At 53.9% G+C, this 60171-nt stretch overlaps 1 long non-coding RNA gene across 3 annotated transcripts; it reads right to left on the reverse strand.

Annotated features, from left to right (window-relative positions):
- Positions 1 to 25995: 25995 nt before the first annotated feature.
- LOC139593966 (uncharacterized) lies at positions 25996 to 38064 on the reverse strand. 3 transcript variants are annotated; one of them, XR_011680466.1, is made up of 4 exons: positions 37914 to 38064; positions 30084 to 30221; positions 28217 to 28296; positions 25996 to 26164 (listed from the first exon to the last, which is right to left on the reverse strand). It is a non-coding gene; the product is annotated as an uncharacterized lncRNA (long non-coding RNA). The 3 variants fall into 3 exon arrangements; XR_011680465.1 differs by having other exon boundaries at positions 27241 to 28296; XR_011680464.1 differs by having other exon boundaries at positions 27241 to 28296; positions 29445 to 30221.
- Between the last annotated feature and the right edge of the window lie 22107 nt (positions 38065 to 60171).

The following is a 60171-nucleotide window of genomic DNA, read 5'->3' on the forward strand; positions in this document are numbered from 1 at the left end:
CATCCCCTGCTACCCCTGTCATTTCACTCCTCCGGCATCCCCACGCCTCAGTCCCTTCCCAAAACTGATGATTCATTCTCTCACTTTTATTTTCAAGCACAACAGTAGTTTTAATCACCTATTGTTGCTGTTGGACACCTTGGCTGTGTCACAGCAATCTTTGTTCATTGATCTATTTGGAGTGAAGCAGGATGTTAATGATGGCTTATCCTTTGTGGTGTAACAAGTACCTTTTACTAATCCAACACTGTAAAAATAAAAAAAAAGCCCCCCTTTTCTCCCCCCACCTTTCTTCCAGCCCCTAAAACAATCCCGGGCAGCGAGGGCAGTGTGTTGCTTGGGCTAAGGCTGGGCTGTTAGCTAAATTAAGCCATTGTGACTCAAAATCCTCCTTTAATAAGGTTCATGCTGTCTACAACTTCATCATTTTCTGCTGAATGATAATTACTTTATTCAATCATGTTCAAGGTTTTAGTGAAAGCTAGCATTGATTGATTAACTTCAATTACCATGCTTACATTTGCATAGATAAAAACTGCTTTTCAATTTGTGAGTGGCACGCTGGTGGAAACCCGGCGCTGGTATTTGCATTTCAATGTGGATAGTGAAGAATAAAGGTGGGAGAGAGGTCTGATCAGTGCTAAGCCCTTTCTGCTTCAGTGCTCGAGCATTTTTCCATAAACACTCCCGTTATGATGTTGGTTTGCTGGCGGGAAGCGGGAGCCTCCTGTTTACAAGGCTCTGTGACAATTCACCAGTGCGGGGCGGGCAGAGCTGGAATCAAAGCACGGGTGCTGCAGGTAACAGGGGAACAATCACAGCACAGGTACTATGGAAAACCAGGGAGCAATCACAGCACAGGTACTGCAGGTAAATGAGAAACAATCACAGCGCAGGTACTGTGGAAAACCAGGGAGCAATCACAGCACAGGTACTGCAGGTAACAGGGGAACAATCACAGCACAGATGCTGCAGGTAACAGGGGAATAATCAAAGAACAGGTACTGTGGAAAACCAGGGAACAACCACGGCACAGGTACTGCAGGTAATGGGGAACAATCACAGCACAGGTACTATGGAAAACCAGGGAACAATCACAGCACAGGTACTGCAGGTAATGGGGAACAATCAAAGAACAGGTACTGTGGAAAACCAGAGAACAATCACAGCACAGGTACTGTGGAAAACCAGGGAACAACCACGGCACAGGTACTGCAGGTAAGAGGGGAATAATCAAAGAACAGGTACTGTGGAAAACCAGGGAGCAATCACAGCACGGGTACTGCAGGTAATGGGGAACAATCACAGCACAGGTATTGCAGGTAACAGGGAACAATCAGAGCACAGGTACTGTGGGTAACAGGGAACAATCACAGCACAGGTACTGTGGGTAAATGAGGAACAATCACAGCACAGGTACTGTGGGTAACAGGGAACAATCAGAGCACAGGTACTGTGGGTAATGGAACAATCAAAGTACAGCCACTGTGGGTAACAGGGAACAATCAGAGCACAGGTACTGTGGGTAACAGGGAACAATCACAGCACAGGTACTGTGGGTAATGGAACAATCAAAGTACAGCCACTGTGGGTAACAGGGAACAATCAGAGCACAGGTACTGTGGGTAACAGGGAACAATCACAGCACAGGTACTGCAGGTAAGAGGGGAATAATCAAAGAACAGGTACTGTGGGTAACGGGGAACAATCACAGCGCAGGTACTGTGGAAAACCAGGGGCAGTTGTGAGCAGCCCGGGGCGGTGCTTCCTTCACCACACTCATGTTGTACTGCACCACAAACTCACCTGGAGGAAGGCTGTTCCAGCAGCCCTGGTGCCAGCCCAGCCCCGGCAGCCGCCTCCTCCTCCTCCTCCTCCTCCTCCTCCTCCTCCTCCGTGCCGGGCTCTGGGGCAGGAGGATGAGGAGGGTGAGCACAGCCCTCGCTCTCCCATTGCCTGTGGCACTTTACTGCCTTGGCCCCGAGCAGCACAGGGCTGGACAGCACTGCCCAGCCAGGAATGGCCAGAGCTACCTCCGAGCCAGGTGTGTGCCCAGGTGTCCTGTCCTGATGCTGCTCCTGTCACCTGTCCATGCCAGGTGTGTGCCCAGGTGTCCTGTCCTGCTGCTCCCGTCACCTGTCTGTGCCAGGAGTGTGCCCAGGTGTCCTGTCCTGCTGCTCCCGTCACCTGTCTGTGCCAGGTGTGTGCCCAGGTGTCCTGTCCTGCTGCTCCTGTCACCTGTCTGTGCCAGGTGTGTGCCCAGGTGTCCTGTCCTGCTGTGCTCCTGTCACCTGTCTGTGCCAGGTGTGTGCCCAGGTGTCCTGTCCTGATGCTGCTCCTGTCACCTGTCTGTGCCAGGTGTGTGCCCAGGTGTCCCATCCTGCTGTGCTCCTCTCACCTGTCTGTGCCAGGAGTGTGCCCAGGTGTCCTGTCCTGCTGTGCTCCTGTCACCTGTCTGTGCCAGGTGTGTGCCCAGGTGTCCTGTCCTGATGCTGCTCCTGTCACCTGTCTGTGCCAGGTGTGTGCCCAGGTGTCCTGTCCTGCTGTGCTCCTGTCACCTGTCTGTGCCAGGTGTGTGCCGAGGTGTCCCCATCCTGCTGCTCCTGTCACCTGTCCATGCCAGGTGTGTGCCCAGGTGTCCCATCCTGCTGCTGCTCCTGTCACCTGTCTGTGCCAGGTGTGTGCTTGGCTTTTTTTTTTTTTTTTTTTGATAGAAGAAAAGGAACTGATTTAGTGATTTCCCTTAGATTTTCTCTGGGTTTTGGGTTTTTTTTTGGTTTTTTGTTTGTTTGTTTGTTTTGTTTTTGTTTTTGTTTTTGTTTTTTTTTTTTGTTTATACCTAAATAACACAAAGCAATTTAAAAAATAAAAATGAAACAAATGAAATATTAAACCATTTACTCCTCCTCCATTAAGCCCAAAGGTGGAGAGCTCTTGGCAGGGGATGGGCACAGCATTGACACCAACCCTGTACCAAACTTCATCCCAGCAGCCCAAAGGAATTGCCAAAACATCTGTTCTGCTCAGGTAACTTTTTTCAGTGGTTCTGTGTCACAGCTCAGGAGGTTTAAAAATATTTCATGTAGGAAAAGAGATGAGCAAGGGAAACAGGGCTGGGACTGCAGTTTGTAATTAACCCTTGTGGTGAATGGACGTGGATGGGCAGTCCTGGAATGTTCAACAGAACTCCGGGCAGACAGACAGAACCCCAATCAGACAGACAGAGCTCTGGGCAGACAGACGGAACTCCAAGCAGACAGACAGAGCTCTGAGCAGACAGACAGAGCTCCGGACAGACAGACAGAACTCTGGGCAGACAGACAGAACTCCAAGCAGACAGACAGAACTCTGAGCAGACAGAGCTCTGAGCAGACAGACAGAGCTCTGGGCAGACAGACAGAGCTCCGGGCAGACAGACAGAACCCCAAGCAGACAGACAGAAGTCCGGGCAGACAGACAGAACTCCAGCAGCTCCACATCTCCACCGTTCACAATGGGAACTCATCCGTTTGTTTTCCAGATCCTAATGCAACCGTTGCCATAAGAACACAAATTATGTGTACATTTTAATGCATCTATGCTTCATAATTATGCATGGTTGTGTGCTGTTATAATTGACATAAAATATAAAACAGGTCAAAGAGCAGCTATTAAAACTATTTTTCATTTTGCTTCCTGACAGCTCCCGACATCAATGCCGACTGCATTTAATAGGACCATACAGGGAATGCAAAGATAGTTATATAATTTCAACCGTATTAAAGCCTCCACAACTTGCAACCTAATTATTTCCTGCAGTGTCTTGTTGTGAGCTGCATTACTTTATTTGGAATGTGTTCGGTTTAAGATTAAACAATTGGGCTACATTAAATTAGCATGAAGGGGGAAAATCATAAAACTTTTGGATGTATTTCATAGGGGTCACTCTGGTAGGTTAAGAATTATCCCAGAAGCAATGATTTTCTGCCACTCAAGATAAAAAACAACGCTAGAATTGCGCTAATTCCATGCAGTTATTTTAATCACTGAAGTAAATTCTACCAAAGGCCTAAATTGTAGCTGTACCCTCTCTCTGATCACAGAATGTCGGAGAGAATAAAAGGAAATTGAATAAAAAATTGATGAATTTATAAGATCGTAGAAAACCCCAGACTGGTTTAGGTTGGAAGGGACTTTAAATCCCACCCAGTGCCACCCCTGCCATGGCAGGGACACCTCCCACTGTCCCAGGTGCTCCAGCCCCATCAATTGATGTCCCTCCTCTTGGCCTGGCTGCATGCAGACCGAGGAGCAGGGCCCAGAGCAGCAGGTTTCACTCACTGCTGCTCATCCTTTCCTTCTGGACTGGCTGAGGGCTCCCAGTCCCCTGCAGGAGGCTGGGTTTCTCTTGGAGCCTGTGCCAGTCTGTATTTTTCAATAAATCCTTTTAAAATCAGGTGTGGTGGGGAGGTCCGGTGTGGGCTGAGAGCTGCCCTGGAGATGCCCATGTGAGCACTGCAGTCTCCTGCCCCAGAGCCTCTGCCAGGGCCACAGGCCCCACAGTTTGGGCTGGGTCCCAGCACCTGGCGTCCCCTGGAGCAGGAGGGGCCCACGGGGGTCACTGGGTTCAGCTCTGTCCCTGCTCAGACCCCCGAGCTCTCCCCCCGCAGGGCTGGGGGTGGTGAGAGGGCTCTGGGAGTGGGCACAAGGCAGCAGACATCAGCCTGGGGCTCCTGGCCCTGTGCTGCCCTGATGGGGCCTGGCCTGGGGAGTGGGGGGAGCCCCTCATGGGCACGGGCACTGCTGTGCCCCACCAGCCTGGCCAGACGCAGCTGGGATGTCCCAGGGAACGGGCAATGGGCAGCAATGAGAGCCCTTTCTGTGCTAGGGGCTGCCTCGGGTCCAGCCTGGGGCTGGAGGCTGAAAGCCATTGCCCAGCCTGGGGGAATGAGCAATAAGAGCAATCCGATGTCCCCAGGCAGAGGCAGCAGCCCCATCCTGGGGAGAGCCACCATGAATGGCCCTCAGCCCTCGTTAGCAGCTGGGCAGGGAGGGCAGGGCTGGGGCTGGGGCCCAGGCTCGCCTGATTGAGCGCTTGGCTGTGGAGCATGGAGAGCTCTGTGTGGGCCCTCCTTCCATCCCTCCAACAGACCAAAGGCCTCCTCTTCCCAGGAGAGATCTGCTGTGTTCTGCTGTTACTGCCTCCCTTGGTGTTTGGGTTCTTGCTCCTGGTGATTTGCCTTTCCCTGGCCGTTTTCACAAGACATTCCCCATTTTCCACTTCTCCCAGAAATCACAGAGTCCCAGAGTCCCTGGTTTCCCTGAGCCAAAGCAGGTGGCCTCTCTCCTGCCAGTGCTGAGGCTCTTCCCAAGGTCTGTGAAATTCACAAAATTATTTAGTTTGGAAAAGCCCTCCAGGATAAGGAGTCCCAGCTGTGCCCATGCCCACCCTGTCCCCAGCCCAGAGCCCTGAGTGCCACCTCCAGAATTCCTGGGACACCTCCAGGGATGGGCACTGCAAACCTCCCTGGGCAGCTGCAATCCCTGAGCCCCCTTTGCATGGGGAAATTCCTGCTGTGCCCACCCTGAGCTGCCCTGGGCCAGCCTGAGGCCGTTCCCTCTGCTCCTGTCCCTGTGCCCTGGGATGATCCCAAATCCCCCCTCCTGTTTGGCAATTCCAGACAGTCCTGTCCTGCTGGGAAAGCCTGGCCAAGCTGGGATGGGCTGCCAGATTTGCTGATTTTTACGATGAGGGTTGCCCACATGAGGGGTTTGCACGGCTGGGAAATCCTCAGGAGCAGAAGTGCAGGAGGACAAGGAGGGCTCCGAGCCCCACATGCTCAGCCCAGGCCCAGGGCACTGCAGAAATGCAGCCAAATATTCTCCCTGCAAACCTGGCATTTACAGCCCAAAACATCTGGGACTTCACCTCTGGCCTGGCTGCTGGGCCAGGGTTGGAAATGGCTTTCCATGAAGGAATTGCCCCAAAATCCACCCTGAGCTGCCCTGGGCCAGCCTGAGGCCGTTCCCTCTGCTCCTGTCCCTGTGCCCTGGGATGATCCCAAACCCCCCTGGCTGTGCCCTCCTTTCCAGAGCCTTTTGCCCCATTTGCTGCCCCAGAATCAGGAGGCTGAGCCCAGCTAAGCCTCCTCCAAGGCTGGTGATAAGCTGGGCTTTGGCTCTTCCATCCTCGAGCGCAGCTTCACACTCCCAATCCTCTGAAGTGAAGATGGAGAAGCACATAAAAGCTTCGGATTCCATTAGTGCAAAATGTTTCAGAAAAGTGTTGAGCTAGGTAATTACCTTAATCCAAGCGCAATAGCTGGTCACAGCACCCATCAGATGAGCATCCAGAGCCAGATTTGAACACGCAGTCAACCCGAACAGAATTAGCTCGGCAATAGTGGCCCGGGTTTCTTAATTAGTTCTCTGCCGCAGCAGCATTTAATGTTTGCAAAAGCCAAGCGCAGATTCCACAAGTTTGGGGTTTGGGGAGGCTTTGGAGGATGCTGTGAGGCCGCTGCTGGCCCAGGGCAGGGAGGCAGGGGCTGCTCTCACTGAGCCCTCCCGGGGTCCCTTCAACTTCTGCAGCCCCACAATAAAAAGTAATGGTATGATTAACTTGGTGGTAATAACCCATTGCATTCAAAACACACATTTAACTCCAATTCTCATTGAACTACACAGAGGCTGAGAGCATAATGGCTTTCCCAGGCAGCTGATGGCACAGTTTAGTGCACTGTAATTGGCTCCCTTGGCTTATCTTGGGTTAATAAAGTAGATGGGATTCATGAAAAAGCACCGTGGTCACTTAGCAATTGTTTAATTTCTGTAACGCCATTTTTTGGGTTAGAAAATGATTGTTTTCCAGTGGTGTTAAATATTTATGCAATGTAATTGAGACGCCTGGCACAGGGCACGCTCCTGTTAAGCTCACAAATTAATAAATTACTGAAAAAGTGGAAATATGAAATACCATTTCAAGTGTAAAAGACAACTCCTCCGCCCACAGGACATCTGAGGGTTTGTGCACTGCAGAGGATGTGCAAATGCCTTGCCCAGCAGAGCTGATCATGACCTTACTGCCGTTTGGGTTGGCCCCTCTGTGCTGGCTGGGACGGGCAGGTGACAACTTGAGCTCCCTTTGGAAACTGCCCTGGCTGCTTGGAAGAGAGAACAGCAGCAGCAGGAGCTGCCTGGGACCTGCCCTGGTGCAGGCTGTGCTGTCCCAGCTGATGACACTGCCCTGATGCAAGGAAACATTTCCGGAGTGCACCTTCTTTAAAAACAGGGAAAAACACCAAAACTTCTAGAACTGGGTATTTGGAGCAAGTGAATGTTACAGGGGGCAGAAAAAGGGAAAGCTTCTAAGATGTGTGTAGGAGAATTAAATTTAATTTGTATCATCCCCACTATTGCCAGGGTTTCCCAGCTTTTAGAGAAACCAGGTGAGATCCAGCCCAGGGGCTGACAGGTGAGGAGTGCTGGGAGGCACTGGGGCTGGGCTGGGGCTGGATGGAGTTGGCTTAAATTGGGTCAGGCTGGCTCGGGGTTGGCCTGGGTGGGTTTGGGGCTGGGTTCTGTGGGTTGCTGGACAGGGATGATGAGGAGTCATGGGCTGAGAGGGGCTGCGCTGGCCCTGCAGCAAACCCAGCCTGGCTGGCCCACCCTGGGTCAGTGCTGCTGCTCCCAGCCCATCCCAGCCCAATCCCAGCCCAATCCCAGCCCATCCCAGCCCATCCCAGCCCAATCCCAGCTCATCCCAGCCCATCCCATCACATCCCAGCCCATCCCAGCTCATCCCAGCCCATCCCAGCACATCCCAGCCCATCCCAACCCATCCCAACCCATCCCAGCACATCTCCAGCCCATCCCAGCACACTCTGGCTCGGTGTCCCAGGTGAGAGAACCCACCTGTCCCCATGGGTGTCTCCAGGAACCCCACCTGGCCCCATGGGGGTCTCCAGGAACCCCACCTGGCCCCATGGGGGTCTCCAGGAACCCCACCTGGCCCCGTGGGGGTCTCCAGAGCAGTTTGCCCTGCCCCACTCAGCCCCTGCCCTGTGAAATCCCCACACACACTCCAGGAAAGCCGAGCACCGCTCCGGGCTCTGCCTCAGCCATGGCCCCAGGTTATGACATCTTTTGTCAAAGACACCTTCCAAAAAAGCACTGCAATTTCTGACAGGGAAATCCAATTGTCTCTCAAAGCAATATAACAGTGCTGCACTCTCTGCCTCTGTGACCCCTCTCATCTCCTGGGGGTTTGAGTGGAGGGCTCAATTTAGAACTGCTCCTGCTCTGCAGATGGCTTCAGCCTGCCAGCCCTGCCCTGCTGCTGAGCGCCTGTGGGGCTGGCTCTGCACCCCACGGGCTCCTGGACGTGGTGCAGCTCTGCCCTGCCCCATGGGGCTCTCCTGCCAGCCTCCTGCCTCACCAGATAACCAGCACTTATTGATTCCAGCACAAACATGCTCATGTCCTGGTTTTCAGAAGGAAAATGGCGCCTGGACTTCATTACAAGAGGAGTCCCTAGGGATGCACAGCTCCTTGGTGGGTGGATTTGGACACAGCCCCTCGTGCTGGGCTGGGGGTGAGACTGGAGCTCCCCACACTCACAGGCACAGGGAGCCTGGCAGTGCCAGCCCCAGAGGATGTGCCCTGGAGAGCAGCTCGGGATGGTTCTGCACCCAGCATCTTCTGTGGCTCGGGCAAGAGGGGAGGAGGCGCCAAGAAGTGACCAAAGGCCCCAGCAGCCCTCTGACCGGGCTGTGTGAGGGTGCTCCCATCTCAGGCCAGTGCCCAGCCCTGGGCAGCCTCTGGGGCAGGAGCTGATCACCTTTAGCCTGAGGTTTCCCTGGTGGCTGTGAGCCATCTGTGCCAGGCCCTGCTCTGTGCCAGCCCTGTGCCAGCCCTGTGCCAGCAGGCTGTGGCTGCCACATGTGCCTCAGTGGCAGGGTGGCACCTCGGCCGGGCTGCTGGCTGCAGTCACATGAAGCTCACCTCTGCCTTTCCAGCTCGCTGCTCCCACTGTGGACACGAGGGAAACCCACGGCAGTGCCACCAACGCCAGCAAGCTCCCTGTGCCTGTCCCCAGCTCTGCAGCAGCCCCGTGGCTCCTGCGCCCTGTGGGCACAGTGGAGAGGCCAATCCCCTGCAGGCAGCCTGGACCTGGGGAGCTGCTGCTGCTCTCCTTGGGTGCGGCCATGGGGACACCCTGGGGTGACAAAGGCAGGGGAACAATGCCCAGGCAGGTTTGCAGTGCCCATCCCTGCAGGTGTCCCAGGGATTGTGGAGGTGGCACTCAGGGCTCTGGGCTGGGGACAGGGTGGGCATGGGCACAGCTGGGACTCCATGGGCTGGGAGGGTTTTCCAGCCCCAGGGATCCTGGGATCCTGTGGAAGGCACTTCTGAAGGTCAGGTTTTAACAGACCCACCCGAGGTCAGTGGTGCAAGCACCAACCCACGGCCTCCCCCACGCTGGCAATGTGACCCCTGTGTCCCCAGCCTGGTGTCCCAACAGCTCCTGCCTTTTGGGACAGCTTACAAAGCCTCAAACATGAATAACGTAATTTGCTGTACATTAGTTATGAAGGTTTTGGTCCCCTGAAGTTGATGGCAGGTTTTCCCCTTGCTCTGTGCCCACATCCAGAGATGTCCCATCGTGTTTGGACGGGTGGCACAGTGAAGCACAGCTCTCTGTTAAAAACAAAGGAGTGCAGGGCAGCAGGGAGCTGTGCCACCCGTGCTGGAAAACTGGGACACCAGGGGGGACACAGGTGGGAAAAATGCATGGAGGGAGTCTGTGCACAGGACTGACCACTGCTGGGGGCCCAGTTTGGGGTTCTGGTGCCCCCATAACCCAACCTGTGTTCTGCTCTAAGCTTGGATAAAGTGTCCAGGCCAGGCTGGAAGCAGAGGGCCTGGGCCCCAGCAATGCCTCCCTGCTCTCTGTCCTCATTCAACTCCTGTGTTTTCATAGCCCACGGAACACCCTCTCTCCACAAACCAAAAAAGTATAAAAAGAGGAAACCCAGCATTTCAGGGTTGTTTTCCCACGGTGAATCGCTGGGGACACACTTTGGCTAACACAAAACTTGTCACTCTTGTCAAACACAATCTCGATTGCATTGCAGAGTGTCTGCAAGATCTGCCCAGCAAGAAAAAACAGAATAATCTGATTTTGCCACAGCATTATGATAAATCAAATTCAGATGGAAACTCAACCCTCTTGCCACAGCCTCATTTAATTCCCTTCTGTCCTGCCAACATTTACGTGCGAGTATTGTGAAAAGTTGTGGTGAGTGCAGATAACTTGTCACTGCTTCAGCCGGGTTTTTTCTGACAGTTTTCCACATTCTGGTGTTGGGAGCTGCCTCCCCTCCCGTGGCAGGTGAGTGACAGCCCGTGACAAAGCACCCCCAGCCTCTGCCTGTGTTTGCTGCACGTTGCCATGGCACTGAGACTCCTCCACCAACAGCCATAAACAAACCGCATTCAAAAGAACAAAACCCAAACAATCCCTAATTAAATTAAAATCTGGCAGCAAAAATCATGTTTTCTCTCTAAATGTTGTACCATTTTTCCTGAGCTGTTGGCCCTGCCTGCCCTGACACTGCTGTCACCCATCCCTCAGCTTCAGCCTTTGGCTCTGTGTTTCCTCAACCACTTTTGATCACAATCTGCAGTTGCTGAGGAGGTATCAGGTTTTCTATAAATAAAACAAATACTCTCTGCTGCCTCAGGTGGTGCCAGGAGAGGTTCAGGTTGGATATTAGGGGAAATTCCTCATGGAAGGGCTGTGCAGCCCTGGCACAGCTGCCCAGGACAGGGCGGGGTCCCCATCCCTGCAGGGATTTAAAAGCTGTGTGGATGTGTCACTGTGGGACCATGGGGCAGGGGTGGCCCTGTGCTGGGGGAGCAGCTGAGCTCCATGGTCTCAGAGCGCTTTCCCAGCCCAAACCATTCCACGGTTGCACCCGAGGGCCCCTGCACAGCCCCTGCCAGCGTGACCCCCCTGCCTGTCCCTTCACCCGCGCCCAGGCTCCGAGCTCTGCCTCTGAAGATCATTAATCACAGATATAATTTAATGACAGCTGGGTCGTGTCCCACTAACTAAGTACACCTTGTTTGCCTCAAAATGCTAATGGCTCCTCTGAATCATTAATGAGGGACAATCGGGATGGAGCCTAATAATCGTGTGTGGTCTAGGTACAGATTTATTCATGGGAGCCCGAGCCCTTTGTCATGGTAAGAAGCAGCAGATTCAGGTTGTGCAGAGCAGCTCTGTGGCACAGCTCAGCACAGCAGCTCCGAGCTGCACATCACACAGCAGGGGCACAGCTTTCCTGCAGAAATGGGAGAGCTGTGGGCGCACCTCTCGCCGTGGATTCAACAACGCTTTTCAGCTCATCCCGTTGCTTTCACTGAGAATATTGGAGACATCGCCTATTTTTCAATGCAGAGAGAGTTTGTGCTGTGGTGGGAAGCAGAGTGCCAGGGGCATCTCCTGCAGAGGGGTCATGGCACGGGGGGCCAGGGGTCCCAGCACTGGCAGTGCCAGGGGGTCTGGCCCCAGGGAGAAGCTCTGCAGCTCCTGGTGGGGCTGAGCCCTCTCTGAGCAGGGAATATTGGCAGAGGAGGTTGAGAAGGCTGGGCTCTGGTCTCAGAGGTCTTCTCCAGTGCTGGGAGAAGCTCCATGTGAAGGGTCCTTCTCGGGATCTCTGCTGCTCACAGGGACCCCCAGATGTGTCAGAAATTCTCTTTTCCCAGCCTGGTGCTCAAAGAAGGAGTCAGAGCTCTTCAGTTCTGGGTCTCAAGGTTGGTTACTGTTCCTTATCTATAAAATTCTTTCTCTGACCTGCCCAGGTCTGCTCAGCAGGACAGACAGAGGCACTCTGCCTGCCCTGGGGCTGTGTTATCTTTTTATACTAAAAACTACCTGTACAGTATTTACAATGACTTCCCAATACCCATCACCTGTGTTAGACACTGAGCTTCTACTCTAAACCAGTCCCAAAGGTGCCACCATCACAGCAGGAGATGGAGGCCAAGAAAAAGGAGAAAGGGTGGACATGCCCAGATCCCTCCATCTTTCCCCCTGAACCCCCATTCTAAAAACCCCAAAAATCCATTTTTTACCCCGTGATAAGTTCACTATCATTCTCCTTAAACTGTCTTGGCTTGCAGATCCTCATACAAGGTTGGTAACTTGCTCCATGGGTCATAACCAAACCCACAGGTGTGTTGGGCTCTGTGCCAGGGTCCCTGAGCCCCCTGGCAGGGTCCTGGCAGTCCAGGACAGACAGAGGGGTGTCCTGGGTTCCCACAGGTCCTGGCCCAGCAGAGCTCTGTGCACCCAGCCAGGCCTGCTCCATCTGCACAGCCCAGCACTGCATCAAACCTTCCTGAGGGAGCCCATAAATCAGAGGGGTTTGGGAAAGCTGCAAAGGGCAGCCCCAGAGACAGCAGAACTGTGGTCAGAGCCAAGCAGCAGCCATGGGATTGGTCAGCAGAAAAATTATTTAAAAAGTAGAAAAGCAAGGACAAATAGAACAATGGTCTGTGCATTAATGCTTGCCTAGAATAACTCCCTAAGGTGCTGAAAAGTTTATCTAGTGAGATATTAGGCAGTTCTAAGCTTAATAATGGAGCTCTGTGCATTGTGTTTATTTTCCAAACAAATGCATATTTAAGGATTGGCTTTTTGCAAATATTAAAATGAATATTATATGTGTTGTGTTAGAAAGTGATGCTGTATTAATTCTCTTAAGTAGTGTGTTAAATATAGTTTTAGGTTATAACAAAAGGTTACAATAGAGACTATGCTATGTAGGATACTTTCTTTAAAGAAAGGACTCACACTGAGATAGCAGCCACAGGAAACCTAAATCTTTCAGAGAAAAAGAATTTATTGCCCTCTTATCAGAAAAAACGAACTTCTTCCTGCCTTGCTCAGGCCTGAAGATGCCATTCGGATTCAGAGGAAGAAGCTGACACTACCAGACAGAATCCTGTGTTTGAATGGAATTTATGTATCATGTATGAGGTGTATGAATATGCAACAGAAAAATATGCAAAAAACCCTATTGTTTTTAAGGCTTAATCCTCTGTTAACGAGTGTCCTTTTTCAGGTTTATTTTGCCCAGAAAAGGTACCTGGGTGTCCGTAACTCTTTGTTTCTATTGTCTCATATTGTCCTAATCCAAATTGTCCAAATTATTATTACTCTAACTGTATTACTATTCTTATAACCATTTAATTACTGTTAAACTTTTAAAATTTCGAAACCAAGCGATTGGCGTTTTTCACGGTGACTCAGCCAGCAGACCCAGGGGACAGAGGAGCCTGGCCTGTGCCTGCCGAGGGGCTGCCTGGTGGGTGACTGAGCCAGCAGGCACAGAACCCCAGGTGCAGGCACAGAACCCCTGGTGCAGGCACAGAACCCCAGGTGCAGGCACAGAACCCCTGGTGCAGGCACAGCCCCTGCTCCCAGCCCCACCTGGGCAGGTACCAGGACCCTGAGGCACAGCCCCACCTGGGCAGGTACCAGGGACACTGAGTAATACAATGATTGACTCCCACCATTAACAGACAAATATCATGTGGAAAGCTTGAGGAAAGTTTTACAGATTTATAGTTAGGTTTCACCCCCTTGCATTGTTATCAAGGGGCAGCTGGGGTTGGGACATTTGGGAGGATTGGCTGGTCACTATGGCACCCCCTGCCCTGCATTCAGGATTTGAGGAAGTGATCTCCACCACTGGACAGCAGAAGGAGTCAATGGGCGGAACCTTGGAGGGACTAAAGGGTTAAAAGGCCAAACCTGCATTGTGTTGGGGAGCACATGGTGGGGAAAATCCTCTGCTCCCGCACCCCAGCATTCTCTCTATTCAGTCTGCTGTTGCAGTTTTGATAAGGTTTAATAAACCTTTCTACATTTATGAAAGTGAGAGCTATTTCTCACAGTGGGAATGGGGCCTGGCTGCCCAGGACACACTGCTGGGACCCTGGCTTGACTTGGACCCTTCTCCAGTACTTGTGCAGCATGCAGCTGGGAAAGGGCCTGGGGATGGAGAAACCAGCAGGCAGGGCTTTCACGGGATGGTTTCCATCACCTACAGACATCCCTGTTTGGGGCTGGCCAAACATCCCACCCATGGAATAGCTGGAATCCTTCTGCTTTATGTTTTCTCCTTGCTCATACTTGCTGAATTTGGCAAGTAGTTGGCAAATCATTTGGCTGGTGGAAGTTTTCCTTTTCATCTGTGAATCCACCCTCCTGCAAAACTGCTCACTGCACCTGCCAGTCTCTCTTTTCAGGATCAGTTTTCCTCTCTTACTTGGCCTGAGTTTGGAGAAGTGTCCGTCCATCCCAGGCCTGAATTTCTGTGTTTTCACTGAGGTGAAAAGAGCAGACATGGTTTTCCTGGGAGCCTGTGGATGAGCTGGGGCCGAGGCTCTGCTGAGCTAAATGAATGCTCAGGAAAACCAGTGAATAGGAAAATAATGGAGTGATCCAGGATTTATGGCACATCTCAGAAACATCTCAATAAATTCCAGGATCCTCTCTGCATCAAGGATGAAGTGTTTCAAGGAATCTGACGTAGAAATAAAGTTCTTAAAAATCTGCTGTTTCTCTAAATAATCAAAATTCTTTTTTAATTATGCAAATTCAAGTTGCTGAGGAACAATTGCTTGATTAGACCAGTTGGTACTGACCTAATAAATTATTTTGAATATTTTTCACAGGAAATTGATTTAATTGAAGCTTTTGTTAGCCCCTGCAAATGCACTCGGTTCATGCCACAGCACCCAGGAATTTATAAATGGGCTCAGAATGTTGTTCAGGCACCAGAAAATAAACCTCCGAGCTATTTACTACCTCCATGATATATAAAGTTTGCAGTTTTGATTTTGTGTGATTATGTTCAGCAATGGTGACCTTTAGAGGCAACAATATTGAAGTGTAATGAGGAGATGTTTGATCACTGGTGTACAATGAGGAGTTGGCGTGACTTCTCCATTCCTTCCTGGAATCTGTGAAATCCAGCTGACAGGCTTTAACCTTTAGACTGCTGAGGGCTGGGAATGTGTGGGGATTTAGCCTGTTTATACACCAGGGTGGCTATATGAAATTTTATATCATTTCTCCTGTCACCGTGTGGGGGATATTGTATGTTTAATAACAGCCCCTGCTGGACAATATTGGGCTGGGAAGGGGCTGGGTCCGTGTGCCACGGGCACAGGGTCTGCCCACCTCATCCCTGGGATGTGCTGGGCAGCTCCCTGTGCATCCCTGCATCCTCACCAGCCTGGGCCACAGGGCTCCTCCTGCATCCCTGCATCCTCACCATGGCACTGCCTGTGCATCCCTGCATCCTCACCATGGCACAGGGCTCCTCCTGCATCCCTGCATCCTCACCAGCCTGGGCCACAGGGCTCCTCCTGCATCCCTGCATCCTCACCATGGCACTGCCTGTGCATCCCTGCATCCTCACCATGGCACAGGGCTCCTCCTGCATCCCTGCATCCTCACCAGCCTGGGCCACAGGGCTCCTCCTGCATCCCTGCATCCTCACCATGGCACTGCCTGTGCATCCCTGCATCCTCACCATGGCACAGAGCTCCCTGTGCATCCCTGCATCCTCACCATGGCACTGCCTGTGCATCCCTGCATCCTCACCATGGCACAGGGCTCCTCCTGCATCCCTGCATCCTCACCAGCCTGGGCCACAGGGCTCCTCCTGCATCCTCACCATGGCACAGAGCTCCCTGTGCATCCCTGCATCCTCACCATGGCACAGGGCTCCTCCTGCATGGCTGCATCCCTGCCTGGCCATGCTGCAGGGCTCCACTGCATCCTGCATGCATCCTGTGTGTATCCCACATGCAGCCCCACATTTGTCACCATCATATTTTCTGGAAAAATCCCTTCACCAGGATTTCCTCTCCTGGGAAGCTGAGAAGCCTCAGGGAAAGAGGAAAAAAAGGATTATCTGATTTGCTTCTCTCATGTTTTGCTGCTTTGGAATGTGGTTTGGACATTGTTTACCAACCGGCCATTGTTTGATTGGTTTCATGTGAATTGTTTTAACTTATTGACCAATCACGGTCAGGCTGTGTCGGGGCTCTGGAAGGAGTCATGAGTGTTTCATGAGTATCTTGTTAAGCCTTCTGTAAGTATCCTTTCTCTATTCTTCAGTATAGTTTAGTAGAGCATTCTTTAAGATAATATAGTAACATAAAATAACAAATTAGCCTTCTGAGAACATGGAGTCAGATTCATTCCTTCCTCCTTCGATGGGGGACCCAGAAAATACCACACACACTCACAGCCCAGGATGGACAGAGCCCTGCAGCCCCTTCCCCTCCATCCTGGCCCCTCACAGGATGGACAGAGCCCTGCAGCCCCTTCCCCTCCATCCTGGCCCCTCACAGGATGGACAGAGCCCTGCAGCCCCTTCCCCTCCATCCTGGCCCCTCATGGGATGGACAGAGCCCTGCCAGCCCCCTCCCCTCCATCCTGGCCCCTCATGGGACTGACAGAGCCCTGCAGCCCCTTCCCCTCCATCCTGGCCCCTCATGGGACTGACAGAGCCCTGCAGCCCCTTCCCCTCCATCCTGGCCCCTCACAGGATGCACAGAGCCCTGCAGCCCCTTCCCCTCCATCCTGGCCCCTCACAGGATGCACAGAGCCCTGCAGCCCCTTCCCCTCCATCCTGGCCCCTCATGGGACTGACAGAGCCCTGCAGCCCCTTCCCCTCCATCCTGGCCCCTCATGGGATGGACAGAGCCCTGCAGCCCCTTCCCCTCCATCCTGGCCCCTCACAGGATGGACAGAGCCCTGCCAGCCCCCTCCCCTCCATCCTGGCCCCTCATGGCATGGACAGAGCCCTGCAGCCCCTTCCCCTCCATCCTGGCCTCCTCTCCCTGCCTGTCCCTGCCCTGTTCCCCCTCTGGGCTGTGCAGGGCTGGCCCTGCCTCACTCACACGGAGCTGTGGCAGGCAGTGCCACCCATGAATTGTAAATTCCTCTCTCTCAGCGAGGTTTAAAAGTAAATAGACATTATTCAGGTTGATGTTTTGGCAGGAGAAGTGAGATTACAGTCTGTGAATCCAAACGCTGCACACGGAGAACAGACTGGAATACAAAGTACTTGCAGATTGTGAGATTATCTCTTTGCTAATTGTTCATTAATACATATTTTATATATATATATTTAAAATTATGTTTATACACACACACAGGCATTTACCTATGTGTATGTATATATATAAATGGGTGTTTATATATAAAAATCTATACATATGCATATGTCTGTGCATCTCAGAGAGTGACACCGTCAGGAATGCCTCCCTCCCTGAGGCAGCAGAAGCACAGGCAGGATTTCCTGCCAGCTCCCAAACCCATGGCTTTGGTCACCAGCACATCACTCTGAGGTGCCCAGAGAGGAGGCAGGGGGATGCTGTGGTGGGCTCAGGGAGTGCTGCTGCTGCTGCTGCTGCTGCTGACAGTAAATCAGGGCAGAGCTCTTGGAAAATTAATTATGGACTTACATTTCTGGACTTTTTCCACACTGAGGTTTACATTTCCTGTCTGAATGCCTTTCTTTAGGCAGCCCAGAGGAATGGGAATGTCAGAGGCCATTCCCAGCCAGTGTGTGACCCCTTTGTGGGCAGCATCACTCCTGGAGCTGGGCCAGGCCTCACAGCCAAGGGTTCCTCTCCAATACCTCACCTAAAGATGACCCATAAAACCACTTGTGAAGGCGTTTAGCTAATGAAACAACCCAAAGAGAAACGCAGCTCCAAAAAGTCTGCCCAGGACAGAAAGTGTCTTAAAAAGCTGCAGTATTTAGAGGCTTAATTAGTATATTGGGTCATGATGACAGCCAGCTCGTTTCATTACCCTCCTAATGCATTATGAGCTGGCAGTTAAATGCTGCCCAGCGAGCTCTCCCGTGCTGTGGTGGCCACACCACATTTCTTCCCTTCTCTTACCTGGAGAAGGGAAGAAATGGAGCCCCAATTAGAAAGCTTTCAGCCCAGCACCCATGGAAAAGCCAAAAGCTGATAAAGGTCAGCATGAAATTTGAATGACAGGGCTAAAGTCTTTTACTCATAATTTTGTGTTTGCAATAGAATTCAGAGCAATTCACAGCCTTAAAGGCCTTAAGTGAGAACAGCAATTAATTGTAATGAATAATCTGACAAATCTGGTTGACATATGGCTGCTAATGCCCTCCTTTCTAGTGGGAGCAGTGGAGGGATTAGATTAACTCAAATGAAATCTGGGACCGCCATGCCATCTGCATGTTCAGCGAGGAGCAGTGCACGTTAAATGGTGAGTGGGTAGATATCTGTCTTGTTCCCATCCTCCCCGAGCCCTGGGCAGGGTGGGAATAGCAGGTTGATTATTGCACCAGCTGCCTGTCAATCCTGCAATACTGGGGAGCCGCACGCCGCAGCCTCCAAGGCTAATACAGCAAAAAGCTGGCAAAAATTACCCAGGCAAAATTAGCATAAATGGATATCCCCCTCTGTTTATCCAGCATGTATTTCCAGTGGATTGCCTGGCCAAACACTGGGGTCCCCATCCCCGGAGGGGTGCGAAAGCCCTGTGGATGTGGCACGTGGGGACAGGGGTCAGGGCGCAGCCCTGGCTGTGCTGGGGGCTCATGGCCTTGGAGCATCCTGTGATTCTGCTGGGATGGTTGTGCTCCCTGCCCTGTCACGGCAGGACCGTGCCGGGTGCGTTGGGTGGAGGCTGCAGGGGAACGGCCCGGGCCGGCCCAAAGGGAGGTGCCGAGGCAGCAGCTTCCCCAAAGCCAGGCCAGGGGGACTCCAGGCCTGGGGGCACTCCTGACTTTTCTGACGCTTCCTCTTTCCCTCCTCTGGGGCTTCCCAGCTGCTTCCCCCTCCAGGCAGAGCCCAGCCCAGGACGGTGTTTCCCAGTGCCGGTGTGAGGAGCTGCAGCCACAGGCCCAGCCATGTCCACCTCTCAGGGTGCTAAACCAGCACTGCCCCCAAATCTCCGCTGTGCTGCTGGGCTGGCAGCTCTCCTGCCTCCTGACTACAGAGCAGAGCCTGTGCACACCAGGCCCTTCTGCTCCAGAGCGCTCCCCCAGCTGAGCCGAGTGGCCTTTGTGCATTTCACTCTCCAAACCACAAATAACAGCCAAGAAGGGGAAAAAAAGTCTCCAGAAAATAGGGGTGAAGAGCAAGATTGATACCCAGGGCCCACCTGCCCAGGTTTCCTGGGAAGATGTCAGGTTGGACAGGGCTTGGAGCAGCCTGCTCCAGTGGAAGGTGTTGGTGTGGAAGGGGATGGAGTGAGATGAGCTCCAAGGTCTCTCCCAACCCAAACCCTCCTGTAATTCTCTGACTCTGTGATTCTGTGCCATGTCTAAGTGACAGCTGACCTCAAGGAGCATAAACCCTTCTCATTAGGAATCAGAAGGATGTACCAAATGTCACCCTAATTTGGATAAAGCTATAGGCCAGGCAGAACTTTGCTGTCAGTCAGCATCAAGATGAAGTGTTTGAAGTGGTGCACAAGGTCTCGTGCATGGAAGGGCCACAGAAGTGGCTCAGAAGCCAGGGCTGCCTCCCACAGCCTTCCCACTACATCTCTGTAGAAAATGAGACCCCACGGATCAAATCCAGAGTTTTTCTGGTCTCAAACACCCAAAATGTTTGGGAAGTTCATGGAAGGATTTTTTCATCCTGCTTTTTACTGTCACCTTGTGTCCCGCAGCACCTCCTGAAGGTGTGTGGGAGTTGTGACCCACACCAGAGCAGGAGGTTCAACCATCCCTTTCCCTCTGGGCAGGGTTTAGGCAGCAGAGCTGTTACACACACCCCAGGCCACTCTCTGTTTTGAGAGAAAAAGCAGAATATTTGGAGAATCATGCACAACACGGTGCCCCTGCCCCATGGGGAGCACAGGCAGATGCTCCTACAGGGCTGGGGAGGTTTGTTTGATTTTATGGACCAAGCACCAGCCAAGGAAATGCTCCTTTGGTCAGTGGACCCAATGGCACTGCATCCCTTCAGCTCTCCAGGGCTCCTTTCCCAAATTCCAGCAGCTGCTGCAGGAATTGGAAAACCTCTCCAACCTAGGAAACACAAACTGAACCAAATGGAGCTAATGCTTGGTTTGTTTCAAAATGTTTTAAACCTGCCAGTTCCTGTCTGTAACCAGCCTCTGGAGCAGAGGAGCTCCATGGGGGACAGGACATTCCCAGTGGGAGTGTCACTGCAGCCACAGCTCCTCCCGACACGGCCTCAGGACCCCCTTCCTTGGTTTAATGTCCTCACCTGGCTCACAAACTGCGCCTCAACTTCAAAATGCAAACAAACCTGCAACTTCTAAATGCATCCGGTTAATGAAGTCACTACATAAATTTAGCACATTATTTTTTGTTATTAATTGCTAACAGTGGAAAGGGCTAAATTCAGAATAACTCTCTGTTTCAAAGACCTAATTGCCAAGGACCTAGCCTTAATATTAACTAGGATAATTATTATGCAAAGCATACCCACCCAGAATGTTTGCATAGCTATCACAAGCGCTTTCATAAATGATGCTTTAATTAGTCTTAATTAGAATTTGTTTAAGTCAGCAGGGAATGCAGAGCCCGTGAAATGATGTATGTAATAAGCATCAGGCTCACTTTTTACTTGGGGAATAGAGCTGACAAAATCACATCACGTTAAATTGATTCAGTCAGAATTAAAATTCTTATGGTATTAATTAAATGGGGGATCTCATTAGCAGGCTGCAGGGTGACAGAGTGACTCTTTGGCGACCAGATGTGGAGGAGCAGCACGGAACAGGAGCACCATTAGGCCAGGAGCCCGTCCTGCTCCCTCCCAGCCCTGCAGCTTCACGGGATCCCCAGCACCTGCAGGGTGCTGCTGGCTGAGGGCCTGTCCTGCTTGGCAGCGCTGCTGGCCCTGGGGTGGGACAGTCCCAGCATCTCCCATCCCGCCCTGGCCCTCCAGAGGGGTTCCTGCTCTCTCTGGTGACCCCACACGTCCATACTCACCCTGTCCCCACCAGTCCCTGCTGTCTGTGGTGCCCCACATGTCCATACTCACCCTGTCCCCACCAGTTCCTGCTCTCTCTGGTGACCCCACATGTCCATACTCACCCTGTCCCCACCAGTCCCTGCTGTCTCTGGTGACCCCACACGTCCATACTCTCCCTGTCCCACCAGTTCCTGCTCTCTCTGGTGACCCCACATGTCCATACTCTCCCTGTCCCACCAGTTCCTGCTCTCTCTGGTGACCCCACATGTCCATACTCTCCCTCTCCCCACCAGTCCCTGCTGTCTCTGGTGACCCCACACGTCCATACTCACCCCGTCCCCACCAGTCCCTGCTGTCTGTGGTGCCCCACATGTCCATACTCGCCCTGTCCCACCAGTTCCTGCTCTCTCTGGTGACCCCACACGTCCATACTCGCCCCGTCCCCACCAGTCCCTGCTGTCTCTGGTGACCCCACACGTCCATACTCACCCCGTCCCCACCAGTCCCTGCTGTCTGTGGTGCCCCACATGTCCATACTCGCCCTGTCCCCACCAGTCCCTGCTGTCTGTGGTGACCCCACATGCTGCTCACAGCCACCAGCAGGCTCCTTCCCATCTCCAGGCCCATCCAGCTTCAGCAAGGGTGGATGAATTTGATTTTCTCCAATGAGCATCTGTTCTGTGAATGCCAGGGGGCACACGGGCTCCCACCTGCACAATGGGACCAAAACCCTCGTGGGTCTGGTTCCTCCATCCCAAATTTCAGTGTTTAAAAAATAAACCTGGAGCTGAAAGGGGAAACCTCAGCCCTGTGTCGGGGTGAGGAATCAGCATTCCCAAGGGAAACATGGGGGTCCTCTTCTGTGTCCTCTTCCCCTCCATCCAAGGATGGGATGGGATGGGATGGGATGGGATGGGATGGGATGGGATGGGATGGGATGGGATGGGATGGGATGGGATGGGGTGGGACAGGACTCCTGTATAAAAGCCAGGACCTGCCAGTCCCACCATCAGGAATCTGGTGTGCCGAGGCACCACCACACTGGAAATATCAGTCTCAGTGAGAAGGGGGCTTTGCTCCTCCATGCCATCATTTAGTTTGAAAATCAGCATTTTTGAGAATTTTTTTCATGGCCTTGTTTTAGGAGCATCAAGGCAGTGTAAGCTATTTTATGAAAACCCAACAAACCTCAGCAAGGAGCAAACCCCAAAGAGAGCAAGCATGCAGATTCAGGACTGTGCTCTCAGCTTTCTCCTGGCCGTTCTGCTGAGTCACCACTGACTGAAAGCACTTTGAGGTTTGTTCTCCTACAAACAAAGAAGAAAAAAAGGGAGGCTGGGTTTGTGTACACACAGATACATATATACCTGTATTTAAAACTTATTTCAGTTGTATTTATGACAAACCTGTCTCTGAGCCCGACTCGGATGCCTGTCCCAGCCACGCTGACAGAGCTGTGATTTAAACATCCTGCCATGGCTCTGGCCTTCCAGAGATGGTCCAGGGGTGGACTTGGGCAGGGGAATCCTCCCCACACTACCCACTCCCATACACACATATAGAATCACAGAATAATGGCATGGTTTGGGCTGGGAGGGACCTTACAGCTCAGCTTGTTCCAGACCCCTGCCATGGGCCGGGACGCCTTCCACTAGACCATTTACAGAAAGGATAACTAAATGAATGAATAAATAAATAAATATGTGTGTGTGTGTGTACGTATATGTATGTTTTGTGTATATGCATATATGCATTATATATATAACATAGATATAGATGAGATATAGATATAGATGAGATATAGATGATATAGATATAGATATAGATATAGATATAGATATAGATATAGATATAGATATAGATTAGACATAGACATTGATTAGACATAGATGAGATATAGATATAGATATAGGTATAGGTATAGATATAGATATAGATTAGACATAGATATAGATGATATAGATATAGATAGATATGGATATAAATTAGATATAGAGATGGATATAGATATACACATAACAAATATATCTGTACTGTGCCTCCTTTTAAAAAACAATTCTAATATTTGGATCACGAAGATCCCGGGGATGTTTTTCTCTCTGTCCGTGCCCCGTGAGTGACTGGGCGGCTCTGGAGGAGCCAGCCCGGTTCCAGCCCGGTTCCAGCCCGGTTCCAGCCCGGTTCCTGCCCGGTTCCTGCCCGGTTCCAGCCCGGTTCCAGCCCGTGGCACGGCAGCCGCAGCAGCGCCGGGGCTGTTGCCGCGGTTCCCCGGCCTCCGTGCCCGGGGAGGAGAAGGCTCCGGGCTAATTAGCCAGACCAACCCCTCGATCCCAAAGGCAGCGCCTGGAAATGCCGGGGCCGCCACCCGCTCGCGGCTCATCAGCATTCGGCGTGGCTGCCAGGGCGCGCGGGGGGCGAGATAAGCGTGCGGGCAGAGATAAGGGAGGCGGCGGCGGGCACAGACAGACACACGGACACACGGACACACAAACACACAGATACACGGACACACGGACACAGAGCGGGCGGCGCGGGGACATCGCTGCCATTTCCGTCACCTGCGCTGCTACCAGCGCTGCCCGCGCCCCCGGGGTGCCACCGTCCTGGGACACTGTCACCGTCCTGGGGCACTGCCACCATCCTGTCCTGTCAGCACTGCCACCGTCCTGGGGCACTGCAACTGTCCTGTTAGCACTGCCACTGTCCTGTTCTGTTAATGCTGCCACCGTCATGGGGCACTGCCACCATCCTGTTCTGTTAGCACTGCCACTGTCCTATTTGGCACTGCCACCGTCCACAGGAGCAGTTTCCTCTCCAGGCAGAGATGCTGGGATGAGCACATCCCATCCCCTCTGGGCAGTGGCAGCACCCAGGATTCCCAAAGTTGGGATGTGGGCTCAAACCTGGCGGCCAGGCAGGGCTGCCCTGTCCCGCTGCCATCCCGCTCCAGCCCCGTGCCAAGGAGCAGCCAGAATCCCGGGAAGCCAAGGAGCAGCACAGATCCTGGATAACCAAGGAGCAGCAGGGATCATGGGAGAACAAGGGCCAGCAGGGATCCCAGGGAGTCAAGGAGCAGCAGGGATCCCGGGGAGCCAAGGAGCAGCAGGGATCCCAGATAACCAAGGAGCAGAGGGATCATGGATAACCAAGGGGCAGCAGGGATCATGGATAACCAAGGAGCAGCAGGGATCCCAGATAACCAAGGAGCAGCAGGGATCATGGATAGCCAAGGAGCAGCAGGGATCCCAGATAACCAAGGGGCAGCAGGGATCATGGATAACCAAGGAGCAGCAGGGATCCCGGATAACCAAGGAGCAGCAGGGATCCTGGATAACCAAGGAGCAGCAGGGATCCCTGGAGCCAAGGAGCAGCAGGGATCCTGGATAGCCAAGGAGCAGCAGGGATCCTGGATAACCAAGGAGCAGCAGGGATCCCAGGATAACCAAGGAGCAGCAGGGATCCCAGGGAGCCAAGGAGCAGCAGGGATCCTGGATAGCCAAGGAGCAGCAGGGATCCTGGAAGCCCTCAACCTCCCCACTGTGCCTGGCCCGGGTGGTGTCCCTGGGCCATGGGGCAGCTCCAGGCACTGCCAGGCTCACAGGAGCTCCCTCTCCTCCCAGCACCACTCCCAGCTCACACACACCAAGCACGGAGCCCTTCTGCCTCTGCCCACCCTAAGCTGGGCTTTTTTCTCAGCAGATATTTTAGGACTTAGTTGAAATCAAACACAAGTTTTTTTAATCTAGTCTAAACCTACTAAAACATTCACTACTCTTACTGCCTAATACATTTATTCATGGCCTATATATATTCTCCACTATAACTAACCTCTTTTTTCATGTCTTCATTTTTAATAATATTGCTTATGTGAAAATTGCTGGATAAATTATTCAATTCTCTCCATAATCCAGTATATCTGCAGTAAAACTGCTAACCTGGCTCTGCCAATGCATTCATAATAATTTCGGTTATTTGTCTGTGTTCCTCCCCTCCCTCCCTGCCATCCATCCCCCCTTGGGCTCTTCCCCACCATGGAGAAGCATTTTATGTGATGAAGAGATGGTGCCATGCCAACACACAGGTCAGCATGGATTTCACATGGAATTTCAGGCATGCACTGAACTGTGGGGTGAGCAGGATTATCAATTACTCCCACAATCACGAGTTCCCAAAGTCTGACCTCTGGCCAATTCAAAAATACCAGCTTTAGAGGACAGTGGGCAGGGTTTGAGGTAACCCCCAGGGTGGGGTGTGCTGCAGGTGATCATCCTGGCAAGGAGCAGCTCTGGTGGGAGCCCGAGGCTCTGCACCCATGGGAGGATGCTGAGTGGGAGGGAAGTGGAACTGGAGATGTCCAAGGCCAGCTTGGACGGGGCTTGGAGCAACCTGGGCCTGTGGAAGGGGTCCCTGCCCACGGCAGGGAGTGGAAGGAGCCGAGCTTTGGGGTCCTTTCCAACACAGCCCATGCCATGCTCTATGGTTCCATGCTCCTGGGAAAGCAGGCTCATACCAAGCACTGATACAGGAGGGAGAAGCATCTCTCTGTGGGGTGTGTGGGTCACCCTGACAGAAGGGAAGGAGCATCCCCATCTGCTGGGGTGGCAGGGATGGGACCACGGAGGGAAGAGATGCTTTGGGCACTCAAATATTAAAATATTTGCAGGGCATTTGTGGTGCATGTGTCCCATGCTCATCACACAGAGTGAAAATTAAAAATGAGACCACGTGCTTCGCCCCTCTCCCCGGGGCTGGGCCTGCCTCTGTCGTGCCCCAAAACCCACCTCACCTCTGCCTCAGCATCCCCCTTCATTCAGAGACACCGAGCTGCAGCCACAGAGCCATTGGAATAAAAAAGGGGCAAATAAAATGCTGAGAGTCAGTTTGATCTAACTCAACCTTTTCAAATGACTACACTAATTTTCGACATCTGAATTTAACTGTGTGTTTGCCCCCCTATAAACAGGACGAATAAACACTATATCATTTTTACACTTGAACTGTATTATGATTTTAATGCAGGCTCAGGTGAGATGAGGTCAGAGGATACAATTAAATGGATCTGGTACCATCTGGAGATTGGGGTCTCTTTAACCATGCTTGGGTGATTTATCCATCAGCAACTCATGTAGTGCTTCATAAAAAGTGGTATCTGTTTAAAAAAAAAAGATATTAAAATACAGCATATTTTTAAAATTAGAGACTAAAATATTATGTACTTGCAGGCAGGCAGTTTATTTGCTAACCACTGGAACAGAAATTCCTGCATGGGAGTAAAAGTCCCGATGTGAATCCGCTGTGTTTGCTCCTGCAGGGCTGCTGTGTGTGGGGCAGGGGGGACACCCAGCAGAGCCCAGCCCTCAGGGGGCTCCAAGGGGCCCCACATCCCTGTGGGGACCACCCTGCCCTCCTCCCGTCCCCACTGCTGCTCCACCAGGCAGCAAACAAAACTTGGAGCCTCCGACCACCTTTTATCGCAAGGCTGCATGTAATAGTCTCTGGCATTCGCCACAATTTATTCTGTAATAAAACAAAATGGGTGCAAAATCAAATATTTAAAGTGTCAACTTCCAAAGCGAATGAGTGGCTAAAACTCGGTTTAATAATTGATCCATCAACGTGCGGATCAAAGGTAAGGCCAAAATTAAACAATTATTTTTCTGAAATTATATTTGATTAAAAATTTCCTGAAAGAAAAACAATTCAGCCATTCTTGTGGACAGTAATTTATACAGTTTAGTGATCCTGCTGTCAATAATATACAAATAGCACTAATATATTACTATAATGCTTCATTTTCATTAAGACATCTGCCAAGTTCTCAAAAACCTTTTCCATTTGGGACTTGACTTATAATTGCATAATCCCTTGGGGGAATTTCAATATTATTTTAATCAATTTTAACCACAATACACAATATGGATGATTACATTGCAATGTCATTTCCAAAGTTACTTTCCCCCATTACTCATTCGCCCAGGGAGAGGACACTGGAAATGCTGGTGAAAGATATTCTGGTAGGAAACAAATGACAAGGACACAGAATGAATTTCTGCCCCTTTCAGAAGAACGACAAGGCCAATAAATATGAATTTACATGAACTGAGGGTCTGCAGGGGGTGTTGCTGCTGCCCCTGGGTCTCCCAAACAGCAGCAGCTGCTTTTTGCAGATCCTCCCTCCTCCCTGGCCCCCTGCCCTTCCCACCCAGCCAGCAGCAGAGCTCGTACCTGAGGAGCTGGTGCTGATAAAGCACAGCTCATTGCTGCTCCTCCTCTGCTCCGCAGCATCCCTGCAGCCCAGGGAGGCTGGGCTCTCTTCTCTGTTCTCTGGGCTGCTCTGCCACGTTTCTGCCAGTGCCACTTTTATCAGCAGTGACATGGGCTGGAACCCCTTTGTTGGCTGCTGTCACCCCCTCCTGCCCCCAGCCCCGGGATTTCCTGCATTCTCCAGATCCTGAATGTGCAGATGATCCACTGAGGAGCGGGTCTGGAGGGGACCAGAGGTACACAAGGGTCTAGGGGTCCATGAGAATGTCCACAAAGGCTTGGAGGGGTCCAGAGGTCCACAAGGGTCTGGAGAGAACCAGGGGTCCACAAAGGTTTGGAGAGGAACAGGGGTGCACAACAGTCTGGGGAAAAGAAGGGGTCCTGAAGGGTCTGGAGAAGACAAGGGGTCCACAAGGGTCTGGGGAGGACAAAGGCTCCTCGAGGGTCTGGAGAGGACAAGGGGTGCACGAGGGTCTGGAGAGGACAAGGGGTGCACGAGGACGCCCACGAAGGTCTGGGGTGGACTGTGGGTCCCCCAGGTGCGGGGAGGTGGGGGAATGGAGACAGAGGCAGGTGGAGGGGAGCCTGGGCAGGCTGTGGGTGGCAGGGGGGCCGTGGGGAAGGCCCAGGGGCTGCTCCAGCCGTGTTGGACACGCGCAGCCCGCGGCCGCCGCAGATTACAGCGGGAACGTTTCCACGGGTGTGACCTCCCCGGGCCTGGGTCTCCAATATACTCTGAGCAAACACGCTTCCCTCCCTGTCAGGCACGCAGAGATATCTTCTTCCTGCACCTGCTTTCCCCTGAACGATGCTGCTCATGGCATGTGTGTCATCCTTCAGCGGCGGGTGTGACGCGCACGCAGCACGGACAGGGAGGTGACAGCTGGGCTTCAGTTGCTGCCACCGAGATGGGGGTACTGTCCTTACAAATGCTCACCTCAGCAGCTGCCCCATCCCTTGGGCACGAGCTCTGCTCGTGTGCCCGGTCCCTGGAGGCGCAGCATGGCCACAAATACACTGCAAAAAATAAAAAAAATCCCCTTTTTTGCAAAGCCAGGGTTTTGAGGACAGCTGCCCTCCAGGGTGAAGCCTGTGAGATGGGATGTGCAGGTTGGGGTGCCCACCCAAGCCCCCAGACATGCTCTGCCTGCTCTGGATAGGAGCAGTAACAGCACAAGAGGCAAAGTCTCAGCCACTTAATAAACATGGAAAAGGCTTCCGTAGCCAGGCAGAACCACAGAGAAAAATCATTAAAAAGTCATTTCCACCAAATGGCTGTTTTAAAAAAACATTTCCAAGCCCTACCTATAGCACTTTGCATAATTCCTCCCTGTTTATGAAAATGAAATCCCCGAGAAGTCTGCGTTCCAGCCCATATGGCGGCGGATGTGATATTTGAAGGAAAATATGGTGCTGCTAATTTGCCTATCGGCCCCTGGGGCAGCTCCCCTGGCAGGGCTGTGCCACCAGGGCTGCAGCCGCAGAAGGGCAGAGCCAGCAGCAGCCCAGGGCTGGGACAGGAAGGAAAGGCCAGGAGGAACGAGCAGCCCCAGCACCCTCACCCAGGTGCCACCAAAAGGGTTAAAGAAGTTCTGACTGCTTTACTCCATGAACCCTGCCAGTGGAATGTGTTTTGAATCCCTGTTTAAAAGACATGTAATTGCCTCAGATTCTTTATATTATCATAACTCTTCAAAATTGATTGGTTTTAGGTTTATGGAAAAATATGCAAATGCACGGGGAACGACACACATTCCTCATTGTGGGTATAAAAGTAGTTCACAGAGAATCCATCTGATTGAGTTTGATTACTGAACAAAATCTAATTATTTGAGATACACGTCCGGGCTTTTCTGGAGAGGCATGCTGAAGAGAAGAAATATTTGGGATATGAGAGTGTTGTTTGCCCGCTCAGATTTGTTTATTCACATATATTTTGACAGGCCAGAATTTTAAATAATTGAAATCAATGTTCACTCCTCAAAAGAAGCAATGTGGGTGCAGGGCAGCCCCTCCTGAGGTGTGTGAGCAGCACCTTTGGGCTCACTCTGAGTCCCAGAACCACTGAACCATGCAGTGGTGGGGCTGGGAGGGACCTTAAAGCCCATCTCATCCCACCCCCTGCCAGGAACAGCTCCAGGCTGCTCCAAGCCCATCCAACCCACCCGGACACCTCCAGGGATCCAGGGGCAGGCACAGCTGCTCTGGGCAGTCACCACCCTCACAGCCAGGAATTCCTTCCCCCTCTGTCAGCTCTCCAGTTTTATCTGTGGGTTTGGACATGCCCATGGAAATTTCCATGCCGAGCCCTCCAGCAGTCCCTGCAGGGATGAGGATGTTGGGCTGGGCACAGGTACCATCACCAGGGCACTGCCCTCCCCGACCAGCCCGGCACCCCAGTGCCCACCACCAGTCCTCATTTCTCACATGTGCTTCAACAGGACTTCTGGAGAAGCAGGAAATCTGCAGTGAAGTCCTAGCTCCTCCCAGGCCTTTGTCAAGGAGCACTTTGTCAGTCTTTGAAAGCAGCTTTGAATAATTACTGAGTCCCACCCTCTCATAATCTTCACCCTTTCCCAATTATCTACTCAATTATAATCCACAAAGTCTCTTGCATTAAATGGAGCCATATGTTCTTCGCAGTCACTTCCAGGAGGCACACGCCAGCCTGGCCTCCCCAGTACACAAACATTTGCTCCCCAAAACCCCTCCTGAAAAAATCCTCTCCTGCAGGAGCTTTACACACCAAGCCCCTCGCTCGGGAGGGTCCCAGACCTCCTGACTCAATTCCTGCAGCCACCAACCTCCTTTTCTTCTTTCTTTGTTTTTTTCCATTCCAGTGTTTGAGTTGGGTGCTGAATGTGGGTGGGTTTGCCACTCAGTAAGACAGTGCAGATCCAGCGCTCCAGAGATGCCATTGTAGGTCTGCACCTCTGGTCAGTCTGTAAAAATTACAATTAATCAATCATGGATGATTTTCCATTCTCGGTACACGTGGGTGTTACCGAAGTCTCAGCTGAGGAAGGAGGAGCTCCTGCCCACCCACAGCCAGGGGGATGTTGGAGCCTGTGGCTCTTGGTCACTCCCCTTTCCTGGTCACTCCCCTTCCTAGTTCCTTGGTAAGGAATTGCCACCACCCGAACCATTTCTCCATTAATAGGTTTTTCCATGCCCTTGAGTGCTGTACCAGGGACTGTCAGGAAGGGGCTGCCCACCCTTTAAGGAAATTGGTGGGTAATAATGAGGTGTAGAGCCCCTCCAATACACCCTGTTATCAAATACAAAGGAATTACTTATGCATGCTGCTCTGAGACCCACCATTAATTAGGAGTTTTACATATTAATCACAACACCAGTTTGCCTCTCCCTATGAAATGCTGAGTGATGCTGGGGGGGCAGTCTGGCGTGCTGCTCTGGGAAGCCAGTCTGGAAAAGCTCCAGACTTTAGGCTCAGTTGAAAGAAAATGGGCCTGGGTAAGGAAATTAAGGAAATAACTGGGCTGTTTGTCCCACAAACAGGTCAAATCCTGCAGCAGCCCTGGTGAGGAGGAGACCAGAACTGCAGGAGGCAGAGAGGCTCTGCCAGACCTCACCATGCCTGTCCTTTGCAGTGCCAGTGCAACGTGGCATTTCAGCAGAAATTTCCCCATGCAGAAGGGGCCCAGGCCTTGGCAAGGGCTGCCCAGGGACGTTTGGAGTGCCCATCCCTGGAGGTGTCCCAGGATTCCTGGAGAAGGCACTCAGGGCTCATGGAAGAGACCTTAAATCCCATCCCATCCACCCTGCCATGGCAGGGACACCTTCCCCTGTCCCAGGTGCTCCAGCCCCAGTGTCCAGCCTGGCCTGGGGCACTGCCAGGGATCCAGGGGCAGCCCCAGCTGTGCCAGGGCCTGCCCACCCTCACAGCCAGGAATTCCCAATTCCCAATCATCTCCCATCCACCCCTGCCCCCTGGCAGTTCAGGTTCTTGTTGTAAAGCTGGAGCCTGTTCAAAGGGACACACAGAGCCACAACTGGTTTCATCACCATTTTCTTCCCGAGGCAATGCCAGGAAGGCAGGACAAAACACCCTGTATGTCAATAAAGATTTGCACTGTATCATCGATGCCAAAAAAAAAAACTAACTCAATCTTCTGCACTTCAGTACAAATTAGAATTTATATGCAACTCCCCACTTCAGGTGGGCAATCCAAAGAAATTAACCTCAGGAGAAAATTGCTTTTTTCTGGCTTAACACAGAGCTCATTATCATGTCAGGCAGAAGAGACAGTGGGGAAAATGCAAAATCATAGACACGATACAGTGGTGCATCCATATATTTCCAGGCAAGGAACCACTTATTAGGAGAACTATTTAAATTCCAAAGAGCCAGGCTCCTTCTTTAGGACAGAGTCACTCCTAGAGGCCAAGAAACTGAACCACACCTCAAGGCTTAAGTACCAAGTGTGGTGGAGAAGGTGCCCCCGTGGTGCTGATGCTGTGTGGGGGACACAGGGCTGTTTTCTGCAAATATCCCAAAGCACTTTGCAGACTGGGCAGACATTGCCATCCATCCAAGGACTGGAGCCGTGAGTACAGCTTGTGTGTTGTGCTATTCCATCAGCCAGGATACCTGGATGGGGCTTGGCGCCACCTGCTTTAGTGGAACGTGGGTGGAACAAGAGGAGCTTCAAAGTCCCTCCCAACCCAAACTGTGCAGGGATTTTGTGATTCTGTGATCCCCTGCTGGTGCAGCCTGGCCTGGAGCACTTCCAGGGCCGGGGAGTGTGTCACAGCTGTCCCTGTGAGATGAGTTTGAACCCGAACCCCGCAGGCTCCTGCAGCCCAGGCTGCAGAGTGATGATGCTGGTCCAGGCTCACCCTGCTGCTCCTGCCAGCCTCACGGGAGGGGCCACTGAGGGCAAAGGGGCAGCCCAAGGCAGAGGGTGAGGTTCTGCTCTCCCCAGCCTGTCCCCAGCCTGTCCCCATCAGGGATCTGCAGCCAGGGAGGCTCCTGGGCTGGGATGTGCCAGCAGATGCGACTCTCCTGCTACACGAGGCATGCCTGGAATCTTTCTGCGGGATAAGAGTAATTAAATAAAGGACGGGAAGCTTGTCCTTCCCGCTGTTTGCCTCTGCCCAGCTCTGTTTCCAGGCTGGGCTCCGGCTGCACAGCCTGAGCCCCGGCGGGCACAGCCGCAGGGACGGGCGGCTCCTCCCGCACCAGAGGGAAGGTGTCACATCCCCGATCCATCAGCGCTACCTGTGCCATCTGTGTCGAGCATTACGGGGAAGCCTCTCGGCAACTGCCATACAAATCAGGGTCGGCGGCAAGGTCAGGCTGCAGGGAATTTGGGGACGCGGGGAGGATGTTCGCGGTAAGCAATAACAGCATCCCGGCGCGGTCCTGCCGCATCCCGCCCAGCCTCCGGCAGCCCGGGCCCCGCTGGGAAATGTGTATTATGCCTGGGTTAATTTACTGATTAATCTCTAGTCAGTGGTTTGTGCTTTCCCCAGATGGCCAATTAAAATTTACAACTGGCAGAGCAGTGCCCTGTTGGCAGCCGGCGCGGGGCCGCGGCAGAAGGCGAGGGCTCGCTGCTGCCTTTTCCCTCTGCTGGCCTGAACCAGAGAGGGGACAGGGGCCCGGCCTGGCAGGGGCACCGCGGCTGGGGACCCTCGCCCTCCCCGCCGCACCCCCGGCTGCCCTCCCCAGGCCCAGCAGCACCTGCAGCACCTGCAGCTGCTGGCAGAACCCAAAGCGCTCCTGCAAGGGGGCGATGCCTGAGCTGTGGTACCTACAACAAACAAAATGCTGCTGCAGCAATACCAGGGAAAAGCCCACCGAATTTTGTCCCTTGGCACTGGATACAGCTTGTACTGCAGCATTCACCCAGACAAGAGCTGCACAAGGAGAACCCAGATTTCCTCAGGTTCTCTGGCCTGAAGTTACATGTTTCCTTTGACAAAGGTGATGTCTGGGCTGGAAAACTCCAAAGCAAATTAAAAATCAAACCAGATCCATTTTCTGAAGGGGCCAAAAACAGCAATGATGGTTGTAGACTCCTAAAATTCCAGAATGATTTAGGGTGGAAGGGACCTTACAGCCCATCCCATCCCACCCATGGCAGGGACACCTCCCCCTGTCCCAGGTGCTCCCAGCCCCAGGGTCCAGCCTGGCCTTGGGCACTGCCAGGGATCCAGGGGCAGCCTCAGCTGCTCTGGGCACCTGTGCCAGGGCCTGCCCACCCTCACAGCCAAGAATTTCCTCCCAGTATTCCATCCAACCTTTTCCTCTATCAGGGAGAAGCCATTCCCCTTGCCTGGTCCCTCTGGACCCTTGTAAAATGAAGTGCACCAGCACAATTTGTTTTTTTCAACAACTCTTCTCAGAACTCCAGACAGCACTCTGAGAAAAACAGAGGACAAATAAACTGGGAAATGCACACTGCTTCTGCAGGCTCTCCCAGAAGTGGCAGTTCTCTGCTTCAGAGCAAAATTTCCCTGCTGCCTTTTTTTTTTTTTAAGGAGCCTTCATGAATATTGATGGTAAACATAATAACTGCAATACTCGGGAGTATAGTCAACCCATGCTGTACAATTCACATAATTCCCCTTAAATTAACGTGAGTCCCACGTGTGCCCTGGGCACAGCCTGCCCTCCCTGGGTGCCCAAACCCAGCAGCACACCCCTCCTGTTCCCAGGGGACAGCTCGGGTCAGGCCCTCAGGGGTGCTTTGTCTTCCCTTATTTTTAAGGCTGCACCCAGCTTTAGCATCCAATGGGTGAATTGTGTGAGATGCACACTGGAGTTTGGGTTCTAAATTCCCGAGGGATCACCTCAGCACAGGCTGGCTGCCAGGGCTGGGGCAGCTGCAGCTGCACACCTGGGGCTCACCTGGCTCCCTGCCCCTGACCAGCTCCCCTGGGCTGGGGCAGGTCCCAAAGGGAGGCACGGAGCAGCAGCCAGGAGCAGAGTGGTTCAAGGGCACGTGGATGTTGAGAGAGAAGCAGGAACGAGCCCAATAAAAAGGAGGCTGAAACCCTGAAGGTGTTTTTGTGGGACTATGGAGTGTCCCTCGTGGTGTCCTGTTGGGAGCAGCATCACTGGGGAAGCTGCAGCTGCTGAGCAAGGCACGGGTACCCCTCCAGAGAGAGCAAACCTGCCTGGCCAGGTCATTGTCCCAGGCACAGCAGCTCCAGTTCCTGGCTGGGAGTTCCTCTGGCTCAGAGGGGAGCAAGGCTCCCATCCCCACATCCCAGCTCACGTTCTCCAGGAATCTCCCAGCTCCCAGGAGAGCTCCTGCCCATCCCAGCACACCCCCAGCCCCACGCTGCAGGCAGGGCTGGGCCAGCAGAGCTGCAGGCAGGCAGGGAAGGGCTCCTGGATGCCAGGTCATGGGGAAGGGGTGGACATGCCACCAAACCCAGGAGTGCGGCTGCTTCACAGGCTCTGCCCCGGGGATCTGCTCCTCCTCTGGCATGGATCTCTGGGAGCTGTGTGTAAAGGATTCCTGGAAAATGGAAGTACCAGGGAGGAGCAGAAGTGTCCAGACAGGGCATGGCAATATTTACATTTCAGAAAGCCTTGCCAGAAATGGAAAGAAATCCTGCCCAGCACAGCCTGGTTCTGCTGGAGGAGCCATCCAGGCTCTGGCACCACGGGGCTGCTGCATCCCCAAATTCACCCAGCTCCTCTCCACAGCCAGACTTGCTCTGGGCCCCATCCCACCCGGGAATCACAGGGATTTGGGGCTTTTCTCTCCCCGTGCCTTCAGTCCAGATAAAGATCTGCATTTTGGAACGATCCCGCACAAGTTAAGGCGTGACCTGCGCAGTTCCTGTCAACAGAGCCGGGCTGGTGATCTTTAAAGGGGATTTTCTCCAGGTGAAGGACAAACATGACATTAGAGCTATCAAACTCCCCGTCTGACAAGGACATATAAATTGTAAATGGTCGGGGGCACCGGGAGCAGCCTGTCTCTCTCCAGGCCCTTTTCCATGCTGTGGGGATGTGCTGGATGCTGCTGGGGCTCCTGCAGCGTGCCCACGGCAGGGACAGAGGGTGGCACCGTGGCTGTGGGGTCCTGCTGCCCACCAGGGCCTGTCCCCACTGATGGAGCACTGAGGGCAGGACAGGGGGAAAGAGCTGCAGCTGGGCCAGTCAGAGCTGATGGGGGTCCTGGGACCACTTCTGTGGGCTGGGCACTGCTCCTCTGACCAGCCCTGTCTGTAAGGGCAGCACGGGGCACTGCTCCTCTGACCAGCCCCGTCTCCAAGGGCAGCACGGGGCCAAGCCCTGGCCGGGGCAGGGACTGACCCCAGCATGGAGGGGCATGGTGGCCAGCTCCTCAGGGCTTGGGGCCACCAGCTCTTGCAGGCAGCTGGAGCATCCCAGCTTTGCTACTCCTCATCCCATGGGTCCTTCCCTGGCCGGTGGGAAAAAGGGAGGAGCAGGCAGCAAGGCCCCAGGATGAGAGTGGCTGGGGGTCCTGGGCGGCCCTGGCACCACCACCCCTGCTCTGAACCCCTGTCCTTGCCCAGGCTCACAGGGCAACCACAGGGCTTTGGGTTCAGCCCAGGTGGGGACAGGAGAAGCCAAGGCAGGGATGGACAGAAGGAGACAGCACTAAAGGAGTATCAGCACTACAGGGGTGACAGAACTAAAGGGGTGACAGCACTACAGGGGTGACAGCACTACAGGGATGACAGCACTACAGGGGTGACAGAACTACAGGGGTGTCAGCACTACAGGGGTGGCAGAACTACAGGGGTGGCAGAACTACAGGGGTGACAGAACTACAGGGGTGTCAGCACTAAAGGGGTGTCAGCACTACAGGGGTGACAGAACTACAGGAGTGGCAGAACTACAGGGGTGGCAGAACTACAGGGGTGATAGCACTACAGGGGTCCCAGCAGAGAGCCCAGAGCTGCTCTGGCCAGTGAAGCACTCTGAGCCCTGCCCAAACCCCTGTTCCCTCAGGGACATGGCCAGGGTAGCAGCCAAGGCAAGTGTAAAAACCAGCCAGGAGCAAGGGTAAGAGCCCCTAGGAGCATCAGGACACCAGGCACACCCTGCTCTCCCTGCCCTGCTGTAAATCTGGGACCCTCCTGGGTTTATCCCAGCTGAGCACAAGCCTGACTGAGATGGATTTAGTCCTTGAACTGTAATTAAAAACGAGAATGAGACGAGCGCAGAGTCCACGTGCTTATGCAGATGAAGACACCTCGTCCTGCTCCGCCGGGAGCGCTGCCCGGCGGGCGGAACATCAGCTGCACATCTGGCAGGAATTCAGGAATTCAGCAAACCGGCCCTTAGGGACCCTGAGTGCTGCCCCGGAGCCGGGCAGCTCCCGCAGGAGCTGTGACACGGACACCGAGCCTCCTGTGCTGAGAGCTGGGGCGCACGGCTGGGGCTGCACAGGGGCTGTGGGGCACGGGGACACAAAACCAGCCCCGATGCCCTTGCTGTGGTTCCAGCGCTCAGCAGAGCCCGGCGTGTCCCCGGCACTCCAGGAGGGGAAGCTCACAAAGCAACTCACCAATAGCAGAGATTTTATCACAGAATCACGGAGTCCTTTGGGTTGGAAAAGCCCCCTGAGCCCAGGCTCTAACCCAGCACCACCGTGCCCACCCTAACCCGTGTCCCCAGGTGCCACACCTACGGGCTTTACATGAAATCTGCCTCTCCTCTCCTGCCTCAGTTTCCCCACCGGTGACATCATGATTGTTTATCAATGTGCCATTAATTGCCCACGTTTGCTGTTCATTTGGTTTGGACGGACATCTCTGGGAGATGCTGGGTGTCAGCATCCCTGCCCAGCAGCTGGGCCTGGCACCAAACGGCACCTGCGGGGTCCAGCTGGGCTTCCTTTATGGGTGCAGCATTAAACGGCTCTTTTCTGGGATAAAAGCAGGGAATCAGCTCAGGAGCAAGCAAAGAAGAAATGGGAGATCGGAAGTTTGATTATTCCATTTGCCCCCGGGGTAAACTGAGGCACCAAGTGGGGCACGGGGTCCCTTTCCATGAAAATCCCCCTGGTGTGCAAGGTGGGTGTTGGAGAGGGTGGATCAGGGCCCCCAGCACCCAGAGAGCCAGGGAATGCCTTCACCTGCCATGTGCAAGCCATAAAAAGGATCTGAGAAGATTATGGAATTTATAGCCTCAAAAGGAAAAAAAGGTATAAAGTGTCACTTCTATATAAAAATGTTGCTGTCATCTTCAATGTATGCAGTTCTCCCCACAAAGAGGTATATGCATCATTTATAAGTCTTGTAAACCTCTCATATATATATTTTATATATTTTCTTATACATATATACATATATAGGTATTTTTATATTGTTATCCATATATATATATTATAGAGAGAAATATATAGATAGGTATTTTCTGTATTATTATCCATATATATAATTTCTAGGTATGCAGATACATACATATAAATGTATTTTTTCTATATTACTTCTACAATATTATCCATATATGTAAAATAGATATAGATATAGATATAGATGGCATAGATGTAGATACAGATATAAATATAGATATAGATTAGATATAGAGAGATATAAACGTATTTTCCAGTGAATTACAAGGAAGGCCATCACGTTCCACCTTTCCCCAGCCCTGGCCCTTTATCAATGCTACTCACATTTAATTAGTAGACATTTCTCCTTCCTGAGCATATTTACTTGAATTCCTGGTTCCTACGGCAACCCAGCGGCTGCTGCCGGAGCAGCCCAGCCCAGCCTAAGCCAGGAATGGAGATTAACGAGCAGCCTCAATATTCAGATTACCCGGCAAAGACCGAGCCTGGCGAGGGCATCCTCACAAAGCTCTGCTTTGAGCAGATCCTGTTTACCCAGGGCTACCTGTGGTATCCAGCCTGGGGAGACGGCTCCTTCAGTCCTAAATTCTCTGAAATTTGCTATCAACTCAGGTAAAGGCATTTATTTATTTTTTTTAATTAATTTCACTCCTTTTTCAATTTAAAACATCCAGCACAGGAATAGCTAAACAATGTCGAAAGCAACCCTGCTCAGCGAGCCTTTCCTCGCTGGTGCAGCTGTAGGTTTCACAAAATACCTGAATTTCCTGGTGGCCCTGCAGCTGCTAGAACAGAAAATGTCCCTTTAGAGGGGACACACAGGCACTGCCACTTCTGCTGCCTTTCTCATGCAGGATTCCCTCAGCCAGTGTGCACGCTGCAGCCAGATCTTGGAAGGCTGGTTTGAGATAAACACCCAACAATTCTCCTTTTCCTTTATAAATGTCCTTTTATTTTGACTGATACAGGAAAATGCAATGTAAATTAAATAAATAGGGAAGGGATGTGTGTAAATTAGAGGGAGAGGCATCTCATTTGAACATTTTTAAATCTTACATGATGCTGATGCTTTTCAAGGAAAAGCGCACACACCTAAATGCTCACACACCTTCTATTTCCAACCTGGTGTGGCAGCTGAACCCTGGAGCAGACAGCTCTGCCTTGAAGACAGGTACAAAGTGTTCAATAAAATAAATAACTGAAATAATTAAAATCAGGAGCAGAGCACCAAGCACTGGGAAGCATTAATTTTTACAGATCTCCAAAAGGCACTGTGGATTTATTTGGAGGTTGTGTGCCTGTCCTCACACGGAATGTTCTGGTGTTTTGGGGAAGGTTTTGGGGTGCAGGGAGAGACCCCCCCCGAGGGTCCAGCACAGGAGCCTCCCCGGGGCTGCTCTGGCACCACTCTCAGGGGAATATTTGGGTGCCCACCCCTGATTTGGGGGCTGAGCCGGGCTTGCAGTGCTGGGCTCCCCCTCCTCTCCCTCCTGCCCGGTCCCCCAGCCCTGCCCTGCAGCTGCTCCCTCTGGGCCGATGCCGTGGGGCACCCGTGGAGCTCAGGAACAGCCCAGGGTGTGACAAATACCCTGCCTGAATTTATCCTCACACTGCCACCAGCGCAGAGCCCCAGACCCACCACACCCACAAAAGAAACTGGGGTGCAATCAGCCGCTGCAAACAGCCTCCACAGCCTTTGGCCACCAAGTGAGGGGCAAGAAGAGATGGCATTTTCATGCATTATTTCTGTCCTCCCAAGCTTTTTCTTCCCCACAAATATTGGCCACCACAGGAATTAATTAATCTCAGCAACCCAAGAGTGGGGCAGGCTGTGCAGCAGAGCATGCCCTGAACCCCACAATCCAGGATGTGCTCCCGGGCTTGTTCCAAGTGCCTTTTAATACCAAAGAACACAACAACTTAAATGCCATCCCCTGGTTTTATGAAAAAGCAATATAGGAGAGTAAATAGGGCAAATACCAACAAGGCAGGACACGCGAGTCGAATCGAACAATAAATTCAAATAATATCACTAAATCGAAGAGCCAGGCAGTGCCTGAGAGCTCCTTTGCCCATGACTTTTCTGGAGAGCCGAGCACATGGAATAACCCATTCTCCTTGCCCATTAACAACAACAATCAAGGCTGGATTAAACCTCTTCAAATAATTCTCCAAGTAGAGATAAAGCATAAAAGAGAGAGAGAGAGAGAGAGGAAAAAAATCCAGCGTATCCTTTCGCCGCTGGTAATAAGCTTACGCCTGGAACAGACTTGTTAAATAATTAGAGTTAAATTACCTCCTCTCCTACCAGTGCCTTTCCCAGGCTCACCTCTCTGAGCTGTGGCTAATGGAGAGGGATGGGTGTGGGGCCACGGGGGCGGGAGGTGGCACCGCTCGGGGCAGGTGTGGTGGCTCTCGTGTGGAGCTGGGGGCTCCCCAGGGACCCCGAGCAGCCCCGGCTCCAGCACCCCCTGCGTGCCCTGGCCTCACACACACCCTGGGACCTGCCAGAGCCCAGCCCAGGTCCCTGCTTGGAAACAGAAGGCACAAAAAAAGGAATTGAGATTTGCAGATCTGATAATGAGCCAGTTAATGACATAAATGATACCTCAAGAACCTCACTAAACCATCCAGGTCCTACAATTTAATCTGTAATAAATACTCCTGCATCATTGCGAGATGGCTGCTCATAATGGCAAATGAAATATGCTGGTATGATAGGTACAATAAATCTGGATTTTCCTATGGTTCCCTCAGGCTAGAACAATATGTAACCAGAGTGCGCACTGTCAGGATGAGCAGATCTCAAAGCCATCATAAAATCTAAATGGGGACTAATTAGGAGGCCCTTCCCTTCTAGAGTTACTATTTCTATTGACATTTTCCATGCATGAGCCCCTCCATAACATCATAAGTCACCAAGATAAGAACTCCCTAGATTATAGGGAAAAAGCTTTAATGGAGAAGTTGAACTCAAAGGCGATGCATAAATTTTCCTTCTGATACCCCGGGAAGTCTGTGTTCAGTACTTTCTTTACAAACTTTCCTCCCTGGTGCCAGCTGCAGCTCCGTCCGGCCCGTCCCAGGCAGGGGCACCTGGGGATGCCACAGGGGGACCCCAGCCCGGGCAGGGGCGCCTGGGGGTGTGGCAGGGGGACCCCAGCCCGGGCATGGACACCTGGGGATGCCACAGGGGGACCCTGTCCCAGGCAGGGGCACCTGGGGGTGCCACAGAGGGACCCCAGCCCAGGCAGGGACACCTGGGGGTGCCACAGAGGGACCCCAGCCCAGGCAGGGACACCTGGGGGTGCCACAGAGGGACCCCAGCCCAGGCACGGACACCTGGGGGTGCCACAGGGGGACCCCAGCCCAGGCAGGGACACCTGGGGATGCCACAGAGGGACCCCAGCCCGGGCACGGACACCTGGGGGTGCCACAGAGGGACCCCAGCCCGGGCACGGACACCTGGGGGTGCCACAGAGGGACCCCAGCCCTGCCCCGGGGGCTCGGGCATCGCCCTCTGCACAGCCCGGGGGCTGCTGGAGGGGCAGCGGGTCGGGCATGGGGCGGGGGGAGCCCCACGGGGTCCGAGGGGGCCCCAAGGGACACGGGCACCTGCTCGGGCAGGGCGCTGGGCAGGGTGCCAGGGGGCAAAGGAGACTCAGAGAGCCGGGGTGGGCACGGCAGGGGCTGTGCCCGGCACCCTCCTCGCCCCTCGGCAGCCCCCGCACCGCACCGGGCTCTGCAGAGCCGGCGGGCAGCGCTCACCGGGCACCGAGCGCCTCCACAGGTGTGCGACACCAGGGTCACCTGTGCCCGAGCCGCGGGGCACGGCGGGACAGGGGACAGGGGGACAGGGGGACAGGGGGACGGGGGGACAGGGGGACAGGGGGACAGGGGACACGGGGACAGGGGAACAGGGGGACAGGGGGACGGGGGGATGGGGGGACAGGGGGACAGGGGAACAGGGGGACAGGGGACACGGGGACAGGGGGACAGGGGGACAGGGGGACGGGGGACGGGGGGACAGGGGGACAGGGGACAGGGGACACGGGGACAGGGGAACAGGGGGACAGGGGCACAGGCAGCCCAGCAGCAGGTGGATGTGCTGGGGCACAGCCATGCCCTGGCACTGCCTGCAGGGGCCTCGCAGTGCCCGGGCTGCTCCTGGCCGAGCACACAGCAGGGTTTATTTAGGATTTAGTTATTGCCTACTGGCAGCAGCCTGCACACTCCCTGTCCCTGTCACACTCCCGTGACTGCCCCTGCGGCTCTGTGCCCCTGCCTGCCTGCAAAGGCACGGGCATGGAGCACATCAATCACCTCGGGCCCAGCCTCCAGCTGCAGGATTTAGGAATGACCCTGCCATCACAATCCCAGAATCCCAAATCCCAGAATCCCAGAATCCCAGAATCCCAGACCGGAACAATGCAATATAAAGACTACTCAGTGCAAATCTCCAATCACCCAGTGCAAAACAACTAAATAAGCTATTTAGTGCAATACAACAGAGCACATCCTGCCTCCTGCATCCATCACCTTGGACCTAGCCTCCAGCTGCAGGATTTAGGAAAGACCCTGCCACCATAACCCCAGAATCCCAGAATCTCAAATCCCAGAATTCCAAAATCCCAAATCCCAGAATCCCAGAATCCCAGAATCTCAAATCCCAGAATCCCAAATCCCAGAATCCCGGAATCCCGGAATCCCGGAATCCCAGAATCCCAGAATCCCAGACCGGGGGTGTCTCCTCTGCCTTGCTCCCACCCACCCAGTTACACCCGACCTGGTGCTTCCCTTGCTGGGATGCTCTCCTCGAGGCTGTCCTTCTCTGCAAACTGGAACTGCCAGGTGGGAGGTGTCCCTGCCCATAGCAGGGGTGGAACAAGATGAGTTTTAAGGTCCCTTCCAACCCCAGCCATTCTGGGATTCTGATTTCATGACATCACAGGGAAAGATGGGAGAGTGTGATGTGTGCCAAGCATCTCGTCAGTGAGTTATTCTTCTGTAATCTTAGTAAATACACTCTAAAAAAATGTACGGGATTTTACAAGTATTTTCCTCCTTGCATACATGAAAAATAAGAAAACATATATAAAAAAATCTGTAGCAAGGTAATTTGCATTGTAGGGAACATGTAATGGCTCCTGCTGTTGATCACATTTATCTTCACTGGAATAATAATGCCATAAAGGCTTCCCAAGTGGAGGGGTTCAGGGCTAACCCTCCCACTGTTGGAGCTGGCAATCCCCTGCTTTTCCATGGTTTTGATGAGCTGAGGTGAAGAGCCAGCTGGGAGCAGCCAGACTGCAATTCCACGGGAGCTTCAACCTCATCCAAATGCTGGAGTTTTCACATTTGATCTTCAAATGCACATTATATTCTTGGAAATTACTGACGTAGGTAAACAAGCATTTCCTCAACAACAGCATTCCTGGAGGATGAGTCTAAATACCCTTTCCTCAACTTTGTGTTTGCACAGAGTTATACAGGGGAAATGAGCCTTCGGAGAATTATTAGAGGGCAAACGAGAAGCAGCCAAGTTTATGAAAAACTAGCACACGAATGACTGAGAGGATAGAGATCTATATCCTAAGTCAACTCCTGCTCCAGCTCATTTTTGTTTGAAGGAGAAGCACTGGCAGGTGTGATTTACTCTGTATTTTCTATCAGGGTGTCGTTGAGGAGGGGTCCTGCTCCCTCGTTCCCCAAAAGCAGCTCCCCAGGGGCCCCTGCTGCTCCAGTAAAAGGAGATGAGGATGAGAGGTGACCACTGGCTGCAGCACAGGAGGGGTCCTGGGGTGGCTGGACCCCTGAGCTCCCTGTGCTGCACTTCCCAGTGCTCCCAGCACCCCTTTCCCTGTGCTCCCAGCACCCTTCTCCCTGTGCTCCCAGCACCCCTTTCCCTGTGCTCCCAGCACCCTTTTCCTGTACTCCCAGCACCCTTCTCCCTGTGCTCCCAGCACCCTTTTCCTGTACTCCCAGCACGTTTTCCCTGTGCTCCCAGCACCCCTTTCCCTGTGCTCCCAGCACCCTTCTCCCTGTGCTCCCAGCACCCTTTTCCCTGCTCTCCCAGCACCCCTTCTCCCTGTGCTCCCAGCACCTTTTCCCTGTGCTCCCAGCACCCTTTTCCCTGTGCTCCCAGCACCCCTTTCCCTGTGCTCCCAGCACCCTTTCCCTGTGCTCCCAGCACCCTTTTCCCTGTGCTCCCAGCACCCCTTTCCCTGTGCTCCCAGCACCCTTCTCCCTGTGCTCCCAGCACCCTTTCCCTGTGCTCCCAGCACCCTTTTCCCTGCTCTCCCAGCACCCTTTCCCTGTGCTCCCAGCACCCTTTTCCCTGCTCTCCCAGCACCCTTTTCCCTGTGCTCCCAGGTTGGTAATTTGCTCCACGGGTCATAATCAAACCCACAGATGTGTTGGGCTCTGTGCCAGGGTCTCTGAGCCCCCTGGCAGGGTCTTGGCTGCTCAGCACAGCCAGAGGGGTGTTCTGGGTCCTGACAGCTGCCCACCAGGGATGTGCCAGGACCACCTGCAGCTGCACATTGTACCAGAGGGCTCTGGCCACGAGGCAGCCCCAAACCCCCAGATCCTGCTGAAAACACTGGTGGATCCTTTCCTTGTCACCCCTGAAGGCACGTGATGCTTGCAGAGGCCCTGGAGATTTCTGAAGGTGCTGGAGCATCCTCCCAGCTGGCACCTCTGCTCCCAGCCAAATCCCAGATGGGCATTGCTAAGGAAGAGCGATTTGCCAGCAGATATAAATCAAACTGACTGTTCAGCAGGGCTGGTTAGCTGGGAGTGAGAACTGCTGGAGCACAGCCACGTCCAGACAGGGCAGCTCCACATCCACATCCACATCCACACCATGGCAGAGCTCAGTGCCTCGCTGCACCCATCCCTGTGTGCCCTCTCGTCCCTCAAAGGGACAGCAACGGGCAAGAAAAGACTTCTACCTCATAGCAAGGACAATCCTGTTCCATACACAAGGAATCCACCATCCTGCCTGTGCAATTTGGGCTGGCGCCATTGGGCATGGGCAGTGCAGGGCTGCAGTGCCCGCAGTCAGGAGGGCAGGGGCTCTGCCAGCCCTTGGGGCACACCTCACCCATCCCATCCCTCCCAAAAACCAGGGCTGGGGGGCAGTGGCAGAGGGAAGGGCGAGCTGAGGGCACGCAGTGGCCCTGCTCTGTGCTGGGTGTCAGTGCCATCAGCCACCCCTGGGGCTGGGCAGAGCTCAGGGCAGCAGAGCCCTGGGAGCCCCAGGTGACAGCAGCAGAGCCCTGGGAGCCCCAGGTGACAGCAGCAGGAGCCCTGCCAGCCCCAGGTGACAGCAGCAGGACCCTGTCCCCACCCTGTCCCCAGCAGTGTGCCACTCAGTTGCCACAAGTGGGGAAGCAGGGCTGCTGAGCAATTTGCTGCAGTGCAATGACCAGGGAGCAGCTTTGTCAGGAGCAGCACCGTTGTTATTATTATTATTGTTATTATGACTATTTAAAGAGCATCCCAGACGTGTGCGGCACTTTACTGACAAAAATAATGGATGGGCCTTGCCCCTGAAGCTGGAAATGGCACAAGCCCAGCCCCAGAGAACAATGAGAGAGGCTGTGGAGAGCTGGAGTGAGGCTCTGAGGAAAGAGCAGGGCTGGCACCTGTCCTCACCTCTGCTCCTGCTCTGACCTGCTCCAAGTGCCACCACAAGCAGAGCTTTTCACTGATTTTCACTAAACATCCAGGAGCAGGGATGGGATAGTGGTTTGAATTATTTTCTGTCTCTCCCCAGAGCTGAGGATCGTGCGGGTGGAGGAGGCAGATGGATCTGCTGTGACACAGAGGGGAAATGGCTCCCACTGCCAGAGGGCAGGGATGGATGGAATATTGGGAATTGGGAATTGTTCCTGTGAGGGTGGGCAGGCCCAGGTACAGCTGGGGCTGCCCCTGGATCCCTGGCATTGCCCAAGGCCAGGCTGGACCCTGGGGCTGGGAGCACCTGGGACAGTGGGAGGTGTCCTGTGGGAACCCAGAACACCCCTCTGGCTGTCCAGGATGGCCAGGACCCTGCCAGGGGGCTCAGAGACCCTGGCACAGAGCCCAACACACCTGTGGGTTTGGTTATGACCCATGGAGCAAGTTACCAACCTTGTATGAAGATCTGCAAGCCAAGACAGTTTAAGGAGAATATTAGTGCAGTTATCACAGGATGAAAAGTAGATTTTAGGGTTTTTAGAAGGGGGGTTCAGGAGGCAAGATGGAGGGATCTGGGCGTGTCCAGCCTTTCTCCTTCTTCTTCTTGGCCTCCATCTCCTGCTGTGATGTTGGCACTTTTGGATTGGTTTAGAGTAGAAGCTCACTGTCTAACACAGGTGATGGGTATTGGGAAGTCATTGTAAATATTGTACAGGTAGTTTTTAGTATAAAAAGATAACACAGCCCCAGGGCAGGCAGAGTGCCTCTGTCTGTCCTGCTGAGCAGACCTGGGCAGGTCAGAGAAAGAATTTTATAGATAAGGAACAATAACCAACCTTGAGACCGAGAACTGAAGAGCTCTGACTCCTTCTTGGAGCGCCAGGCTGGGAAAAGAGAATTTTAACAATCTCGGGGTCGCAGCAACCCAGAAAGGCCCCGAGAGTGTCCCTGGGATGGCAGGGGTGGCACGGGGTGGGATTTGAGGTCTCTCCCAGCCCAAGCCAGCCTGGGGTTCTGTGAAGCTGCTCTGTGGGGATGGGCTGAGCAGAGACAGGAGCTCAAGGACCCCAGCCAGGGCAACCACAGCCCTGAGCATTTCCCTGTGCCTGAGGCTGCTGGGCTGGCGTTGGGCACTTCTCCACACCAGGACCTGTGGCTGTGCCACAGCAGCCAGGCTGGCAGAACCCGCCCTGCTCAGCACCAGGATGGGATCCAAAACTCAGTGTGAGCCCAGCCCAGAGCTCATGTGAGGTACAGTAAGATTCCTACAGCTTTTAATGAGTCGTGGGCTGGGTGCCAGTGCTGTTCCAGGGCTGTTTTGTGAAATTACTTAGATTTATGTCCAGCTATTTAATATCAGCCTGGAATAAAAAAAAGCTTTGGCTCTGCTCGGCTCGGTGTGACGGTGTCACTGCTGCTGCGTCCACCCAAAGATTCTAATTTTTTATCCTGTTCATTTTTTTCCCCTTTGCACTGATTATTTTTTTTCTAATTTGGTGATCTCAGCGAGATGTTCGGGATGCACTTGACAGAGCATAATATATCACCTGTCGAGAGACCCCGGCCTTAAAAAAGTGTGGAAATTACTGGAATAATTGCAGAGCAAAGCCTTGTCCAGGGGCCTGGGAGCTGGGGTGGGCAGGAGCTGTTCCCCCTGGGGCTGGCCTGGCCAGAGCCCAGTGTGGGACACTGAGCCCACTGCCCCACGGCTCAGGGACACCAGAACTGATTGTGTTAATAGCACAGTGACACCAAAGGGGGTCAAGTAAATAAATATGCATGTCTCACCAGTGCAAAATAATAAAATTCCAATGTGTGCAAGCCTGCTTGTTGAACATATGTTTGCAGCACGGCTAAGCCATCTGGCTCAATGTCAAGCATTTACACCAACTGCAGTCTTACACTACCTGACAGCAGAAAAGCTTTATTCCCCTGGTGTTTGGGCACAAATGGAGAAATATTATTGAAATGATTATCTGCATCAAGACTCAGATTTGGTTTGACATTTAGCTGGCTCTGTTTAATCCAAAGGGTTGTCTGAATGAATAAAGAGAAGGGTTCCTCCAGAAGATGCTGCGAGCAGCCAGGGAGAGCCAAATGATTAATGAGACTGAGAGGCTGGGTGGACCCTGCCCACCTCCACCCAGACCTCGGTGCCAAGAACTGCATGGGAAATCAGGCTGAGCCTTCTGGAGCTTGTCAGGAGGTGCTCACGGCCGAGGGGGTTTTATTTTTGGACCTCAGGAAAACAGCAGAAGCGAGCCCGTTGCTCCCAGGCAGGAAGGAAAGGTCTGTGCCCTGATTAAACACAATCCCTGAGCAGCTGCAGGTCCCCTGCTCCGAACGGGAGGCACTTGGGGAGCCTGGGCTGGGAGCCCCCTCCTCCCACACCCCCACCCCAGCTCGGGGGGCTCTGCTGCCCCACCGAGGGCACCTTCACCCCGAATTTTACATCTTCTCGTTAGCCCCTGTTATGTCCATTCCACACATCCTGATGGCATGGATAAATCAATGGGTTAGATGTTCTCTGGCGCAGACATCTTTTATGAAAAATCCTTTCCTTAGGATTTTTCCTCCTGAGAAGCTGAGAGGCCTCAGGAACAAAATGTACCCAATGGTTATCTGCTGCTGTGGAATGCAACAGGTGCAGCTGGGATTGGGCTCATGTGGTTGTTTCTAATTAATGGCCAATCACAGCCCAGCTGGCTCGGACAGAGAGCTGAGCCACAAGCCTTTGTTATCATTCTTTCTTTGCTATTCTGTTCTTAGCCAGCCTTCTGATGGAATCCTTTCTTCTATTCTTTTAGTATAGTTTTAATGTAATATATATCATAAAATAATCAATCAGCCTTCTGAAACATGGAGTCAGATCCTCGTCTCTCCCCTTATCCTGGGACCCTGGGAACACCATCACAGTTCTCCACTTTGGGCATCAGGAGGAGGTGTCGGTGAAGGGTGAACCTCACATTTCATGTGGGTTTGGTGGCCTGTTCACCTACACAACCTGAAAGCTTTCTCTGCTTTGTGGATGGAAAGCAGTACTCATTCTTGTGCAAGCAGGACTTGAGCCCACACTGATTTGAAAAATGGGATAAAATGAGGAGAAAGGGAGGAAATAAGGAAAAGAAAATTTACAGTCCTTCACCCCAAAGAGGATCCTTTTCTTCAGAGAAGCCTCCTGTGGCACAGCAGTGAAAGGAGGAGCAGGGCCCCAAGTTTGGGGTGAGCTGACAGCAGCCAAGGGGGAGCAGGAGCCCTTTGAGCTCATGGGGCTGCTGCAGGCTCGGTCTGACAGAGACAAATTCATCCCAGAGAGCAGATATAGTGAGTTTAAAATGAGATGGGATGCAGTGCCAGGCACGGGGCTCTGAGCAGCGTCACGGTCCAGGAAATGCCTCTCTGGGAGCACCAAAGCACAGCCTCCTCCCGTGGCACACGCAGCAGCCTCCCCTCTGCCTCACACCTCCACTGCCGAGTGTGGATTTGGATTTAAAACTCATTCGGTGATTTGAGTTTAATAAGAATGTTAGACATGATTTCCTTCTCACTCTTACTTTTAATTAACTTTTTAATTGAGATTTAAATGAATTCTAATGAACAGAATTGTAGCCTAATTGATTTGTTGCACAGCCTGGTGAGGGATCAGTATGCCAGCAGCATTTTGATGTATTGCTGTGGGACGTCAGACAGTTTACAGGTTAATTTTTTGGCAGAGGTTACCTAATGGCAGCTGAAAACAGTGATTTACCTTGGATTGACTGGTGAACAGTTCCTGGTGAGCACATGGTCCAGGCTGGTTAAAGGAGTCCCTGGCTGTGCCTTTGTCACCTTGGCCTCTCCTTGGGGGCTGGTCCAAGAGGAGTTCTTGCCCAGCTGTGCCCAGATGCAAACCAGGAGTGGCAGAATTCCTAAATAAATCCATAACCCATTTATTTCTGTAAATAACTGCAAATCCACACTCCTGTATCACACTGAGAGCTGTGAGCAGTGGGGAGCCTGTGGGGACAGGGGGACACAGGCTGTGACCACACAGTCACAGGGTGCTCCCATCACAGCCCGGACATCCCAGGGGGAGGTAAAAGGGAAGCCAAGGCAGGGCAGGGCCAGGCAAGGACTGGCACATCACTGATTGCCAGACCTCACAGCCTGGGGAGCAAATCAGCTGCTCAGGAGTGCCAGCCTGCTGAAACATAAACTCACTTTAGCCTCTGGATGGAGGGACATCCACCCTGCATCAGGACAGCTCAGCTGACAGGGGCTGTGGCTGGCACGAGGGGACATGGGGGACAGAGCCAGGACAGGCTCCCTGCACACCCCCAGGGCTGTCCCTGTCCCCAGGCAGTGGCACCTGGCTGTGGCAGGGCTGGGCTGTCCCTGTCCCCAGGCAGTGACACCCCTGAGGGCTGAGCTGTTCCTGTCCCCAGGCAGTGGCACCGGGCTGTGGCTGGGCTGTCCCTGTCCCTGTCCCTGTCCCCCGGCAGTGACACCGGGCTGTGGCAGGGCTGAGCTGTCCCTGTCCCCAGGCAGTGACACCCCTGAAGGCTGAGCTGTCCTTGTCCCCAGGCAGTGGCACCGGGCTGTGGCAGGGCTGAGCTGTCCCTGTCCCCAGGCAGTGACACCCCTGAGGGCTGAGCTGTCCCTGTCCCCCGGCAGTGACACCGGGCTGTGGCAGGGCTGAGCTGTCCCTGTCCCCAGGCAGTGACACCCCTGAAGGCTGAGCTGTCCTTGTCCCCAGGCAGTGGCACCCCTGAGGGCTGAGCTGTCCCCGTCCCCAGGCAGTGGCACCGGGCTGTGGCAGGGCTGAGCTGTCCCTGTCCCCAGGCAGTGACACCCCTGAAGGCTGAGCTGTCCTTGTCCCCAGGCAGTGGCACCCCTGAGGGCTGAGCTGTCCCCGTCCCCAGGCAGTGGCACCGGGCTGTGGCAGCCCTGAGAGCAGAGCTGTGGGGACATTACTGCAGTCAGAGGGCAAAGCAGGATGGATGGATGGAAGAGGAGAGCGGGGACAGCTCAGGGAAATGGGATGAGAGAGAGAAATATTGCCAGCAACATCCCAAATGCCTTGAGTTATGGAGCTCTCCCAAATCCAAAGGAGTCGGGTTTAAAAGTTCCATTTTACGATTTGTAAGGAATTTATGTGAAAATAATATTCAAAGACTGGCACTTTTTTTCCTTCATAACACCAAGCTGTTAGGTGGGAAGGGAGATCCATGGAGAACATTAAAACCCCTGCCTGCTCCTGAGCAGAGGTGGGCAGAGCTGTGCCCCCCCAGCCTCCCCGGGTCCATTATCTGCTTCAGCCTGCTCCACTCAGGGTGTGTGGTACAGCTGGAGATTAAAGGGAGAGTCTTTCTCAAATGCAGATTAATTTTGTTTTTCAACTTCTTAAGCTTCTGTTAACACCTTTTCCGCAATCAGTACAGTATCTTTTAAGTTAATTAGTTCTGGAGAAGAATTACCAGTGTAATTTGTGCTGAGCCCTCCCTCCCTGTCACTCAGCAGACAGAGCAGCCTCTGATGGAGATAAAAGGGACACTGGAGGCTCCTCCAGCACGAGAGGTGTTGGAGAGGAGCTCCGATAACATCTTCAAACCATTTATCCCGTTCAGCTCTGCAAATGGGGACAGAAGGAGTGAGCTGGAGCCAAGTGGGAATTCCGGGACCTTTGGGGTTTTCTCCTGAGTTATTTAGACCCCTGAACACCCCACATCCCAGGCAGGGAGCCCCTCACTGGGGCCCACTCTGGGTCCTCCACAACTGCTCGCACTTGGGTTCACTGTTCCTTTTTCCTGTCACCTTGGCAATCATTGGTTTTATGGACGGTGCTGCACAAGGTTCTGTGAAGCCTCCTGAGCTGGATTTTGGGTTCCACACAGACTGTGAACATTAAAATGAATTATTGCACCGCTGTTCTGCTGCCGGGGCTGGCTGCCAGCAGAGCCAGAGCTCCCACACTCTGCCTTGCCTCCTCTCAAGGGCTGGGGGAGCAGCCTGGGGGGGCTGGAGCTGAGGTCTCACCCACCTGGAGGTCTGTGGGTGTCCACGTGTCCCCACACAGCTCAGCTCCCACAGTGAGCTGTCACAGCACCTCTGACTCACTGTTGGGCTCAATAACAGCAGAGATCAATTGGCAGTGCAGAAATCTGCCTGCAGAGCAGCCCAAAAGCTGCCACAGGTGGTTGTGTCCTCCTCTGGAGCGTGCTCTGCTCACAGAGGGCAGCAGTGACAGCCAGGATTCCCTGTGCTCCCAGCCTGGGAGAGCCCAGGGACAGCCCCAGGTGCTGTGTGAGGCCCTGAGGTGCTGGGTGAGCTCCTGAGGTGCTGGGTGAGCTCCTGAGGTGCAGGGTGAGCTCCTGAGGTGCTGTGTGAGGTCCTGAGGGGCTGGGTGAGGCCCTGAGGTGCTGGATGAGCTCCTGAGGGGCTGGGTGAGGCCCTGAGGTGCAGGGTGAGTTCCTGAGGTGCAGGGTGAGCCCTGAGGTGCAGGGTGAGGCCCTGAGGGGCTGGGTGAGCTCCTGAGGTGCTGGGTGAGTTCCTGAGGTGCAGGGTGAGCCCCTGAGGTGCTGGGTGAGCTCCTGAGGTGCTGGGTGAGCCCCTGAGGCACTGTGTGAGCTCCTGAGGTGCTGGGTGAGCCCCTGAGGTGCTGGGTGAGTTCCTGAGGTGCTGGGTGAGCTCCTGAGGTGCAGGGTGAGCTCCTGAGGTGCTGGGTGAGCTCCTGAGGTGCTGGGTGAGTTCCTGAGGTGCTGGGTGAGCTCCTGAGGTGCAGGGTGAGCTCCTGAGGTGCTGGGTGAGTTCCTGAGGTGCTGGGTGAGTTCCTGAGGTGCAGGGTGAGCCCCTGAGGTGCTGGGTGAGTTCCTGAGGTGCAGGGTGAGTTCCTGAGGTGCTGGGTGAGCTCCTGAGGTGCAGGGTGAGTTCCTGAGGTGCTGGGTGAGTTCCTGAGGTGCAGGGTGAGCTCCTGAGGTGCTGGGTGAGCCCCTGAGGTGCAGGGTGAGCTCCTGAGGTGCTGGGTGAGTTCCTGAGGTGCAGGGTGAGCTCCTGAGGTGCAGGGTGAGCCCCTGAGGTGCTGGGTGAGCTCCTGAGGTGCTGGGTGAGTTCCTGAGGTGCAGGGTGAGCTCCTGAGGCACTGGGTGAGCTCCTGAGGCGCTGGGTGAGCCCCTGAGGTGCTGGGTGAGGCCCTGAGGTGCTGGGTGAGCCCCTGAGGTGCTGGGTGAGGCCCTGAGGTGCAGGGTGAGTCCCTGAGGTGCAGGGTGAGCCCCTGAGGTGCAGGGTGAGCTCCTGAGGTGCAGGGTGAGCCCCTGAGGTGCTGGGGGAGCCCCTGAGGTGCTGGGTGAGTTCCTGAGGTGCAGGGTGAGCCCCTGAGGCACTGGGTGAGGCCCTGAGGTGCTGGGTGAGGTCCTGAGGTGCAGGGTGAGTTCCTGAGGTGCAGGGTGAGTTCCTGAGGTGCAGGGTGAGCTCCTGAGGTGCTGGGTGAGTTCCTGAGGTGCAGGGTGAGCCCCTGAGGCGCTGGGTGAGGCCCTGAGGTGCAGGGTGAGCCCCTGAGGCACTGGGTGAGCTCCTGAGGTGCTGGGTGAGGCCCTGAGGTGCTGGGTGAGCCCCTGAGGCGCTGGGTGAGCTCCTGAGGTGCAGGGGGGTCAGGGCAGGCAGGAGGGAGCAGCAGAACCACATCCCCCAGCACCCAGGGGTGTCGCTGGCTCCCAGGAATGAGAGAGGTAACTCAGGAAAGCTGATCCTGCTGGAAACACACACAGCAGTAACCGCACTGTTGGCCTACACTGTTAATGCTTCCCATTAAAATCAATTCAATAAATCCAAATGGAAAACATTTACATGCAAAAATGTTCATTGAAGCCTGGTTTTTCCCTACAAACCCCAAGTGCAGCAGTGCCCAATCTGTCCCTGCCTGGAGTTTGCATTTAGAAGTGTCATCACTATCAACTTTCCTGCTTTCCATGGGAGGAGGTTTATCCATAATTTGCAAAGGGAAAAGCCTGGGCCGTTTGGCAAGACACATTATCCAGCTGATGCTGACTTAGTCAAGCTAAATCAGCCAATAAGGCAGGAGAAACTTTGCAGCCACCGAGAAAGCCTTGAGTGGGAACCAGCTGCTTTAATGGAAATAAATGCTCTGTTAACCCCTAACTGAACACACAATCTAATATTGCCTCACATAGTGCCCAGCTCCTCAGGCCCCTGCAAACCCTGCTGACAGTGCAGGGTGGGCTGCGCTGGTCCCTCAGCTGAGGATCCCACCCCAGCCCCTGGGCTGTGCTCAGGACTCTGTCAGTGTTACAGTGCAGGGACAAAGCCAGAACAGCAATGGGAAAAGGGGGAATCCTCCAGATCCCTGTTGCCATTTGGAGAGTCTTACTTGCTGCAAAGAAGGAGCCAGCGTGGAGCTGCCCAGGCGCCACAACTCCTCCTCTACATCCAATCCTCTTCTTTTTTAATGGAGCTACCCAATATGGTTCTGGTGCCCATTCCTCTATTTTTCTTCAAGCTGTCTTTAGGGCTGAATTATTTTGCAGAACCGGAGCATTTTTGCACATTTGGTTGTGTTTAATTGTAAAGCAGGCAGGACAGGATGTCTGGGTGCTGCTGCAGCACATCCCTGGGGTGAGGAGAGCCTGGTGCCAGCAGCAGCCTGAGCAGCAGGGCCCTTGGGATGGAGCCACCAGCTCTGGGGTGGCCTGAGGCCATGGCTGGCCATGTCCTACCCACCTGTAAAGGGTCAGGAGGGTGTTTAGGGGTGAGGGTGAGCAGTGTTTTGGGTCAGGAGGGTGTTTATGGGTGAAGGTGAGCAGTGTTTTGGGTCAGGAGGGTGTTTAGGGGTGAGGGTGGGTCAGGAGGGTGTTTAGGGGTGAGAGTGAGCAGCACAGTTTAGGGGTGAAGGTCTTTCAGCTCCTGTTCCCAGCTCACAGCCCAGCCCAGCCGGCCCTGGGACCCTCCCCACGCCCTGAGCCCCGGGCTGAGCCAGCACCCAGCCCAGAGCAGGTGAGGATGTCCCTCTCCTGTCCCCTGGCTGCCAGACCCCAGCCACCCCCGGGCAGGGCCTGTGTGAGCTGCAGTGTGAGCCCCCAGCTCAGCGTGTCATTAGAGAGGAGCCATTTAATTTATTTTTTACACACTGCAGTTAATTACAGCTGATAGCTCTGATTGTGCTGATCACTCCTGCTCCTCCCCAGCCCGGTAATCAGCAGCCCTGGCAGGTCTGGTGGCAGTGCCAGCGCACAGGACTGTGGTGGCTTCGTTTGTGCGCCGTGTGGCACCACTCACACGGGGCTCTGCTCCGGGATTCCCTGCCCCTGCAGGGATGAGGTGTCCTGTTTGTCCCTGCAGGATGAGGTGTCCTGTTTGTCCCCAGCAGGGATGAGGTGTCAAGTTTGTCCCTGCAGGATGAGGTGTCCTGTTTGTCCCCAGCAGGAACAAGGTGTCCTGTTTGTCCGCTGCCCTGCAGGTGCCTGGCCAGAGAGAGGCCGGGCTGTCACAGCCCAGAGGTGACACTGCTCCCTCCCGGGGCTGCCACATCCTCCCTGGGAACTTTGGGAGGTTGTTTTCCACCCTGGGAACTTTGGCAGGTTCTTTCCACCCCCTGGGAAGTTTGGGAGGTTGTTTCCCACCCCTGGGAAGTTTGGGAGGTTGTTTTCACCCCTGGGAACTTTGGGAGTTGTTTTCACCGGCTGTGCCAAGGCACGAGCGCTAGGAGCTGGGAAATGCCGGGGACAGTGAGGCTGGGAAATGAGCAGAGGTAGACAGCCTCTCCCTACGTGCCTGGTTTTCCCTCAGTGACACAGAGATGAGGACGTGCCTCCCCAAATCCTGCAGCTCGCTGTGGTTACGTACCAGGAGGGTTCCCTCCTGCCCTCCTCGCTGCTTTTTTTCTCTTCTAAACGATGCTCTGGGTAACTGCCTCTATGATATCATCTGCTGAGGTCTTTGAATCTCTGCTTTGCATGAAAGACAAAGAATTCTCCACAATTAATGTGCTTTGAGGGTTTCCTGTCACAAGGAACGTAATTAACTCTTTGCTGGCCTAACTAATTTCTGCATTTTAAAAAGTAGCCTGATAATGACAAAAGTGGAGCACTCAATCCACAGGATAGCCATTAACAGCGCTCCAGCATTGTGCTGGCTGCATTCAGCCCACAATTACTGTCAGGGAATGGCTCTGGAAGCTGCTCCTTGTACGCAAACAACGCTGTTCATTAAAGGCCACTTCCAATAATGCACAATCTATATTTGTAATGAGTATTTGAGAAAGGAAATAAAACCCTGCGCTCCCAAACCTACAATACAACTATTGTTCTTTCAAAAACAGACTTTTTCGGGGCTGACAGACCTTGGCACAGTGGAGGACATGAGGTGGCTGTTGTAGGAGCTTGGAGCCCAGGGATGAACAGCACTGGGCTAAAGGAATCCAGGGGTGGAAAGCCAGGCTGAGGGAAACCTAAGTCGTGTTAAATGGGAGAGAGCTGGAGGTGTTCACCTGGAGAAGGCTCCAGGGAGAGCTCAGAACCCCTGGCTGGGCCTGAAGGGGCTCCAGGAGAGCTGGAGAGGGACTGGGGACAAGGGATGGAGGGACAGGAGCCAGGGAATGGATTTCCCAGGATTAGATGGAATATTGGGAAGAAATTCTTGGCTGCAAGAATGGTGAGATCCTGGCAGGGTGCCCAGAGCAGCTGGGGCTGCCCCTGGATCCCTGGCAGTGCCCAAGGCCAGGCTGGACCCTGGGGCTGGGAGCACCTGGGACAGTGGGAGGTGTCCCTGCCATGGCAGGGGTGGCACTGGAGGGGCTTTAAGGTCCCTTCAGAACAATCCTGGGATTCTATCCCATGACAAACTCGCTTTGCTGTGGCACTGAGCGTGGCTGCCCTCCCTGCCCTGGGCTGCTCCCCTGTCCCCGACACCCTGACACCCCCAACACCCCTGAACCCCCCAACACCCCTAAGCCCCCGATATGCCCGACACTCCCAACACCCCCGACACCCCCGACACCCCGGACACCCCTGACACCCGGGACACCCGGGACACCCCCGACACCCTGACACCCCCGACACCCCTGACACCCCCAACACCCCTGAGCCCCCGATATGCCCGACACTCCCAACACCCCCGGCACCCCTGAAACCCCGAACACCCGGGACACCCGGGACACCCGGGACACTCCTGACACCCCGGACACCCGGGACACCCCTGACACCCCGGACACCCCGGACACCCCCGGCCCCCGTCCCGCGGAGCCCCGGGCGGGCTCGGGGCTCTCGGCGCTTCCGCACGGCAACAGTGCCCCCTGTGGGCCGGCAGCGGAACTGCAGGGACAGCGACAGGGACAGCGCGACAGAGGAAAGGGACAGCAGGACAGGGACAGGGACAGCAGGACAGGGACAGGGAACGGGGAACAGGGAACAGGGACAGGGGACAGGGACAGGGAACAGGGAAGGGGCAGGGGACAGGGAAGGGACAGCGTGACAGGGATAGAGACAGGGAGCAGGGACAGGGAACAGGGACAGCGTGACAGGGATAGAGACAGGGAGCAGGGACAGGGAACAGGGACAGCGTGACAGGGATAGAGACACGGAGCAGGGACAGGGACAGTGGGACACTGCACGGAACACCAGGCACGGGAACGGCACCAGAACCCCAGCACGGGACACCCCAGCAGCACGGGGACCCTCCTGAGAGCACCAGCGCCCCCCCAGAATATGGGGACCCCCGGGAGCCCAGACACCCCCACCTCTGTCTCTGGCTTCTTTACAAACCAAACTTGGGAAAGGTTTCAGGAAAACGGCTGATTCATCCTGGCATTTACTGGGGTCAGACTTGACTCTGTGGGTCCTGAGCTTATCATGCACAAGAAAATTCCAAAGAACTCCAGATTTTAAGGAAAACATTAAATTTTATAGGAAGAAGAGATCCCTCAACAGAGAAGTCAGAGCATTTTGTACAGGTATTCGTTGGCTGTGTGTAATGGTGGTGTCCCCAGCACTGGAGGGATTATTAGAGTGTTTTATTAACATCTAACTATAGAAATGGATGAAATTATTAAAATAAAAATAGGCAAAAAGATACTGACTACAACTCCCTGACAGGAGGGTGGAGGTGAGAGGGCGTGGGGCTCTGCTCCCACCCAGCAAGCAACAGGAAAGAGGAAAGGGCCTCAAGTTGTCCCAGGGAAAGTTTAGGTTGGATACTAGGGAAAAATTCTCCTCTGGAGGGGCTGGCACTGTCCAGGGCAGTGATGGATGTGGATCCCTGGAGGGATTTCAAAGCCAGGTGTATGTGGCCCTTGGGACATGGGCCAGAGGTGGCCTTGGCAGCTCTGGTAGAGCAATTGGACTCGATGGCCTCAGAGGGCTTTTCCAACCCTAATGATTCCCCAGGCAGGAGCAGCAGAGCAAAGTTCCCATCCTGGCATCCCTCTGGGAGTGGGCAGGGCCTGGCTTTGCCCCTGCTGAGGTGGGCTTGGTGGCAGCCAGGCGTGAGAGCCAGGAATCAGCCCCGAGTCCCTGCTGCATCACTGAAGCTGAGCAGGCAGAGCCCTCCAGGTGCTCCGGGGATGCCTGGGGGGTTGTGCTGCACCGGTGGGAGCTGAGCAGGCAATGAAGAGCACCAGGAACAATTCCTGACCTGCAGTTCCTAGGCCTGAGATACAGAATGGCCAAAGAGGGCAATTTCTGAGCTCACAGAGAGATTCCAGGCCAGGGACGAGGAGGAGCTGGGGATGGAGTAGCTCTCCTGCTACAGGAGTCTTTCTCAAAATAACTTTTGTTCCTCCAGCACCAAAACTTTATTTAGTTAAGATTTTACAAAAGGAAATCTTAATAATAATGAAAAAGAGAAATAAATACGTTGTTGACCTTGTTAAACCCTAATGTGGCTATTTAACTTAATGGCACTGCACATGCTGATAAATCCCATGGGATCCCTCCCCCTTTCTCCCTAGTGGGATAAACACGGTTTGTCATGTTGAGGGAACACTCTGCAGTGCAGGAATAATCAGAACATATTGTTGGATCCAATTTTCTATCATTTACTTTTTGCTGTCAAACAAAAGTAGAGCCCAGTGCGCAATTTAGTCATGGGTGGAAGGAGAATTAGCCCTGTAATGCCAACAACTTTTGGAGGTAAAAGTTGAGGGTTGCAGCCTGCATTAACTCCTATTGTCTGCTGCCCTCACGGATGCCGTGAAAGGATTTTGATTTTCATTATTTCATACTTTGTATCTTGCTTGTATTAAATCAGTGGGCTACTTCCCTCCTTGTTTTCCCTGCAGCTGATCTAAAAGGCCTTTTGAAAGGAGCCTGGCCTGGCACAGACAAAGCCTGATTCTCCATCCCCTGACATGCTACACCACCAAAGGGGTTTGTGCACTCCATCAGTGCCTCAGCCCAAGGCACCCAAAGGGGTTTGTGCACTCCATCAGTGATTCTCCATCACCTGATGAGGCACCCAAAGGGGTTTGTGCACTCTGTCAGTGATTCTCCATCCCCTGACGTGCCATGGAAGGGGTTTGTGCACTCTGTCAGTGCCTCAGCCCGAGGCACCCAAAGGGGTTTGTGCACTCTGTCAGTGCCTCAGCCCGAGGCACCCAAAGGGGTTTGTGCACTCCATCAGTGCCTCAGCCCGAGGCACCCAAAGGGGTTTGTGCACTCCATCAGTGATTCTCCATCCCCTGATGAGGCACCCAAAGGGGTTTGTGCACTCTGTCAGTGATTCTCCATCCCCTGACGTGCCACCGAAGGGGTTTGTGCACTCTGTCAGTGCCTCAGCCCGAGGCACCCAAAGGGGTTTGTGCACTCCGTCAGTGCCTCAGCCCCGGGCACGCCAGCCCGCAGCTCCGCCGCTCCCGGAGCCCCTCCAGCACCTCATCCCTCACCGTGTGTACCTTGGCAGACACTCGCTGAGCGCCGACAGCAGCGGAGATTTACACCTTTCTGTCACCGCCCGCGTTTGTCACACATCAGCCCGCCCGGCGCGGGGCACGGCAGGGAGGGAGCGGCTCCGCTTCGCCCCGGCCCGCGGAGATCCTGCGGGGCTGGGCAGGGATGGCGCTGGGGATGGAACCGGGGCAGCAGCGAGCCGAAGGCGATCCCCAGGGATGGCCGTGCCCGGGCTGGGCGGGGACGGCGCTGGGCATGGAACCGGGGCAGCAGCGAGCCGAGGGCGATCCCCCAGGGATGGCCGTGCCCAGGCTGGCACTGGCTGGGCAGGGATAGTGCTGGGGATGGAAGCGGGGCAGCAGCGAGCCGAGGGCGATCCCCAGGGATGGCCATGCCCAGGATGGGCAGGGATGGCGCTGGGGATGGAAGCGGGGCAGCAGCGAGCCGAGGGCGATCCCCAGGGATGGCCATGCCCAGGATGGGCAGGGATGGCGCTGGGGATGGAAGCGGGGCAGCAGCGAGCCGAGGGCGATCCCCAGGGATGGCCATGCCTAGGATGGGCAGGGATGGCGCTGGGGATGGAAGCGGGGCAGCAGCGAGCCGAGGGCGATCCCCAGGGATGGCCGTGCCCGGGCTGGCACTGGCCCGGGCAGGGATGGCGCTGGGGATGGAAGCGGCACGCAGGAAGGTGCCCGGGCCCGCAGGGCACCCCGAGGCACGGAGGGCTCCCAGCTCTGCGGCTCTGCCCCGTCCTGCTCCGGGCAAAGCCCAGAGCGCCTCTGCGGCCACCTCTGCCCGGCACCTTGTGCCCTCTGTTGGTGCCCTGGGAAAAGGAGGCGGAGAGGGAAAGGGAGAAGGGAAAGGGGGAAGGGGAAAAGGGAAAGGGAGAAGGGAAATGGGAAAAGGGAAAGGGGAAAGGGAAAAGGGAAAAGGGAAAGGGAAAGGGAAAGGGAAAGGGAACGGGAAAGGGAAAGGGAAAGGGAAAGGGAAAGGGAAAGGGAAAGGGAAAGGGAAAGGGAAAGGGAAAG

Source organism: Agelaius tricolor, unplaced genomic scaffold, assembly GCF_023055355.1.
Source record: "Agelaius tricolor isolate 1412-34295 unplaced genomic scaffold, bAgeTri1.0.p SCAF_10, whole genome shotgun sequence".
In the NCBI taxonomy this organism is placed as follows: Eukaryota; Metazoa; Chordata; class Aves; order Passeriformes; family Icteridae; genus Agelaius; species Agelaius tricolor.